At 46.1% G+C, this 70,792-nt stretch overlaps 2 protein-coding genes and 1 pseudogene across 3 annotated transcripts in view; 1 reads left to right on the top strand and 2 right to left on the bottom strand.

Annotated features, from left to right (window-relative positions):
* Positions 1-9,965, top strand: part of Duox2 (dual oxidase 2) — a 19,495-nt gene extending 9,530 nt beyond the window's left edge. Inside the window, exons 21-34 of one of the 2 annotated variants that reach the window (XM_006499110.3) lie at positions 2,014-2,201; positions 2,659-2,728; positions 3,103-3,186; positions 3,872-4,050; positions 4,233-4,463; positions 4,539-4,638; positions 5,313-5,362; positions 5,634-5,761; positions 5,997-6,150; positions 7,262-7,494; positions 7,681-7,839; positions 8,142-8,297; positions 8,392-8,520; positions 8,652-9,965. In XM_006499110.3, coding sequence (XP_006499173.1) covers positions 2,014-2,201; positions 2,659-2,728; positions 3,103-3,186; positions 3,872-4,050; positions 4,233-4,463; positions 4,539-4,638; positions 5,313-5,362; positions 5,634-5,761; positions 5,997-6,150; positions 7,262-7,494; positions 7,681-7,839; positions 8,142-8,297; positions 8,392-8,520; positions 8,652-8,774 — 1,984 coding nt within the window. In that variant the 3' untranslated portion in view covers positions 8,775-9,965. The remainder of the gene's footprint in view (positions 1-2,013; positions 2,202-2,658; positions 2,729-3,102; positions 3,187-3,871; positions 4,051-4,232; positions 4,464-4,538; positions 4,639-5,312; positions 5,363-5,633; positions 5,762-5,996; positions 6,151-7,261; positions 7,495-7,680; positions 7,840-8,141; positions 8,298-8,391; positions 8,521-8,651) is intronic. The other variant, NM_001362755.1, reaches the window with a different exon arrangement.
* Positions 9,966-23,873: 13,908 nt separating this feature from the next.
* Sord (sorbitol dehydrogenase) lies at positions 23,874-54,372 on the bottom strand. Its single transcript, NM_146126.4, has 9 exons — positions 54,253-54,372; positions 42,696-42,729; positions 40,248-40,412; positions 35,865-36,024; positions 32,251-32,369; positions 30,081-30,146; positions 28,856-29,031; positions 25,902-26,023; positions 23,874-25,170 (listed from the first exon to the last, which is right to left on the bottom strand). Exons 1-9 carry the CDS (start codon positions 54,316-54,318, stop codon positions 25,005-25,007), a joined length of 1,074 nt encoding a protein of 357 aa, NP_666238.1. The 5' UTR covers positions 54,319-54,372; the 3' UTR covers positions 23,874-25,004.
* Positions 54,373-68,792: 14,420 nt separating this feature from the next.
* On the bottom strand, positions 68,793-69,298 carry Rps12-ps10 (annotated as a pseudogene).
* Between the last annotated feature and the right edge of the window lie 1,494 nt (positions 69,299-70,792).

Below are 70,792 nucleotides of genomic sequence, written 5' to 3'. Positions count from 1 at the left end.
GGTGGCTTAGTGGCCATCCATGTTGCATGGTACACACTATATCCTGAATTCTCAAGACATCCAACTTCAAAGCATCACCCTGGCATGTCTCTGCCTTTAACAGGGTCCATAGCCACACTATCAAAAACTACCAGAAACATTGCTCTAGTTTTTTTTTTTTTTTATTATATGTAAGTACACTGTAGCTGTCCTCAGACACTCCAGAAGAGAGAGTCAGATCTCCTTACGGATAGTTATGAGCCACCATGTGGTTGCTGGGATTTGAACTCCTGACCTTCGGAAGAGCAGTCGGGTGCTCTTACCCACTGAGCCATCTCACCAGCCCTGCTCTAGTTTTAAAATGTCAATAAAGACCAGCCGTGAGCACCCTCAACCCCTCATTCCCAAGGACAGAGCCTCAAGCACCACGAGTCATATCTCTTCACTTCTTCTTAAATCTGCTTTTTTTTTCCATGCTGAGATTAACATGTAGGCATTTGGTACATAGTCCACTGAAAAAGACAAAGAGAAATATATGAGGGTAAGTAGACAGAGCACAGCAGCCCAGGTTCTTTTAAGGTGTCTTTGTGCCTTCCCATTGCTCTTAACATTCCCTTTCCCTGACAATCCCAACCCAGACCACTTCCTCCTCTTCCTCTTCTTTAGAGGCTTTGCTTACTTATTTTTATTTTATGTGCATTTGTGTTTTGCCTGCATATATGTCTGTGTGAGGGTGTCAGATCCCCTGGAACTGGAATTACAAACAGTTGTGAGCTGCCATGTGAGTGCTGAAAACTAAACCTGGGTCTTCTGGAAGAACAACTAGTGCTCTTAACTTCTGAGCAACTTTCCAGTCCCTAACATAAACTTCTTTTATTATTATTATTATATATTTTCTTTTTTTTTTTTTTTTTTTGGTTTTTCGGGACAGGTTTCTCTGTATAGCCCTGGCTGTCCTGGAACTCACTTTGTACACCAGGCTAGCCTCGAACTCAGAAATCTGCCTGCCTCTGCCTCCCGAGTGCTGAGATTAAAGACGTGTGCCACCATGCCCTGCTCTAGATATTTTCTTCATTTACATTTCAAATGCTATCCCCAAAGCCCCCTATATCCTCCCCCTGCCCTGCTCCCCAACCCACCCACTCCTGCTTCCTGGCCCTGTCATCCCCCTGTACTGGGGTATATGATCTTCACAAAACCAAGGGCCTCTTCTCCTATTGATGGTCAACTAGGCCATCCTCTGCTACATATGCAACTGGAGACACATAGACTTCTAAAACAGTAAAAAAGACTACAACCTGTATCTCATCAGCATGTCACTGCAGTCCTGTCCTGGCTACATTTAGGAAATCCAGGAGGAGGAAGGACATCCCATTAGCAATGACAGCTCACATTTTTTTCAGTCTATAATAAAATGTGTGCTCCTTGCTTTGCCTCGATGGCATTATGCTTTTTAGCATGGTGATGGTGCTTGCTTGTCCTTGCACACACACACACTTGTTTTAGTCCCCGTGCACAACATAAGAAGAGTGGCCGCTGCAGCTGTTACCGTGGGTGCCACTGGACTTGGGCCTGAGTGGGTCCTCCACATGCCCTAGGGTATTGGCGTAAGGAGGCAGCCACCATTTTAGCCACTCCCCTCCCACACTCGAGTGTCCTCTTTGGATGGTGAAAGTGGAATCTCAAAGGTGAATGGGTGTGGGTGGGTTTCCACGAAAGAGAGTCAGCAGCAAGCCCATCACAAGAGAGGGCCATGGTGTATCCTGGACCCCATCATCTGCAACAAGTGTTAGTCTCTCCCATTTGTTTCCATTTCTTGGGGTGAGGGGCAGAGGGGGAGACACACTGCTTTTCTAAGCTGTCAAGATCCTTTGAGCCTGCGGCCATCACCTTGCCAGCCTTAGTGTCAGCTTTAGGCTGGATGACATTGCCCAGTGCCATTTCCCAGGCTGATGGTGACCACATTAGGTAATCTGGAGACCTGCCCAAGCCTGACCTTGCTGGATGATAGCTACCATTTCTCTACTCCTCTAGGTCCTTCATTGAGATCTCCAACAACTGCCTGTCCAAGGCCCAGCTGGCTGAGGTGGTTGAGTCTATGTTCCGGGAGTCTGGGTTCCAGGACAAGGAGGAGCTGACCTGGGAGGACTTCCACTTCATGCTGCGGGACCACGACAGTGATCTCCGATTCACACAGCTCTGTGTCAAAGGTGGAGCTGGAGGTGTGTGAGTGTGGAAGGCGAGGAGTCTTCCAAACAGAGTTTCTGGTAGACATAACACAGGTCTTCTTTTCTTTCCTCCGAGTCCTTGGTGGTTAGTACGGAGCTCAGCATGGATATTCAGAGACGAGTTGTACATTGTGCAGAGTTGTTCACTAAGCCAAGGGGCGAGCCATGGGCATTGGCTTGGGATGTATCTGGCCAGAGCAGGGGACCTTGTTTTCTTTTTCTCAAAGGACATGTAGAGTTCTATCTTCCACATGGTAGCCTCTTTCTTCTTTGTGCACACTGACTGCCCTGGGTATAGGGAGGGAAATGGGGCTGAAGCCCCAGATCTGGACATGACTAAGTCACTATCGAATGCTGAGCAGCCTTTCCAGGGCCCAGGAGGAGAACAGTCTCCCATCCCACCCTCTGCCCTTCCAGAGAAGCCAAGCTGAGCTCTTGTTCTCTTTTCTAGGCACCAAGGACATCTTTAAACAAAGCAGTGCCTGTCGAGTCTCGTTCATCAACCGGACTCCTGGGAACAGGTGTGTGGGGAGGGAGGGACTGGGTGGTGTCCTTGGCGAGATCCATTGAGGGAAACAAAGGAAGGAAGCCGAGCTAGCTGACAGCCACTGAGCAGATGTTTGCCTTGGCAAAGTCAGTGTCAGCCCAAACTCCAGCTGCTTCCTACATACAGCCTATGTTGTTCAAGAGCTTTGGCTCTCTCCCTACCACTCCAGGCCTGAGGTGCCCTAAGCACAGACGAGCGGATTGTAGCTGCTCATCCTGCTCTGTCCTTTCCTGCTCTTGGGGACCTTTCCTGGACTCCACCCCAACTTTGATATGGCAGTTCTTCTCCTGGCTGCAACAGTCAAAAGAAAACAGGTTCCAGGACTTTGATTTGTCTCATTTTTTCCAGTTCCTGCCCCCCAGAAACGGCACTCTCTGACATGGAAACCCCAGAACTGGGAAGTACTGGCCTAAAGAAGAGGTTTGGCAAAAAGTGAGTATCTCCTAGATTCCTGAATTCTCAGGATTCTTGGAGAGAAGTCTCAGGATCTCTGAGCCCTGACGCACCACCTCAAGTCTCCTTCCATTCGACACACATGATGTGGCACTAGTAGCTCTCCAGGAAACACCTGGACTGCTGTAGCTCCTGGGTCAGGAAACCTGCTGCCTCTTCTCCTGTAGAGTGCACCATAAAGGAGGGGCCCATGGCCCTTAGCAGGAGAGACAGGACACTCTGAGAAAGTGGCTCCTTGAGCTTCCCTCGGGGCTGCCCACTAGAGGGTTGGAGCTTCCAGTGACCCACTCTTCACTCAGTCTCTAAACGCATCTTCTGGCAAGATGCCTAGCTCATAGCTCCACCACAATGGCCATAAGAGGCCTCCTGGCTTCTGCTGCCTTGGGTATAGAAGTAGGCCAGTGTAGAGATCAAAGGATGGGGGTGCATAACGAGAGAGACAGAGACAGAAAGAGAAGAGAAGGTAGACTAGGTGTGGAGAGAGAAAGGAAGATGTCTGGAACAAGTAAGAACTGGGGTAAGGGTCGTGGGAGCAGGGGCTGCTTGCCTGCTTTCCACTGTTATGACACATCCTTCGTGGTTGCTAGATCTTCAATTATGGGTAGTACTGAGGGAAGGCCAAGGAACCCCTTTCTCACCAGTGCCCTGTCTATCACTACTGCAGGGTAATGGGGCCCTCTCCCCGGCTGTACACGGAGGCACTGCAGGAGAAAAAACAGAGTGGCTTCCTGGCCCAGAAGTTCAAGCAGTACAAGCGATTTGTGGAAAACTACCGGCGCCACATTGTGTGTGTTACAATCTTCTCAGCCATCTGCATAGGCCTGTTTGCAGACCGTGCCTACTGTAAGAATGCCAGGTTGTGGGCAGTGGGCAGGGAGCATGCCATATACCTTAGTGGGGAGTGCAGAGTCCTCTGGCTGCCCTTCCTAGTCCTCGGGGTCTGGACAACAGAGCCTGGGCATTCTGACTCAGGCTCAGGGTCCTGTCCTGTATGCAATGCTGAGCTGCCTCAACTCTGGCTCCAGACTATGGCTTTGCCTCACCACCCACGGACATCGAAGAAACCACCTATGTGGGCATCATCCTGTCCCGGGGCACGGCGGCCAGCATCTCCTTCATGTTCTCCTACATCCTGCTCACCATGTGCCGCAACCTCATCACCTTCTTGCGGGAGACCTTCCTCAACCGCTACATCCCCTTTGATGCCGCTGTGGACTTCCATCGCTGGATTGCTATGGCTGCAGTTGTCCTAGCTGGTATGTGGCTTCTGGGTTGGGAGCTGGGAGTGGTGTTGGTCCAGGTTAATCTCTCTGACATGCTGTCTCTTTCAGTTCTGCACAGTGCTGGACATGCAGTCAATGTGTACATTTTCTCAGTCAGTCCCCTCAGCCTGATGGCCTGCGTCTTCCCTAACGTCTTTGTGAATGACGGGTCAGTTCGGGGGGAAAGGCACCCCTAGGGTCCTCTGGGTGGGCCTAAGGTTGTAACAGGAAAGAAATAGATGGCCACAGAAGCACAGCTTCTCGGTGCGCGAAGGCACAACGCTCTGTCCCTCATGGAGAAGCTGTAAGGTGACTGATTCTCCTTCAGAGAGGAAGCTGTCCGTGACTAGCCAGGAAAGGACCTTAGAAGCTGACATCAGAGCCTCTTTCCCATTTGACACGTAGTTTATCATCTCAGTTCAATATTCACTCATTGGACAAATATTTATACACTGTGTACTGGGTGTTTTAGTCGAGTGCCAGAGAGCAGGGCTATTTCAGATAGCTGCAGTTGTTTAACACTTTTGCTATTCGCTTGATGTTGCTGTGCACAGAACGCAAGTCCCTGCCCTCACTAATCTCACAAAGTAATGGACCAAGTACTCCAGGAGGCAAGCAAAGGCCAACTGCAGGAGGAGAATGTAAGATAGAATAGCAGGAAAAGCTGCCGTGGAGGAGGGGTAGAACCATGGCAGTGGACACCAGGTTCCTTGGAAGGATCCTGTAGCCATCTTAGTGGAGTCCTAGTGACCTCAGGAGTTGGGGGCAGCATCAGGCTGTGGTGTGGGAGTGACAAACCCCCTTCTGCCTCAGCCAGAGGCTCACTGTGCCTTTACCCTCCAGGTCCAAGTTTCCCCCAAAGTACTACTGGTGGTTCTTTGAGACAGTTCCAGGTAGGAAATGGAGCTGGGTGTGGGATCTGAGCACCACAACTGTGTATCTCCTCCTTTTTCTCCTCTTCCTGAATACACATTGGTCTATAATAGCCATAGGTCCCTTTTTGACAGGCCAATCCTGGCTCCAGCCCCTACAGATATGCTATTCTGAAGCCCTGAAGGAATAGAGTGGGAGTCAGGGAGAACGGTGTGGGGAGATGTCCTGTTGTATTTTCAGCTCAGAATGAGGTTCCGAGGATAGCCACTGACCCTGTCCTCCCACCCCCAGGTATGACAGGAGTCCTCCTGCTCCTGGTCCTGGCCATCATGTACGTCTTCGCCTCCCACCACTTCCGCCGCCACAGTTTCCGGGGCTTCTGGCTGACCCACCACCTCTATGTTGTGCTTTATGTCCTGGTGAGTACCTTCCCTGGGCAGGGGTGAACCTTGGAGGGGACACTTGGGATGGAAAGGGACGGTAAAGTAGGGAAGATGGAGAATTAGGCCCAAGGACTGTGATCCTGACCTCTGTGACCCCACCCTGGTGTCTATGCTGGCCCATCAGAGCCAGTACCTGGGTAGGCCATGCCTGACAAGTAGGAGCCACTCGGGACCTGGTGGGCGGAGCTATACTAACTGGCCCTGTTTCCAGATCATCATCCATGGCAGCTATGCCCTCATCCAATTACCCAGCTTCCACATCTACTTCCTGGTCCCAGCAATTATCTATGGAGGGGACAAGCTAGTGAGCCTGAGCCGGAAGAAGGTGGAGATCAGTGTGGTGAAGGCGGAGCTGCTGCCTTCAGGTACAAGCCTGATCTGACCCAGGCATGAGAACTAGTCTGCTCTTCAGACACGGTGGGGGCTTGTCGGGTTCCCTAACCCCTACCTCTGACAGTCTCTGGAGAAACCCTGAACCCTGAAGATTTTCGGATAGAAATGACACCCCAAGAAGGGCTATGCTTAGTTCCTGGTGAGACTTGCAGACAAGTTGGCTAGGGAGGTAACTGAGCAGTTAAGAGCACCTTCTGCTCTTTCAAAGGACCTGAGGTCAGTTCCCAGCAGCCATGTCAGGGAATACAGTGCCCTCTTCTGTCCTTCATAGGCACCTGCACTCACGTGTGCATACACCTACACACACATAAACATATATATACGTAATTAAAAATAAAGAAAAAGACCCGCAGACAGTGAGAAGCGATGCTGGGAAAGAACAGGTGAAAACAACGTTCCAGGGGGAGGAAGGTGCCAGAGTGCAGCCTGGTTCAGAGAGAGGCAAAGAGCCCTGACAGCCAGACTGCTGTTGTGTCTGAATTGGCCGTGGTGGAGGATTATATCACTACAGAGGGTGGCGGGAGGTGATTTAGGTATCATAATGTCGTCCAACCTCTAGGCTTAACATTGCAGAGAACTCAATTTCATATCCGTTTTGTTTCAGTTAAGATTACGTGAGGATAAAGGTAAAGTAGCCTTTCATACTCTCCAAAACTTGTTAACCTCCTTTTTCAACAAATATAAGTAAACCTGAGGCCCAGCTGTGGACAGGCAATAAACACTATCTAAGATTTGGTAAGATATGTTGCTTGTAAGGCATGCAGATATTTGTGAAAGTTCCCTTTGATAAGCATCTGGGTATCTGAAGAGTCCTTCACCCTGTAGGCTGTTATTTCGGCAGTGCTATGAGCCTGCACCCTCTGCAGGATGAAGTGAGAGAGATTGGGGCAGAGGTGCCCAACTCTTATGTTACCCAGGAAACAGAGGAGCCTCAACTAACTACTCTCAGCCCCAGCACACCACCTGTCTAGACCATGTGACTGTGTGAGACCCTCTGGGCCTCAGCAGTGTAGAAAGAACAGACACCTCTCAGTCTTCAAGGACAGTTTCTGATCTAGGCTCTTCTCCCACTCTGACCTCTAGGGGTGACCTACTTGCAGTTCCAGAGACCCAAGACATTTGAGTACAAATCAGGGCAGTGGGTGCGAATCGCGTGCCTGGATCTGGGTACCAATGAGTATCACCCCTTCACGCTGACCTCTGCACCCCATGAGGACACACTCAGCCTGCACATCAGGGCTGTGGGACCTTGGACTACTCGCCTCAGAGAGATCTACTCACCCCCAGTGGGTGGCACCTGTGCCAGATACCCAAAGGTACCCACCCTTGGGCTTGTCCCTGCTCCCTGTACCCTGACACTAGATGCCCCAGTATCTTTCATGACAAAGCTAGTCTGAAAGAGTACTGAGGTGCGCTGGCCCCTTCCTCTGTTACTCTTACCCATTTCTGGCCTCAGAGTTGGGGCAGGGCCTGGCTCATCTCACTTCTCCTTCTCCTGTCAGCTGTACCTCGATGGACCATTTGGAGAGGGCCATCAGGAGTGGCATAAGTTTGAGGTGTCAGTGCTGGTAGGAGGGGGCATTGGAGTCACCCCCTTTGCCTCCATCCTCAAAGACCTGGTCTTCAAATCGTCCATGGGCAGCCAGATGCTCTGTAAGAAGGTGAGCATCCTTTCTCCACTCTGTGTGGGAAATGTGTGGCCCTATGGATCCCTGCCACCACAACAGTGCACTCCTAGCTTCCAACCGTAGGGTCTGTGGGGACCATGACACACAGCAGTTCAAATATCAAATCCTGCGTGTGGATAGGAGAGTGGCCATAAGAATCTCTGCTGGCCTTTGTCCATTGGAGGCTAAGACCAGAACATCGCTCTCAACAGGATATCTGAGGCTTCCTAGCATCTCAGAATGTAGGGAGGGGAGCCAGACCTGAGCTGGCCCTGAGCCCCAGTGTGTGTCCTCAGATCTACTTCATCTGGGTGACAAGGACTCAGAGGCAGTTTGAGTGGCTGGCTGACATCATCCGGGAGGTGGAGGAGAATGACTGCCAGGACCTGGTGTCTGTGCACATCTACATTACTCAGCTGGCTGAGAAGTTCGACCTCAGGACCACCATGCTGGTAGGTCAGGGCAAGCCAGCCATGGCAGGAGAGCCACTCCCAGGGCCAAGGGTTGTTCCTAGCAATGGCCTTCCTCCCTGATTTTGTTCTCCAGTACATCTGTGAGAGGCACTTCCAGAAGGCGCTGAACAGGAGTTTGTTCACGGGCCTGCGTTCCATCACCCACTTTGGTCGCCCTCCCTTTGAGCTCTTCTTCAACTCTCTACAGGAAGTCCATCCACAGGTGGGTCCATCCCCTCCCACCCTAGGACCATATTTAATTGTCTTATTTTGGTCTGATTATTGTGGTCAGGCTGCAGAAGCTGATCTTCCTGGGTTGTGGGCATCTCAGTACACATATCTCTCCATGGACAGGTACGTAAGATTGGAGTCTTCAGCTGTGGTCCTCCAGGGATGACCAAGAATGTGGAGAAGGCCTGCCAGCTCATCAACAGGCAGGACCGGGCCCACTTTGTGCATCATTATGAGAACTTCTGAACCTGCTCTCCTTGGTCCCTGTCCTGTCTGCTGTTCTCCTTATTTATTGTTACTGTCACTTGAGACCGTAGCCAGGGAACTGGAGCCCCACTCCTAACAGCGCCTATGTTCTGGGCAGGTAGACAAGGCCACTCCAATACTTAGCTCATGTCACAGTAAGCTTTGCGATGTATAGCAAGGAGAGGAAAGCCCCTATTTCTGACAACTGTGGATGGGAACAGAACACTGGGGATCACGTCTGATGGGTCTCTGTTTCTGTTTTGCCTTCACAAAATTACTATATTGCTATGGACTTTTGTTGGGGGAATTAAGAAAAGCATGACAATCTTCTCTGAGTTTGTCTCAGAAACCACACACTGCACATAGCCCGCACAGCCCTCCTGCCTCAACTCAGGCTCTGGGTCTTTCCCCACCCCACTACCCCCCAGCTTCTGCCCCACACCTTCCTGCTCTGAGAGGACCACAAACCATAAGGCTGCCAGAGAACAAATGTCCAGAGTTCCTAATGTCATCCAGTAGTGTCTGCTGTCTTGACCCTTCAGTGAATCCTCCTGTGAGCATGAAGCCATTCCCTGGGCTCCAGGGTCAAGGCAGTAATGGTATCTCTACCACACACCCCAAACCCCTCAGCTCCCTTTCCCCAGAGGAAGCAAAACAGCTTTCCTGGTTTGTGCAGTTCGGGCGCTGGAAGCCTCTTACCCTAGGGGAATCAGCTGCCACCCAACCGCAGTACACAGATGTTACCTCTACCCGCAAAAACCCTTTTCCTTCTTTCCCTGGGATTTTCCTAAAAAGCTGAGCTGTAACATATGTACAGTTGAGGTGTATTTGCATAAAGTGTATAAATCTTATAGTAGCTGCCGTCCTGGTCAAGATAGAAAACATTCCAACATTCCAGTCACCCCGGAAGCTTCGCCGGTGAATCTCCCTCATGTAAAAGCAACCACTAGCATGGCTTCTGTCACTGTACTTTGGGTCATATGGAATGCACTTTTGATCTTGGCCCCTTTCTCATCCCCTGATGCTTTTGTGATTCATCCGTGTCATTGTGCATGTTGGACATTTGTTCCTTTTTATTGCTGAGTAGCATTTCATTAAAGAGATGTATCTATTTGTTTAGTCACTCTGCTGGTAGACAGTTGGCTTGTTTCTGGGTTTGGCTGATTGTAAATAAAGTTGCTATAAACATCATATGTCTATCTCTTACTGGATACAATGTACCCATTTCTCTCTCGGTATGGCATTTATCTAGGGGCTGAATTGCTGGGCCATGATACTCTACAGCTGGTAGAATTTGTAGCAAGGAGAGTTTCAGGAAAACCTAACATACCTGAGCCATGATCTTTTCCCTGGTGGGTTTATTCAGAAACCAAATATCTATAGTGAAACCATCTCTGACGAAACTGGACAAACAGGCCAGAGCCCAAGAGACCTGGGACTCTGGCACCAATTTTATCTGTAAAGACTACAAGGGAGTGCTCCCAAGGTCTTTGAACCTATTTCTATATTTATTCAGCTGCCTGTGAAGAAATTGGGAGGTGAGATAGCAGCGTGTCCCAGACAAATTATATAGATGAGAAGAACACACACACACACAATGTTTTACATTATAGCGTGTTAAGTTTTAATCTGTTTAATTTTTAAGCTTCACTAAATGTATCTTTTTTAAAAAATAAATAACAGTCAACATATTTAAGAACAGTATTATGTGTGCCCTGGCCTCTAACCCTCCTGGTATTCACCAAGTCATACAGTCCCCAGTCCTGAAGTCCATCCAGCCTCTTAGATGTCACCTTAGCTTTATTCTCAGGTCTGACCCATCAGCATTTCCCTGCTTGTTCTTTCAAAAATATTTTTCTATCTTATCCTAACCCACTGATCCTCACTGGATTGCCAAGTGCCATTAACATGGCCATCAGAGTTATCTGTAATATTCTGTCCCTTCCTTCTCTGCCGGAGAAGCAACAGTCTCACGAAGTCTGTGATCTTAAACATGCTTATCCAGCTACTTGTTGCTCTGGCTCCAAGGCAATGCTAGGTGCGTGTCCAGCTGGACAGAGAGACATTCTGAGATGATCATGACCATCCTGAGTAGCACCCAGCCTGCCCAGCCTAATCCTGATGCCACAGTCAGGCTCTAGATGCTGGCCGTAGACAGACAGACATGTGACTTGGCTATTCTGTCTAATCTTGGACAGATTTTCAGAAACCCAGAATGACTGAGTTAAAAGTCAAGGACTTAATGAGATGAATACAATGTCTTTAGCTGGACGCTAAATGGCTTCATCCTGTCTGGGGCCTTTTGATAGACTCTTCTTGGGCAGTGGCTAGAGGGTGGCATCGGGCAGCTATCAGTTAGTGCACTCTTGGGTAGAGAAAATGAAGTCACTAATATCATAAGTTATACTCTGTAAACAAGGGACACTGCAAAAATGTCCCAGAGAAAGAAGATTGGAAGATGAGACAGAGGAAATTCTTATATTAACAGTACACAAGAAAGCAGTCTGCTTCTGCTCTGGATTCCCAGTGTTGATCTCTATCCCTGTCACCAACCCCATCCCAACGCCCCTGCCACTTCCCTCCCGGACAGTACACACAAATAGGAAGGAGAATGAGCCTGAGAGATAAAGAAGAAACATCAGGTAGGATGGAGGGTGAAGGGACCAAGGACATAGAAGGTAAGGATTAGGGTGAGTTGGGAGGGAAATGCTTTGGGGCCAAGTGGGAAGGTGTTTGATAAAGACAGGGGGTTCTGGGAGGTTCTAGGAGGTTCTGGGACTGAATTCTCTACTTAAAGGAAGAAAGTCTGAACAATCGCCTCTTTCTCCAACCTTTAAGTCCAACTGAAAGAAGAAAAAGTTGAGAAGTACCATCCTTCCCAGCTCTTGGTGCCAGGATTCAGTCCAGCTAGTTCTTAGAATGAACAGCTCTTGAGACAAATTGGGTTTAAGTTCTATCTAGGCGATTTTGAGTAACTAAAGGGAACAATTGGTGTCTCTGCTTGCTCTTCCACAGAATGGTAGTGTCTTGAGTATTTATTTTCTCCAGAAGACTTAGCAAGATCCAATGAAACAATCCAACTTACTCCGTAGCTGCTGGCCCTGTTATACATCTCAGTTATATGTCTCAGGCACAGGCCCAGCTCCAAGGGCATATACATGGAAGTAAAAACGAACAGTAAGCAATTTAAGAGGAGAAGATTTCAGCTTATAAAGGCTTTAAAGACGATAAAATAATAGTGAGAGACTGGAGGGAGGGCGCCTTTAGCTAAGATGAATGAGAAAGGCCTTATGAAGATAATATAATTTTAACAACCCATGCAGACAGCTCTTGCTGTGTGTCCAGAGCTCACTGAGTCCTTAGAATGAGTTACAAAATAGTTTACTATCATTATTCCCATTTTGAGCTACAGAAGTGGAAACACAGAAAAGTTTAAACAAGCTCAGAGTTATGGACGTGGTTTGAACCCAGCAGGTTTAGGGAGCAACTATGCCCTTAGCTCTCATGTTAGCCTCTCAAAATGAAGACTTTACTCATGCCACATGTCAAGTAAGGTTTCAGTTGCTGTAATTATTAGTAATTGAGGCCAAGGGTCTGAAAGCAGAGTTCTGTATTCCAGGGAATAGGGAGTGGGGCTGGGTGTGTTAAATGGCTGGCTCACAGACAGAGCTGTTTCCTATCTGATCCTCCTTTCCCATCTTCCAGAGTCCTTACTCTCTGTGATCTACCAGGATCTGGAGCAATTCCAGGGAGACCTCCCTTGCCCTCTGAAGACTTCCCTCCACCCATTTATTGGGAAGTCACTCCACCCTTGGTCTGGCCTGAAATGAAAGTGACATAGTGAGTTTTCTGTCTCTCTGTCCTGGTCACAGGATGCCATTATAAGGGGATGGGAATTTTTTCCAGCTGACTTATCAGGAATCCCTAGATAGTGAACTCTGGTAAACTACATCACGAAAGTGCTCTCTCCTCCCCTCCGAGAGTAAGACGCCAACTCTGGGCTTCTAGAAAGGCTTCCCAACTGATGCTCTCTGCTGCAGTCGGCAGCCCAGGCTTCATCTCTGCTTCTACTAAGAGAATTAATTTGTGACCTAAGGAGGTCACCTGAGTTCTCTGAGCTTCAAATTTCTCCTCAAGGAAAAAGAAAGGAAAGAAAGAGGGGGAGAGGGAGAGGGAGGGGAAGGGGGAGGGGGAGGAGGAGGGGAGGGAGAGAGAGGTGGGGGAGGGGAAGGGAGGGGGAGGAAGGAAAGGGGAGGGAGGAAGGAATTAAGGAAGGAAGGAAGGAAGGAAAGAAAGAAAGAAAGAAAGAAAGAAAGAAAGAAAGAAAGAAAGAAAGAAAGAAAGAAAGAAAGAAAGAAAGAAAGAAAGAGAGAGAGGTGGGCTGGAGAGACAGCTCAGTACATAAAGGTGCCTGCCAGCAAGTCTGATTACCTGAGTTCAATCCCCAAAACCTACATGGCAGAAGGAGAGAAAACTCTACAAAGTTACCTGTGACTTACATGTGCACACTGTAGCATGCAGTTCCTACCACACATATAATAAAATAAATAACATGTCAAAATAAGGCAAACAAGACAGAGGGAAATAAGCTGAGGGCCTCTCAAACCTAGCACTTCAGTTCTCGCCACTCGTCGTCTCAAATGAACAGAAACCTGTCTCTGGAAAACACCTTCCTCAGCCTCCTAGCTAAGGTTAAATGAGAGAGGTTTATGGAGTGTTAATTCTATATCTTAGTAACACGATTTGCCTCCTCTGCCCCTCACAATAGTGCACTGTAAGAGGCATTGCTATCCCCCTTTAATCAAGGGGCCAAATGAGGCTCAGAGTGTCGGCTATCCATGGGCATCCAGCTAGTATCAGGCAGAATCAGAGTTTGAAACCAGGCCTGATACCCCAGGGCTTTTGTCCTTTCTACCCCCTGCTGCTAAAGGCATAAAAAGAGAAGGGGGTGGCATTTTTGTTATTTGCTTTCCAAGTTTTCTGAAAGCATTTATTGAACAACTGCTGTGCACACATACTAGATTCCAAACCCAAGACATTCCCAGCCCTCACTTTGCCTCCCACAGGGTTTAGGATAGTTTCAGAAAGGGAGTATGGAGCTAAAGAGGGAGATGGAGCTAAAGAGGCCCCTGGATGGGCAGAAGGCTGGTAGGACTGAGGTTTCTGGGGAACTGGGATGTTATCTTCTGGTGAAAGAGAAAGGTAACAAAGAGCCCCTCTAAGGCCATGGCCAGCTTCTCTGTTAGCTAATCCCCTGGGGAGATCTAGAAGGCAAAGGTGGAAGGTGAGAAATCCAACAGCAAGAAGTTAAGCAAACTGTTTAATCAAGTGGAATAGTATACACCCATATACGTCATTAGGCAACCTCCCATACTCAGTAAGTCGTTCAAAACATCTACAAGACCCTAAAATGTTCCAGCCTTCCTGTCTACTAATCCCTGCAGTAAGAATTTTATCATGGAAAAAATTCAAAAATCTAGGCGAATATTAATAGATGAAACTATACGAAAGGAGTAATCATGTTTACACTGCCTCCAAATGAATTTTTAAATTTTATTTGCTCATTCATTTGTTAGTTAGTTAGTTAGTTAGTTAGTTAGCCCTCCCTGGCTGTTCTGGGACTCAATCTGTAGATCAGGCTGGCCTTAAACTCACAGAGATCTGTCTGCTTCTGTCTCCCAAGTGCTGGGATTAAAGGCGTGCACCACCACTACCCACTCCAAATGAAATTTTAAAAATCAGTGCTTCACAACCAAAAAGGAAAGCTGGGCTGGCACTATGGCTCAGTTAGTAAATGAGCTTGCTAAGCAAGCTTGGCAGTTCAAGTTCAACCCTGCAATGTACATAAAAAGTCTGGTGCTGCCTTCCTGGTGTGTGTGAGATCCCAGCACACCTAGGGCAAGACAGAAACTAGGAGGAACCCTGAAGGGAGCTTGACACAAGCAGCGTGCAGCAGAGCAAAAACAAAAGACTCTGACTCCAAGTGGAAAAAACTTCTGACTTTCAGAAGTTTCCTCTGACCTTCACATGCCTGGTGTGGAACTAGCATACAAATACACACATACACACACACACACTATACTACACATATATACACACACTACACTACTCATATACACACATACAGACAGACAACACACAGAGACACACATACACTCACATGTACACATACATACACTCACATATGCACATATACAAACATACACATACATGCACACATATACACATACACAGAGTGTATATCCATAGCTGTATGCACACATATATACATACATACACTATACTATACATAGATGTAATTTTTAATGTGGCTATATCTTGGCTCTATATATTTCTGTTTAAGTGCATATAGGCAATATTCATTCTCTTTAATGATCATGCATTCTTAGCACATTCACTGAATGAGTGCAATTAAGAACGCCCACTGCATGCCCTGTTCGTTGTGTGCACATACTGTGTACCATTGTGTCTCTATGTAAGTCTCCTGGTGCTAGGTGTTTGGATTTCCTCCATATTTTGATAGTGTAGAATCAGTGAATTTCCTTGCATGTGGATCTTTTTATTTAAGTGCAAATCTTTCTTTAGGATTCTTAGAAATTGACTCCTATGCCTGAGAATATTAACAATGAGAATATTATCAGTATCCCACATGCTCCCTCAGGGACACGTAGGAAATGCTTTCCTCTGCTCTCAGGATAATGCTGGCAAATCAACTGACCTGAAATTCCTCAGGGTTCATCTGACTGTTCCTTCCTTCTCAATTCATTTTAATCTTTCCTCTTAAAAACTATCATCATCATGTGTGTGTGTGTGTGTGTATGTATGTGTATATGTGTGTGTGTGTGTGTGTGTGTGTGTGTGTGTGTGTGTGTGTGTGTGTGTGTGTGTGGTATAGTGGTTGTGTAATGCTTGGAGTACAGCCATAGAGATATACTTCAGACTGTTAATAAAACAAAGGAAACTTCTGTGAATCAGGAGCTGGAGAGATGGCTCAGAGGTTAGGAGCACTGGCTGCTGCTCTTCTAGAGGACCCAGACTTGATTCCCAGCACCTGTACTGTGACTCACAGCTGTCTGTCACTCCAGTTTCAAGGTATCTGATATACTTTTCTGGGCTCGACGGGCACCAAGCACATAAGTGGTGCATGGATACTCATGCAAGCAAAACATCCATGCACATAAACATTTTAAAAAACAAGAATGGAAACATCTTGGGAAATGAGGATCAAGGTGAAGTAAGGACATTTTATTTTCTAGCTTAGTTAAAATTTCACAACTAAGGGAAGTAAATAGTTAGCAACAGCAAGAAACTTTTCATAGAAACTTTTCATAGACAGATCTAAACAGACGGGGGGGGGGGGGCAACATGAAGACAAGCCTGGTCTCCCTAGCAGCTAATGGAAGAGAACAACAGGGGACAGGGACGGAATGGCCTGGCCGAGACTGTCACGGAGAACCGATAACTTCACTGTGGTAGAGAAAATGGCCTCTGGGAACACCACCTTGCAGCTCAACTCCTGCTTGCTAATTTTCTTTACTTGGGCTCCATTGCTGCTTGGAGCCTCCACTCCCAGATGAGAGATGACATACCACTTGTAAGGCTCAGCAAACATACTGTCCTCCATAGCCTTTTCCTACCTATCTGACACCGAGAGAAACCCTGGGGAGGGAGCAGAGAGGCTCAATAGCATTTCAATCAGAGTTGAAATATTGAAGAGAGGTTCAATAGGAGCACGGCTGGTGATGGAATGTTAAATCCATATGTCTCTATAACAAGATTAGAAAGAAAGCATAATTGCTAATAGGCATTAAGAGTGGTTGGTTGAGTTATACCTCATCTGTAGAATGTTTGCCTAGCACACAAGAGGCCCTGGGTTTAGTGCATTTCAAGACAAAAAGAGAAATTGGTAATTGTAGAATTTTTGTTTTTACTTCTGTCAAGTCTTTAAAAGTATTGTTACATACATACATACATACATACATACATACATACATACATACATACTACAAATATGTATATGTGCATTTTGCCTGTGTGAACTGTGTACTGTGTGTGTGCCTGGTATACAGGCTGTGGATTCCATGGGCCTGGAGTTGTGAGTAGTTGTGAAGCATCACGTGGTTGCTGGGAATAGAACCCAGGTCCACTGCAAGAGCAGCCAGTGCTTTAAGCCACTAAACCATCTCTCCAGCCCCCACTAAGCTTTCTTGTAGTTAAAAACCAGAAGTAGAGATACATTCCAGTCCTCAGGAAACTGAAGCAGGAGGATTGAGAGTTTTAGGCCAGCCTGGGGCTCTACAGTAAGTCCCAATCTCGAAACAACCAAACCTAAAGCAGCTCTAATGAACTGTAAACTAAGGTGATGTTTTTCTCTAAGCAAATGTAAAAGGACAAAGAAAACAAGTCCTCAGGAGAACTTGCAGACAGCCTGCGGCATCCTCCCAGTAGAAACAGGTTTAAAGACGAAAGGTCAGTCAAAAGTCAGTGTGTTCTAGGGTAGTGTGTTTGCCTAGCTTTCAAGAAAGCCCTGGTTCCATCCTTACACTGAAGAAATCAGGTTCAAATTCATGATTCTCCTGCCGTTACCTGCCACAGTCTGGGATTTACAGGCACGGACCACTGTACTTGGCCTAATTATCCCCGTGCCCCTATTTTCTCAGTTTTAAAATGGGGTAACTGCACTAACCCGATTAGATGACAGTGACAGTGTCTGGCCCATCACAGCCCCCTGCAGGTATCTCTTAGCTCAGTGGTTCTCAAATTTCCTAATGGTGTGACCCTTTAATATAGTTGCTTGTATTTTGGTGACCCCCCAGCAATAAAATTATTTTTGTTGCTACTTCATAGCTGCAATTTTGCTACTGTTACGAATCACAATGTAAATATCCAATATGCAGGAGAGCTGATATGTGACCCCTGTGAAAAGGTTACTAGACTCTCGGCCCCCCCCCCCAGGGTTCATGATACACAGCTTGAGAACTGCTTGCTATCTTGAAAGAACTCCCCCCCCCCCCGCGCCACACACACACACAGAAGGGTAAAGAGAGTGTGCTCTACTCTGGCCCGGTATTGTTTGGGGTGCCCACAATTCCCCTAAAACAAAAGACGCTAGAGGAATCAGTGGGCCTAGCCACTGTCCTCTCAATAAGATCCCCAATCTTCCTTGAACCATGGTGTCTTTGATGGGATTCTGGAGTTAGTGGCTCTAGTCCAGGTGAGGTCGCCTCTTACTATGTGACAGTGGTCTCTGTACCTGACTCTCCTGGGTTTTAGAGCTTCAGTTCTCATCACTGAGAATCACTGGACACTTAGCCAGTCTCCTTAAGGAAGTCCAGTCACTCTGGAGTCAACTCAGGGTGACAGATAAGAGCAGAACTGCTCAGAAGTGAGAGTTAGGACTCTCTCTTATCAGGCTACAGATGTCTGCTGGGTGTGTTCTATGTGTGCCAGGTACTGTGAAAGTCTATAGGGATGCCTTCACAGTGTAGAATGAGACTTGGCCATGACCTGTCCAGAGAGGACCAGCCCCTTAGGCCACCTGGGTCTATCTAGGGGCTTCTTTGAGTGGTAGACAGACAGGACAGAGAATCCCTGGGTTTCTCTCCTCCACACTTCCTGGCCTCCACATTCAGTGAGGCCTCTCTTGCCTGAGCATGGTTTTCATAGAAGAACAGAGAATGCTGGGTCATTTTAGCCAGGCCTTTCCCACCACCTTGGTGTAGGTCTCATATATCTTCAAGCATCTTGGCAAAGTCAGAGGCTCAGAGCTGGAGAAAAACAAGTCTTGAGGGTTAGTTCACCTTGCTTCTTTCACAGGCAAGGAGATAAATCTCAGTGAGACAAGGAGAGAACACGGGCAGACACTCAGTAAACACCATCATAGTGACAGGCTAAGAAGTTCAAAATGACCTCATCTGACCCCATGACAACCCCGAAGTAGGTATTACTTTCCTATTTAAAGGGACCTGAGAGTGCGAAAAGTCAAATGAGTACAGTCGCCCAGCATGTGCCCACCTAGGTATTACTCTGTGGGGCCCAGGCTGGTCAGGTGTGGTGTCTGCCACCTTTGAGTGGCAGACGGACAGAACAGGGAAAGAGGATAAGAGAAAATCCCTGGATTTCTCTCCTCCATACTTTCTGGCCTCCACATCCAGTGAGGCTTCTCTTGCCTGAGCCACTTCTTTCACCTACGTGGTCACTTTTCTTAAACTCTGACTCAGCCCACGATAATTCAGGAGTGGGGTGACAGACTTTCCCAGCTAAGCTCCCCAGCAATGCCGTGAGAGCATCACTCCCTCTGTAGACACATTCTAGAAAGAGGGCAGCAACTGTAGGAGCAACGGCTTCCTCTGGTCCTGGTGTACACGATGCGGGACTTTAGCACGGGGAAGCCAACTTGGTATGGGTCCAGGGAGGCTCTGGCTGGAACCCACTGGTCTCTGCGTTGTGCTAAGAGTCTGACTGTTCCCTAACCTGCACCTGCTGAGTCACTGTCTTCAGTCTGCCCGGGATTAACAGCTTCTTATCTGAGTTTTTCTCCCTCCCTCCCTCGAAGATCATATGTTGACCTCTTGATTTGCTGATAATAGTTTTCTGATTCAGTTCCTGAGAATCAGTAACTCTTTTTTTTTTACTATATTTTGTACTCGTGTACGTGCGCGAGTGCACGCACACGTGTGTCCGTGTCCGTGTCCCAATACATGGAGAGCAGAGAGCAACCCAAAGGAGTATGTTCTCTTTCTCCACCAAGTGGTTCCTAAGGATTGAGCTCAGGTCATAAGGCTTGGTGGCAGGCATCTCTACCCACTGAGCTGTTTTTCCAGATCTAGAAGGATCAATAACTCTTGATGACTTTGAGGCCAGTAGCCCTGTCCCAAAGCACATGGTATATGACAAGGAACATGTTTCTCTTTGGTGTTCATAGAAATAGCACCTGAAGTGTATACTGTCGAGCCAGACAAGCACAGCACTCAGTACACTGACAAAGCAGGAGAATACAGTACAGCATGCTATTCTATTTGAATTACTCAGAAATTTCCTTAAAAGTCTTAGGTTGTCAAGTGTTTGGGGATTCCAATAATCCAAGGTCAGCATCTTAACACCCAATCCAGTTAAGTCCACAGCACAGAGTTATGCCGACTAAAGATAGGCCAACACAGCGAAGGGACATTTTACGTGTATGACCCTTCTTCCCAGTGACTTAGTAAGGTTTGGTAAAGTACTCTGTCTTGTCATTGAGGACACGGGGCGTGGGGAAGCTTCTGGTACAGTGTCACTGATGGTAGTCCACGGCCCCACGGTGACTGAGGTACTGTCCCTATAATCCCACACAGGTCCCTTCAGGGGCTATTGTCATATCTCTAGCAGAGCTGGGAGAGATGACTGCTACTAACAATGTGGAAACTTAGGCCTGGAGACATGGTGACATGTTCAAGTTTTGAATGGTGGAGAGTCAAGCCTCCATTTTCCCAAAGATGATCTGAAGCGAGTTAGTCAGTGGTCTGATGACCCCACCCTCAGCAGTGACCCCCATTGACCCTTACCCTCAACAGTGACTCCATCCTCAGCAGTGACCCCATGACCCTACCCTCAGCAATCCCCAAAGGTTTCCTAAGGCACAAGACCTCTCACATTGTTCATAACCTGGAGCCCCAAAGATTTTCTTCGTTTCCCCAGGCTGTGGAGATTGCTCAACTGATAAAATCCTTGTCACATAAACATAAGGATGTGAATTCAATATCTAGCATATAAATAGCCAAATAAAGCACTGGGGCTCTGAAACTCCAAAGTCAGGGAGATGAAGCTAGGCAGATCCCTGGCATTTGCTGGCTAGTAGTCTAGGGAAACCAGTGAGCTTCAAATGGTGTCTCAAAGAAGGCGGAGAGTGACCTTCCCAGCATCCTGAAGAAGCCCACAGCTGAGGCCCTGGATAGCAAGAGACCAGTGGATTGGTAGTTTGTGGTCCAGGAAGCATAAACCTCTAGCATTAGGCAGAATCCATGAGATTTCAGTATCACCCACAGAAGCCTGGGCTGCCCGTGGGAGGTTTACTTCCAACATGCCTCAGAAGTACTAGAGCCTGGCGCATGCCTTTAATCCCAGCACTCGGGAGGCAGAGGCAGGCAGATTTCTGAGTTCGAGGCCAGCCTGGTCTACAAAGTGAGTTCCAGGACAGCCAGGGCTATACAGAGAAACCCTGTCTTGAAAAACCAAAAAAAAGAAGAAGAAGAAGAAGAAGAAGAAGAAGAAGAAGAAGAAGAAGAAGAAGAAGAAGAAGAAGAAGAAGAAGAAGAAGAAGAAGAAGAAGAAGAAGAAGAAGAAGGAAGAAGAAGAAGAAGAAGAAGAAGAAGAAGAAGAAGAAGAAGAAGAAGAAGAAGAAGAAGAAGAAGAAGAAGAAGAAGAAGAAGAAGAAAGAAGAAGAAGAAAATGTACTAGAACCACTCTCCCCAAAGGCCCACTTCTCCCCACAGTCCCCTCCTCACGAGAGTGGATTGATTAACCCTTACCCTTTCCAGGTTATGCCTCTGCCTTCCGCCTTATGTAGAGCACTGGAAGACCACAGTAGGGCAGTGATGAACCCAAACTGTCTGCACTCATCTCTGGGCTTTTGCAGACCCCTTAGGTTCACACTGCAAACCTGAGGCCAAGACACAAAACAAGTTGATATCCACAAAGCAGGTATTTCTGTGGTACCCCTTCCCCACCAACCTGGGCCTCTTCTCTCCCTCCCTCAAGCCACCCCTTCAGTTCAGTCACAGGACTTGAAGGGGTCAGAAGGCCCCTTACAGTTAATCGTGACATAGAGTTCCCATGGGGTCTTTCTTCCCAGGTGCAGTGTATCAGTGCATGAGGAGACCTGGAGATTGTCCAGAATGACCCTTTAGATAGCAGAGGAGGAAATGGGGCCTGACTGGAAGTGGAGGGGACTTGGTGTCATAGTGGCTGGTGGCTAGCCTGGAATCTGGACATCCTAGTCACCCCTATAATGAATCTGCTATGATACACTGCCTCTCAGAGGCCATGTGGATGCAAGAAACAGCTCCTCAGGTTGGAGGATGCACCAAGAAATCCCATGCTGGTAATGCCAACTACGCTCTTGCCCACTATCAGATGCCAAGGAAAGAAGAGCCAGTGTCTGACTCAGCTAGAGCTTTTAAAGCTGAGGGTGAGGTGCAGAGGCTTTGGACCCAGATGATGTGGGGGCTGGGCAACATCAACATGGCGTCCACCATTGTCTGGAAAGCACATCCCATCTGCCATGTTCTTAGCAAGCTTCCCCACCAGTCTTCTCTTAGCTCTTGAATTTGGCACACGGAGGGGAACTGTCTGCCACCAGGGGTGTAGACCTGACTGGGCTCACCATCTAGCCTCTGTCCTAGCTGGCTGTCTGAGCATTGCTTCCCTGTCTTGGTTTCTGAACTTTGAGCTTTAGGCTGACATCATGAGCAGGGACAGTTTTGAGGAAAAGGCAAACAGTCAAACACATCCTGTATGTTTCCCTGCTTTTGACCTCTGGCTTCACTACCAGCCTGCTTTATGCAAAACAGCAGGAAAGGCTGTGCTACTTGGCCTCAGGAGAGGCTGGAAAGAGCCAGCTAGCCAGGAAAGAAAAGTCCAGAAGCAGCTTTACATTCAGCTGTGGCCAAAGATGGAGTTGCTGGGACCAACATATCAGTCTCTTCAGGGGCTCTAAGGGCTGCCTTTCTCCTCCTTCCTTGTCACCTTCAGGGTCCTCTTCTCAGCTCTCAACCCTTAACCCTACCTACTTCACTCCAGTGCTGGCAGTGTCAACTGGGCGCGGTCCTCCATGTTGACTGAAAGTATGCCCTACCTGCTGAGAGTATACAGAGGCCGCCAGGCCTTCCAACAACGCTGGGGAGCTCCAGGGGAATTCATATTCTTGGTTCCGGGACTGATTCACCAAGTCAGTCAACACTGAGTACTGTAGGGAGGTGGAGGGAAGGAATTCCCATCTTCCTGCAGCTCCCTCTAAGGGCACCTGGATAAAGTCAGGCAACTCCGGGATAATTAACTATGCTGGTGGCACACTGAACAGCCTACCCCAGCCATTTTGGTCCTGGGATGTGGAGGAGGCCAAGGTGTGGAAGCTAAAGGAGACGTGAACATACAAGAATCTGTGGAGTTATTTGGGGCTTTGTTGCTAAAGCATTCTCACTCCTACTATGTACACTAGGCCGGCCTCAAGTATGGTTCCCCCACCTCAGCTCTTTAAGTGCTGGAACTACAGGCAAATACTACCACGCCATCTCTTAACTATGCCTGGCCAGCCCACCCACTCTTCATGACTTCAGAGGCCTCAAAAAGCTCAACTCAGTCAGAAAATGGAGATGCCAAGACCAGTTTAGAAGATCCACCCCAGCACAACCTTAGGCAAAGTGACATATCTTTGTTCATGGTTCTCCTTTCCCCCCCCCCCCCCCCCCGGCTCCTTTCTTGAGAACACAACCAGGAAACACATGCTTATTTGGAAGTTTAACAGAGAAGTCTTCTCCTGCCTGAGGCATCTCTGAGAAGTCTTCCAAGGCGAGGGGCTTTCTCATTCCTGCTAGGGGAGCGCTTCTCACCCTTCCTTATGCCACGATCCTTTAGTACAGTTCCCCATGACGTGGTGAGCCCCAATAATAAGTTTTGTTGCTACCTCATAGCTGTCATTTTTCTGTTGTAATAATGTAAATATCTGGTATGCAGGGTATACAATGGGGTTAACCTCAAAGAGGTTATGACCCAAAGGTTGAGAACCACTGTACTAGAGGAACTTTGAGCATCTCCATGCTGGAAACAGTCTTGAGAGAAAGCCAGTGCTAAGTCTGGTGTAACTGAGTTAGGGCTGAGGAGGAGGAGCAAGTAGGCAGGGATGTGTACCAAAACCTCCTGAGCCTGCCTCTTGCAGGGAAGAAAAGCACCGTGCTTTGCCTGAATTACTCCCTCCACCTGTAAGATGCTCTGCCATGTTTGTTTCTAGCAGTTTGTAAGATTACGTTTAGTATGGAAAATATGTCCCCTGCTTAAAGCTTTGTTATTCTTCCTTGTGGCCATTTAAGTCTACTCCTTAAACAGGCACAAACCACATACGGAGTCGGACACCATCAACAGTTTATTATGCGAAGCAGTTTGAGAAAGCTCAGGTCTGGGCCATGATCTTCTCCAGCAGAGTCTTTTTTTTTTTTTTTTTTTTTTTAACATGTCCCCTACTTATAGCTGAAGAGGTGGATTACAGACTGCAGCCCAAGTTACATCAGTTACTGTGCATTTCTTGATTATCTTAAGATCACAAAGGGTGTGATTTGGACCCAAATCTTATAAAGAAAAGCCCTATGATGAAATTACGCTGTGATACCCATCCGACAGATATCAGCAGCCTCACCCAGCTGAGAGGGGAGCATCTTCTGGTAGCCAGAACTGAGTGGAATGGGAAATAATTGCCTGTGAGTGACTCTGGGAGAGGAGTCTAATCCTCTGAGTGGGGCAAGCCCTCCTGTGGCCCTCTAGGCAGGATTTAAGATCTTTGGTTGGGAAAAAAAAAATCTGGTTGCCTAGCAACCAATACTGCTCCTGCTCATGAATGAGCAGTGTTGGGAAGGTGGGCCTCCACTTTGCAAATGTAAGGACAGAATTCTTAGTAGCTGAGACAGAGGTAGTCTTTGGGCAGAGCCGAGTGCCCTTATACTTTCCACATCTGGGGAATGTAAGCTAGGGTACCTCATCTGGGATTTATCTTATTCTTCCAGATCAGTTCCTTGTCTGGGTCCAGACAAGTTCCTTTTATTCTCCTCAAATAAATGACACTTAACTAGAGAAACATTGTGCTCTGAACAGCTGACCAAAAGTTCAGCCCTGGGGCCACTTCCATGTTAATGAATCCATTTCTTCATAAGTCAGCCCCACTCTCTGGCAATCACAGTAGAACACACAAAGGCATGCGTGTCTCCTCACCCAAGGAAGGTACTAGAGAAAAGGCGTTCCCAGGACCTATCTGCCAGACTCTCTGTGCTAGACTTTCCTTAGTATAAGCATCTCATTCTGGCTACAAGGTCCCTCAAGGTGTCCCTACTTCTGTCCTTAAGGCATGCCCACTCCTCTTAGGCTCTCCGCTTATGAGTTTATTATTTTTACCATTCAAAAGAAAGTTCTGCATTTACGGCCTCCCCTTCTAGCCATTTAGCTCTCGGATGCTGAGAGAGTGGGCTGAGGGCATAGATCAATTCACATCTAGGGGTTTTGGTCATTGGGGTCACACTTGATCATAACTTTCAGCCCCACTCCCTTTTTGGCTGTTTCAAAGGCTTCAACTGCCTTCTCCAGGGGGAATCTGTGGGTAACTAAGGGCTTTACATTCAACGTCTTCGATGCAAGCATGGAAATTGCCATCGGCCACCTGTAAGAGATCACAAACATTCCATTAACAACCTTCAGGAAAAGAGTCAGCCCCCCCCAAAGTACTAAGCTCAGAAACTGCTCAACCATATTTATTTCTAATTCAGTGCTTCTGACAGGAGCCTTGTGGGCTGCAGTCTGAGGGTATGGAGACTATTTTCAGTCACCCCATTCATGTTTCCAGCTTCTCATCCCAGGACAGACGTGTGCCATATAAAGCCTACAAGTTCTTTGGCATGAAGACCTAAGTTAGACTGTAGATACCAATACAAAAAGACAATTAAGCATCAGGGAGGTAGCCTGGGACAAATCCAAGATAACCTGTTTGCACCAGGTAGCAACCTGGCATGGCAGAGTGGAATGTAAAGAGGGCACTCTGCTGAGGGCATGGAGCAAGAGGCATCATCACTGAAACCTGTGCTCCAGAGTAGAGCATGTGTGAGGTGGGAGAGGAGCAATTCTCCCCCAAGTCATATCCCTTATTCGCTTTAAAGAGGAGAAAACAAGTCTTAAGGAAATGAAGAGGAGGAAGGCCTCGGGTGATGATGAGTGGACAATCCAAGTCCCCTCCCTGTTTGTTCCTCCCTCTGAGGAAGTACATGCTCTCTCTTAACAGCCCTATGTGGTCAGGGAATGGCCCTCATGAATAAATATGCACAGACTCCTGGTCTCAGAGGCTACATGGGACCTGTCTTGGGCATGGTCACCTTCGATCACCCTAAACATACTCACGTGTTGCAGTATCGAAACACGCCTTTGATATCCACTTCCCGAATGGCTGCGTGCACCAGGGGTAAATTGACCATCTCGGCGCCCATTCCCACAATCACCAAGGTCCCACCAGAGTGAGTGGCCTAAGGAAGGAATAAGGACAGGAAAACTTGGGATATACAGGAGGTCCAGCCCAGACTAGTATAACAAGTGGTTCCTGTTACACTGGCAAACTAACTACACTTCAGCACACCACCCAAACCCAACTGAGCAGCAGATAAAAACCATCTTTTGAAGATCCAGAAATGTAAGGGTGGCTTATGGAGAAGAGACTCTAGGAACAGTCAGTTATTGGGTGGGCTCAGTGCCAGACTCAGCACCAAGGAGGCTGATGCACTGGGCTGCCAGAATTCAAGACCAGTGTGGGCTACAGAGTGAGGGCAAGTCAATAATAAGGGCTATATAATTGAGACCCCCCCCCCATATCTCAAGAAAATAAAAATGAAAATAGAGAACTACTCTGAGCTCATTAGTAGGGAGAAAACTGCAGCCGTCACACAAAGCAGGCGACTGAATCCTGTGGCCCAACAGCTTTATTCATACCACTACACAAACAGGCTATTGAAATCCATGGTTTAAAAACAGCTTCATCCATGAAGCCTGACAGGAACTATTTTCTCTTTCACCTCAAAGGCACTGGGCATAATGGATTTTTGTCTTCCCTAAATTTTTATCTGGTGATCCAGTGCCTGCTAAGATCATGAAATTAAACTCCAGAGAATCACTCTGTCCTTGAAACATGTGGGAGGAGGAAGAAAACCTCCATGGATGCCCTGGAATAGTGCTGGCCCCACGCATGCTGTGGTCCCTGCCACAGGAAAATGGACAAGCCACTCAGACATGGCAGCAGCTCTTAGACCGTTTTGAAGGCTACAGAAGAAGAGCTACAGGAGTGCGCACAGCCAGCCCTTCTGAGGGAGGCTGAAGAAATGTCATGGGGAGAGGCCTGCGGTGCCCAGATGAGAGAGGTGACTCTGAGCAGCACGACCCTGAACATAGTTCCTCATGAATAACACAGTGTGTATGTGCACTCAACATTTGGCTGTCTTCTGTTTTCATTAAAGTGCAGAAATCCTTACAAACCACTCAGGAATATATGTGCAAAGGAAAAACACCACTGTCCCTATTGGGGATCAGTGATGGGTTAAAGCTATGAGCTGAGTCACAGAAAATTCTAGATTGACTTTTCCAGGAAAATGGTTTCCCCACTTGGGAATTGCCCTCCTAGACAATGAGGAAGAGCCTGCTGGCTGTTCCAAGTAGCAAGGGCCAACAGTATGCTAGCCACAGGCCAATGAATGCTCAGATTACCAGCCCACTGTGGGTGTGGTTGATGCCCAACCAAGGGCATCTACGTCCACAACAGTCAACTCCCAGGCAGGAAGGCGGTAGTAGGTCCGTATTTGGTGCTCCTGCCTGCTGCACTCATTGGAGGGGTGGCCGTACCTTCTGCGTGAAGGCTCCATAACCATATCAGGAGGACATGAGTCATGCCTGGGGAGTACCTCAGATCACGTTCACCTCTATGCCATCCTCGGGTTGCCTGGCAACTGGCCTGCAGTATCAACTATGGAAGGTGACATCTGTCCTCAGGTATCAGGGTGGAAGAGGAAGGACAGCCACATGCATTAAGTCTCACTACCCCTCTGTGGTGTGGCATCACTGGCCTGCTAGTCACCTGCAGATGGTACATACAACTTCCTTGCTGCCATAACTGGCAATGTGTCTAAAACAAAGCCTGGTACCCAGGAGGTACGGAGAGAGTACACCTGAGAGTAGACTCATCATCCTGAGGTCCCATGTGGAGACCATTGTCTATGAAGGTGGAGCAGAGGGTTTATTGACTCTAGAAGAAACTTGGAAGACAGAACACCTGTTCATGTTATCCTTCCTGTTACCTCTGTGACACTAAGCATCTTGGTAGAAAAGAGACACAACAATGTTATTTGAGTTATACAGCTAGAGGTGGCGTGTCACAGCTAGGTGTCAGCCTCCCTGAATTCCTCATGTGCTGCAAAGTGCCCCATGCATCAATGACTCAGAAGCCAAGTGGAAGCTCATGGTCCAGTGGGGTCCTCAAGGTAGCAGCAGGTGCTCCTCCCAGCCACAGCTGCTTCTCCGCTCCTTCCCCTCGGTGAGTAAAGCTTAGGCAGTAGGGCCAACCAGGGCTTGGTCCTGACTCCAGACACTTAGAACCTGAGGACCTGGAAGCAGCCTCCAGGACTCTTCCCATGGAAACCTGATTTCAGGACTTACTGAGGCGCAGAGGCATTGCACTCACAGTGCCAGAGAGGGCTGATATCCGGGAAGGCTCGGTTTTTCCTCCTTTCCTTGTACTTTGCTCTGTCACAGCCACACCTTCCCCCACCCCAACTCCCTCTGTTTCCCATAAGTTACTAGTGGGGTGAGACCTTGAGGGGTAAATCAGGCACGAGCAGCTTATCTGCTCCTACTTCTAGAAGACAGAACCTCAGTTACCAACTTCGGCCTTGAAAAATTCATCTCACCTTTGTGACTGAATTATTAACTGTGGCTTTGTATCAGTGACTCAAAGACTAGTTTTCCTCAATAAAACAATACAGGCATTTCCCACACTACTAAGGCACAGTTCCGTTTATCCTGTTGATGACTCGGCTTCCCAAATACTTGTGCGACACTCACAGCAGCCCCATCCTGAAGGGGCATGGGTGTCTGCTTTTCACATTTGAACCCCATTAGGACTCAATGAGGACTCAACGTAAGTGCACGCAAAAGGTAGGGAAATGGAGTGCAGAGGGGTTGGCTGATTCAGCTTGGAGGTTGGACAGCAGCCTGGCGGGGCTTGATGGTAGAATATCCCCCCTGCTGACCCCTTCCTATCTACACCACCTCCACCCCTAAGCTGCACACTGGCGAGCTGCCCTCCGCTCACTCACATAGATGCCCGTCTGGACGGAGGACTCGGCTCCTGTGCACTCAATGGTAACCTCCGGCTTGCTTCCCAGCAGGCTTTCCACCTTACTGGCAATTTCCTGAGGGGTCTCTTTGCCAACCTGGATGGTAAAGTCTGCTCCAACTTCCTTGGCTTTGGTCAACCGAGAAGCGGATAGGTCTAAAGGAAGCACAAGTTATTTCAAATGGAGAACCGCGGTAACCGACTAGGAAGAAATGAAGATGGACGGAAAAGTCCTAATGCAGCAATCTTCAGTGCAGGGGTGAAGCTGCCGAGCTTAACACACCCCACCCCTACACACTGCCTACTATGTGCTTCACATGTTCACACATTAATAGACACTATTTACATACACAAACACCTCTACCCAGCCTCATACACACAACAGTCCTACATAGCTGCGCACACACACATACACACGCATACATGCACCATTTTTGCCTTCTAAGAGCAGTCAGAGAGATCAAGCATGGACCTCCTCTTAGCATTAAGAGGGTAGAGTGAGTGACCACATTTTCCTCTCTACAACAGCTACCTTCTCCTTTCACAAAAGCCACTACTTCTGAGCCCTGAGTTGGTCAGTCCTGGGCAGGCTTTTCAGTTCTAGAACCCAGGAGACAGCGGGCAGAAGCTCTTTTAGACACCTGCACTTCAGCGCATGCTGTGGTTTCTCCCTTAAAGGTTCACACGAGGTTTGCTCTGCAGCACGGAGATCTGCGGGAGTAAAACCTTTAAGAGCAGGGACCTGTGCAGTGGGCCACTGCCCAGGAAAGGGACCTGTTCTTCTGAGAGTGACAGGGTCTGGATCTGTCTGGTGTCCTGTTTTCAACACATGCTCCTGTCATTATAGTGCCATCTACCATGGGGCCTTCATGAGAGACCAAACTAATAAGATGGCTTAATCTTAGACTCTTGTCTTCTGAAACGTGAAGTAAGGCATTTCCTTTCTAAGCAAGAGCAGAGAACGAGGCCAGCTGTTTCCCTCTCAAACAGAAGAAAACCTTCTTACCACCAGATGTGGTAGCCATGCCTTTAATCCCAGTGCTCAGAAGGCAGAGGTAGACCGATCTCTAATTCAAGGTCAGCCTGGTCTACAGATCAAGTTCAAGGGATAGCCAGGGCTATACAAAGAAACCAAAAGAAGAAGAGGAGGAGGAACAAGAGGAAGAAAGAAAGAAAAAGAAAAAAAGAAAAGAAACACATCTTACCAGTCACCACAACTTGAGCAGCTCCCATTGCTTTGGCCACAAGCAAAGTGACCATCCCAACTGGCCCTAGACAAAGCAGAGAACAGAGAAGTGTGTGTGTTAACAACAGCAGCAACTTTTCCCTGCCTGAGCCCTAGACAGAGACTATATTTTGTGCATGTGCACGTGTGCATTTGTGCATGTGTTGCTAGTGTCTATGCAATTGCCTGGCACACGCTAAGATTTTTACAGCTCTTCATGAACACAGATGTGCACAAATGAAGGATTGTTCTCTTGCTAAAACATTTTCCTAGCAGTAAATTCTGGTCCACTCCTCACTCTTAAGAGTTAGAAATAGGCAGAGGCAGGCGGATTTCTGAGTTCAAGGCCAGCCTGGTCTACAAAGTGAGTTCCAGGACAGCCAGGGCTATACAGAGAAACCCTGTCTCAAAAAACAAAACAAACAAAAAAAAAGAGTTAGAAATAGTTTCCTTTCTCTTAGGCACTGCTGGAGAGAATTGAAAAGCACCAGAGACGAGGCTCCAGAAGGTCTAGTTGTGTTTCCCTGACCCGGATTTCAGGAGAACATACCACCCCCTCCCCAGAGTGAGTCACATTTTCCTCTTCCTTGAGGTGGGTCCCTGGGTTGACCCACCCACTACCTTGGTATTTGCTTGCTAGATAGCACTGTGGTTTTAACATAAGACAAAGCTCCACACGAGGCAATAAGGAATACTTTCTGAGTTTGGTTTTTGTACATCACCCCATGAAAACAACTTTGTGTATTTCCCCTAGAAAGCAAAACACTAGGAACACCAAAAATGTCTGAGAGACTAAAATGTCTTAGAGATTATTATGCAATAACTTTACAGCTATTGACTTAAAAATATCTACAGAATCACGGTTTTCTTGTTGCATTTATTCACAGTGTCTACATACGTGTACACATGTGCAAGCATGTTCATGTATCATGGCACACGTGGCGGTCAGAAGACAATTTGCAGAACTTGGTTCTTTCTTCGTGTGGGTGCCCAGAATTGAGTTAAGCATCAGATTTAGTGGTAGTTACCTTTACCAGCTGAGCCCAGAGAGTTTTCTTTTTTTGCTTAAGGGAGCATAGGCCTCTGTGGCCTAAACTCTGTAATCCCAGCCACCAGGAGGCTGAGGCAAGATTGTAAGTTCAAGGGTAGCCTAAGCTACATTAGCAAGACTCTATTTTTAAAAGTCTTAAGCCACATGGGAAGCCTTGCCAGGGAAGGAGAATTTCTGTGCTGGCTAGGCAGCTGATGCAGGAGCATCATGAACTGAAAGCAAATCGATTACCCAGCTAGACTGCTAAAAACAAAGCAAAACACTTAGAAACAAAAACTACAGAACTAAAGCTAACTGATTCGGTACCAAAAATATTAACAGTGGCTGCCTCACGCTCATGAATAATGGGCTGTGAATGAACTTCTGTGTGTGTGTGTGTGTGTGTGTGTGTGTGTGTGTGTGTGTGTGTGTACATTCACATGGATGCATGTACGTGCATACGTGTGCATGTGTTGTCTGGGTTACCAGCAATTAAAAACCCAGAATTATTTGGTCTGAGGCCTCTGGGGTTTGTTCCAAATAGCCAGAAGCAAGAAATGGAAGAAGACAGAGTGGGAACAGAGCCCTGGTCAGTGTCTGACTCCCTCCTGTGACCAGGGCCTACCTACTTCCTTTGCAGAGGGGCAAGCCTGTCATTTCTCTTGTGTGACTTCCAAGTTCTTCCCTTTACTACTGCAAATATTTCCCTACCTTATATCAAGGGTTCAAAATTTATTGCAAGATTTATTTATTGCTAAAATGATAAAGTTATATTCCCTGTGAAATCCAATGTTTGTTGCTACCATGCCCAGAGACGTTTATTCATTTCTTTGGCCTTTTTGAGATAGGGTCTCACTGGGTAGCTCAGACTGGCCTGGGTACACAGAAATTCTTCTTCCTCAGCCTCCAGGTGCTGAGATGCAGATGCGTGCCAACACATCCCCTAGGACATTTCCTTTGTTTAGCCCAGTGCTGATCACTGAACTAGACTAGCTAACCCTCTCTCCTTCCCAGAAAGCATCTAGCATCAAACCCAGCTCTTGGAGAAGGAATGAGGGAAGGGAGGGATCCCCACATTCCTGTCCAGTGAATCCACAGCCATGAGCCCTCTGCTTCTTACCAGCGCCACACACAAGGACCTTGTTCCCCAGGGAAACTGAACCTCGACGGCAGGCATAGATCCCCACAGAGAGAGGTTCAATCAGGGCCCCTTCTTCAAAAGTGACACTGTCAGGAAGCCTGAGAAGCAAACCACATCCACAGTTAGACAGTTAGGGTCTCTGACTCTATCAGGGTACTGATGATCCTATCAATTCTACACTGCCATTCCACAGTAACACTACTGTAATACTGTCATTGATATTACACTGTATTTGCCTAAGGTCACTACACCATCAATTAACATTTAAGCCCTGACTTATGTGTAAAGCAATGTGCTAAGTGAACACATTATTTATGTTTGCTCATAACACTGTTAGAATGATTCGGTAGTAGTTGCTATTACCCCATAACACTCTCTCCCCTTCCCCTCCCCAAGAAATTAGGCTGCAAGAGTCAAATGGCTTATCTCAGAAGTTCAAAGTGAGGCTCAAACAGTGCTAGGGACTGAACCCAGGAAGCCAGCCCCTGCACATAAGCAGCAGTCCACACTATGGCTGGCTTTCTAACATGCACTCTGCCAAGCAGTGAGTTAATGGTGAGCATCCCTGTTACCCATCCTCATCCCTAGCTGTATCCCTAGCTGTATCCCTAGCTGTATCCCTAGCTGTATCCCTAGCTGCCCCATGCCTGGCTGAGATGGAAGCGGGAACTGCTCCACAGAGCTGACTGAACGCTGCGTCATCTTTGCCACTAGGTTCTCCACTTCTCTTCTGAGCCCACTGGCATCTCAACCGCGCCCACAATTCCATGATGGTGACAGTGAGTGTTTGTGGGAGGCTTGGCAAAGAAGGATGCTCTCTCACCTAGTCCTCAGGATGACACTACCAGCTGGGCAGGGCAGGCTTTATTTTCACTTTATTCTTCAGGAGACAAACCAAAGCTGTGACAAGATTTCCAGACTCAAGCCAAGGAGTCCTGATTACCCTCACTTGGCCTGCCTCGGGGCACAGGCAGCTCTGGGGCTCATATCCCATTCCTGCTGGCTCCCCACTATGCAGTGTTTACTTAGTTCCCCTTTCCACCGCGTACATTCACAGACACAACATCCCGCCCTTCACATTCTCCCACAGAGCGAGGATTGGCTCTAGCTGAGTTTTTCCTCCCCTCTCTCCAACCTCTGTAGCATAAGAATACCAAAAAGAAATGAGATCAGGGTGAGGGAGGAGGGAAGGGACCATAGTCTAAGGGTTCTGCCAAGCATACCCAACCCGTATAGCCTGCATTCTTCTAGAGCAGTCTCGGATGTGACCCCCGTCATCACACAAGATCTCTAGCTTGTCTCTTCTCTGAATTTTCAGGGAGTACTAGAAAACCTCAGATCTGGCCAGCTGTGCATGCGTGCTGTAACCTCAGCAATCTGAGCAGCCAAGGCAGAGGGGTCGCCATGAGTGTGACGTTGGCCTGGGTGACATAATCAGTTACAGGCCAGCCTGGACCGTATGGTAAGATCTTGTCAAAGAAAGGAGGAAGAAGAGGAGGAGAAACCAAATAAAAAGGGAAAAAAATTAGAAAAAAAAAAAAAAAACCTCAATTAGATCCAGCAGACCATCCCCAGCCGCTGGCACATTCAGCCCCTGTCACACAAGCCCCTGACTGGCTGACAGCTGCCTCCGGGATCAGGCTGGACTGGAAGAAAACTTGGGTTGGTAAAGGGAATGGCATGCCAGCAGCCTAGGATTCCGAGGTACAATATGTGGCACCTTGCTTTTCTCTCAAATGTATCTTTTTGACCAAGAATGTTCCAGGCAAGGGAAGGGTGGTTTGCACCCTGGCTGTGAGGTGCACCTTGGATCTTTAGCTTTCTCCTTCTGCTTCAGTTAAGCCTAGCACACAACTACAACAATGGTTCTCACCCTGTTGCTATTCGTCATTCACTAGGCATGCAAAGCCTGACTATATACACACATATATGGAGTAATAATAATAACCACCCATGCACTGCCTAATCCCACCTTCTGCTGGTTAACAGAAGCAGAAGATCATATCATCTCCCCAAAGACACAAGGAGGGAATGGACTTAGCGTGCCAGGACTCATGCCCTGCACCAGCAGGTTCTCCATATGTGACTCTGGCTGGCCTGAGCTACCTACATATAGACCAAGCCTCCCTCTGCCTCCAGAGTGCTGGGATTAAAGGCGTGTGATACCACACCTAGCTGTAGCTTTCCTTTCTGTGCTTTCAGTGGACTTGGTTATAACAAGGTGCTACGCTCTCTGGTCGAGTCAACTGGACAAGCCGAGAGGCTTAAAAGTCACTCATGAGGCAAAAGAGTTTCAAGGAAGCTCTCCTCCTGGAGTCTAGCGCTCCCTACCCATACAGTAATTTTTCATTCCCACGTTCCATTCCCGCGTTAGTCTAGTGTATGGATCCACGTGCTCTCTTTCATTTATTTTCCTATCATAAGTGCCTTTTAAGATTGAATTCTGACATAGCTAAAGCCGTCCGCCAGTGTTCCAACAGTCCTAGTTCGTCCTTAGCAAGACCTTGGGCTTGGAATTCAGTATTGCCCCTGGTATTACACTATCTCTTTGAGTAAAAGTTAGGTCACTGCCCTTCACAGGAATCTACCATCACTAAGGAAGAAAGAAGTTTCTGACCGTAGGAGAAACCAGAATAGATATTTAGAATTATAGCTGAGTTACACCTATACAGGAATTTACAATGGTTTAGGAAGTAGATCCAGCTGTGGTTTTAGAGTATTGCATTATTCATGAGATGGTTAGCTAGAACGGAACTCCCTAGTTAGAACCATGACTTGGGTGTGAAAGCCCTTGCCCTAGGAGTGAAAAGTTCTCACACCTGGCTTCTAAGACTATAGCTGACCTTAGATAGGGCTGACTCTGTCTCAGTTATTTTATTGCCCAGTTCCTGCCAGTCTTTACATTTTCATTTCCTCTGTCCTGTTTAAGAGTCATTAAGCATCCGGTTACCTCATTTGTACCTTGTGGGTATGTCACCCAACTACCTTGTTGTCTTCTGCATAAAAAGTCTGATGTTCGATTTGAAAAATTACATTCAGATTCCACACAAACTCTCCTGCGTGTGTGTCTGTCTGTCATTCATCCACGCTTTGCCCACCCGCGTCGAGAGACCCCGTTCCACGCAGACACAGGGACCCAGAAGGTCTGCGGCAACAAGGTCTGTCCAGAATGGCTGCAAGAGGTAAGTGATTTTGGTGGTGATTTTTGTTTTATTACTGGTGCAGGTAATGAGAAGTTAAACTGAAAGATCACTGTGAGTCAGACTGAACCCCAGGCTGGCTATCCTCCCTCAATGCCCCCAAGAAGAGAAAAGCCTGCCTTTAATGTTTTATAATTCAAAGTATTGCTATGCTGCAGGTGGTGGTACATGAAACAGGCAGATCTCCAAGTCTGAGATTAGTTATACTGAGTTACATATCTCTATGAGTTTGGGGCTAGTCATAACTCTATAGTGAGTCTCTCCCCCCCCCCATGTATGTATGCATACATGCATGTTAAAGAAGTTGCTTGCTGTAAGGAACTAGAAGAAAAATCACCAACCAACTAAAAAGAAAGGCCTCCCAGGGGTTATAGTGAGGCTTTGGGCACTAACTTGTAGCAGAAGTCAGCATTGTGCTTGTAGAATCGGCAGAGGTTTCCATCATCCGGGGGCGTGGCACAGAAGAAGATAGTCGGCGTCAGGTTGTACCGGCCAATCTTGCAGTACTCATCTACTTCTCGGGGAACGCCAGGCTCGATGGCAACCCGATCTCCTGGAGAGAAGAACCCAGATAGTGCCACATTTAAGAACAGAAAGAAGCAGAGCCTCAAGCCTGCTGGGTCTGGTTCTGCTTTCCAACCTCTGAAAACAGGAGCAGGGGCAGAAATGCTATGAAGACATGCTCCCTCACTGGCCAAGGCCAGGGGTGGGAATCCAGCATCTACAGCCTCCTCTCTGGGAAGCCTGATGTCGTGGACAAGGCCAACCTGTTGGTGCCTTCTCCTCTCCTCCCTTTCCTCTTCCTCTGACCTCCCCACGACATCTCTCTGAGATCTGTCTCACTCTATAAACCAAGCTGGCCTTCAGCTCTCAGCAATCCCTGTGCTTCAGCTTTCTCAGTGCTGGGATTATCGGTGTGTGGCCACACCCAGTTCTCTCAGTGTCTCAGAACCTTCATCCCCTCAGCTCCCACTCCAACCCCCAAAACACCTGGGGTTTTGTTGGTTTGTTATAGATTAGCACTGCTGGTATTAAAAATGGAGATCACATGGTGTATATTCCGTGCACCTGGCTTTTCATTAAGTACATTTTTTAGGTTAACACATGTTATAGATCAATTTTTTTTTTTTTTTTTTTTTTTGTAACTGAATACCATTCCACCCTGGGAGTACAGCTCGGAGAGCTAAGCTATTCTCTTGTTGGTAGACGACTAGGTATCTTCTGTTTTCTAGATTATTTATTTATTTATTTGGTTTTTCGAGACAAGGTTTCTCTGTGTAGCCCTGGCTGTCCTGGAACTCACTCTGTAGAGCAGGCTGGCCTTGAACTCAAATTCGCCTGCCTCTGCCTCCCGAGTGCTGGGATCAAAGACGTGTGCCACCATGCCCGGCTCTCTAGATAATTTTTATGAGTATCTTGACTCCTCACTTAAATTGAGAGTACCTTAAGATTAGTAAGTTGTCTGCTTCATATATATTTTGCCATAATAAGAAACCGGGGCGGGAGGGGGGATGGGGGTGGGAGGGAGAGAAGGCCTGGAGAGAGCTCTGCATTTAAGAGCACAGACTGCTCCAGTAGAGGGCCCAGCCTTAATTCCCAGCTTACACCAGCTCAGGAATCCCTGTAACTCCAGTTCCAGGGCATCTGACACCATCTTCTGGCTTCCACAGGCACCAGGCACGCACATGGTGCAGACAAAACGCACACACACATAAAAAGTTTAAACTTAAAGAAAATAAAGCTTTATATTCTAAAAACACAAAGGGTCCACAGAAATCCCAATGGCTTTGAAGACGTAGTTCTCAACTTGCCTGACCTCCTCATCTGCTCCCACCCCCTTCATGTAACAACTGATTATTAAGGATAATATACTCAACTTGACATTCAAGGTGGAGTTTTACATTATCTCATTCTACCTCCTAGTTATTAATATATTATGACAACATGGAAATTCTCATTTGAAGAGTCTTTTAAGAGGGGTATACATATTTTCATCTCTACCAACTCCTCATTGGAAAACAACTGCTCTGAGAACTGATGTGTGAGAATCCAGACACATTACTTGACCTGTGTCATTTAGTTGTTCTGACCCTCTTCACCAGCTCAAAATAAAACCTTCTCAAATCTCAGATGACAGGCAGTTCATTGGTTCAAGAATTCACTCAAGCCAGATCAAACAGGGTGGCATTCCAGTCAACTCTGAGACTAGCCAGTTTATGACCCTGGGCAAGAACCACATTCCAGTATCTGTATCTATTAATAAATCTAATAATGCGTACCTCGTGGCATTTTCTCAAGAATTAAATAATTGTATGCATTGATGGTTAATGAACAGCAAGCCAATACATACAAGCTTTCTTCTTCTGTTTATAATTATTCTTGTCATATATCCAGCTCCAAGACCCATATCTATGAACTTTCTTTAACCACCTCTGTGTCCTTTCCTTGACCCCTGACTATATATTTTTTTTCTCCAATAATTAGTGTTGTTGGCAGTTCTAATGTATGGTCTCTCTCGCCAGATCTATAAATCCAGGACTTTTTTCCCCCCATTTCTCTGACCCAAGTCTGAACCCATAGTAGACACTGACTAAGCACTTGCTAGAACTTAAAGAACTTGGTCCAACAGGAAGGGATCAGCCATTGGTTGGATGCTGGAAGATAAGAGCCTTCCACTGTGGGAAGAGCCTGCATCAACACAGGCCTTTTCAACTTGGATTACCAATGAATAGAGGTCTTGATTTAAGAATCCTAAGTGAAACAATGTTTAATTTCTAACTTTACCAACCCCTCTTTATGTCTGGGCTCAGAAACGAAACTATTTCACAGCACCTCCTACCAAACCCAAGCTTCCTCCCATTGATCTGAAGTCATCTCCAGGCCACTGATGGCCTCACTAGTTTTCGTTTTGTGTTTTTCGTTTTTTTTGAGACAGGGTTTCTCTGTAGTCCTGGCTGTCCTGGAACTCCTTTGTAGAACAGGCTGGCCTCGAACTCAGAAATCTGCCTGCCTCTGCCTCCTGAGTGCTGGGATTAAAGGCGTGTGCCACTACGCCCGGCTGAAGACCTCACTAGTTGATACCAATGCCTAGTAGTTACCTATGCCTAGACAGTTGAGAACTAATTCATCATGTTGGAGGACAATGCAGTCAGCTGCAGCTAAGAACTCTGGGACTACCAACTACAGGCTTTACCAGACTGTTGTTTTCCTAGCCGTCTAATAAAAGTCAAAGACCCAGGGAGAAGCCTACCACACTTTCTGAGCTAAATGGATGTGCTATCAAGGTACTTTTTAAATATTCGTAATTATACACATAGCTGAGTGCTGCCCACTCTCAGCCTTAGCCAGAAAGGTTTCTCTCTGCAGTGATCAGCAGGTAATGAGGAGACTCATTACAAAGGTGCCAAGAGCAAACAACTACTAGAATGCTCCCCCTAGGCAGGACATCTAGATCACACCTCAGCCCAGGCTCAGGGATGGGTGGAAGAGGGAGGTAAAGGGACAAGCGCCTGGGTGCTGTGAAGTGCTGTCTGCCACACACGCCCTGGCTACTGCACTCACGAACTCCTGCAGCCACGGTTGCCTACACAGTGAACATTCCAACAGGCAGTACCAAGCTGGACTCTGGTTTAAAAAAAAAAAAAGTCAAAGACACAAAGTAGAGGCAAGTTGGGAATTGCTGGGTTCCTGGGAAAAGTGAGAAGGATACATCATTAATATGCATAAAACTTTTAGAATAAATAAAGATATTCTACTTAAATAAAACAAAAACTTTGGGATGAAAGACAAGTTAGTTGACCAGCTTAAGGTTAGGTATAAGGCTTTAGCCTTGTTAAAGCCACAGTGCAGCCTGAGATAAGAATTTAAGGGAGTAGAAGGAGGAATGCCAAGATTTTAAGGTTATCCTTGGCTACATAGCAGGATGGAGGACAGCTGGACTAGAAGAGCCTCTCTTTGAAAAGAAAATCAAGATCTTTCTAATTCAAAGATTCTAGGGTGTAGAGTTAGACTAGCCCTACCATGAAAAAGTCGATTGTGCACCCTCTGTGTGTTCCACGATGAAACCACACATATCTCACAACAGGGAAAGACTCTGGGCACTCAGTGATTAAACAGCATGACTTTGGATAATGGTGGCGCAAGCCTTTAATCCCAAAACTCAGGAGGTAGAGGCAGGCAAATTTCTGAGTTCAAGGCCAGCCTGGTCTACAGAGATCCAGGGCAGCCAGGGCTACAAAAGTAATCCTGTCTCAAAAAACCAAAGAGTATGCCTACACAGGAATAGATTCACACCTGAAATGATGTAAGCCAGGCATGGTAGCTCATGCTTTTTATAATAGTACTCTGGAGGCTAAAGGATCACCTTGAGATAGAGAATAGCCTGGGCTATAGAGTTCTAGGCCAACTTGGGTTACAAGGTAAGTTCTGGGCCAGCCTGGGCTACAGAGTGAAGCACTATCTCAAAAGTAAATGAATAGTTAAAAGTAAAATCAAAAAGGTCTTGATTTTCAGTATATGGAAGCAGTTTGTAGCTTATGACAGAACTACTTCCTCATCTCCCTTTTCTGATTTATTTCATATTCTCTATCTCTTTCAAAGGGGACAGGAGTCTAGACAGGACATGTTGATCACCCCTGTATTTCCAAGCACACATTGTGATTGCTTCTGTGCCCCCTCTAAGGCAGAAGAAGGTAAGATTCCTACATGTGGGGACCCAGCACTAGCTTGTACTCTCCTGTACTCTCAGTGCAAGCACTCACACATTTATTTACTGACCTGGTTTCAGATGTTTCACCAACTCTCCTACTTTTGTGACTGTTCCAGCAGCCTCATGCCCAAGCACCATTGGCTTTTTCACAACAAAGTCCCCAATTCGTCCATGCTCCCAGTAGTGAACATCTGAGCCGCAAATCCCCACCGAGTGCATCTTTAGTAACACATCTAAGGAGACAATGGAGACAAAGGAAACACGTGAGGGAAAGGCGAACCTTCCATTGCTCTCAGAAGTGCTAGAAATTTTCCTCTAGACAGGGAAGAGAGCTGGGTTCTCAGAATCAGGCACAGAATTGAGATTCCAAAGGAAACCGAGCTAAACAGAGAGCCTAATTAAGCCTAGGAAGACACAGAACAGCTTGAACATAGCAAAGGACCTGAGTGTGATGGTCCGTGCACATTGACTTGGCTGGGCTAGGGTCCCCAGCTGTTTGGTCAAACATCCATGCATAGTTTGCTCACAAGGTAGGGTTCTTGTGAAGGGTCTAATGGTACAATTAGCATTTAAATCAAGACTGTGAGTGGACCAGATTATCCTCCATAAAATAAGTAGGCAGGCCTCATCCAATCAAGTAAATCTCTTGGGAGAAGACCAAAGGAGAAACAAGGTGGGGTTCCTCCAAGGGTCTTATGGTACAATCAGCATTTAAATCAACAGACTTCGAGTGGACCAGACTCTCCTCCATAAAGTAGGCAGGCCTCATCCAATCACATAAAGCCCTTAGGAGAAACTTTCCTAAGACTCCAACACAGAAAACTGGCCAGAGACTGCTGCCCTGTCCTGCAAGCCCAGAGCTTTCCAGATCGTCCAGTTACAGGGTCAGATACTTAACATAAAATAAACTGTTCTCCCCCTCTCCCAACCCATGTATATATGCACACGCACATACATACATATCTCACTTGTTCTGTTGTTTGGAGAACCCTGGCCAATCCTGCTGTACAAGAAGATACTCCGAGGAGGAAGCACGGTGTCAACCACGTAAAAGAACAACTGTGTAGCAGGAGATAACCAGCGGTTGGCACTGCATGATGACCCGCCAGGTTAAGTTCCTCGTGGTCCTTGATTTCTAAAAAGGTGCCGCTTTACTTAGCTTTCTGCAAGTCAACTCACACATCCCGTTTGGGGGACTGAATCAAATGAGGTGCAGTGGCATTTCTACTGTCAAGTGTCCATTTTAAAAGGCTGCTGCTGCTGCTGGGCCTCTCAGTGAGTACCAAAGGATTCCTGCCCTGTCTGACTGAGCTGACTACGAATACCTCCCTGAGAAAAGACTCCGTCTTTGTAAGACAAAGGGGCCATGAGTTGTGCTATGAACTCCGACATCTCAGTTACAACACTTGTCACAAACCACCAGCAAAATTCCCCCCAGATATGGCTCTGGAGACCTGTCTCTGGCCTTGGTTTTGATTGAGCAGTTAGGAATGACAGGCTGAATTCTGAGATCAAAGAGAAAGAATATTGAGATCAGGGAAACTAAACTTTCTCTTATACAACAAGTTCAAATTTACAGCAAGAGATGAGCTGTCTCTTGTTCAAACGCTCGCTTTCTGAAATACTTTCTCTCTTTTAATTCAACTACAGAAAAAGGCAAAAGAATGAGACCAGGGCGGATCAGAGGGGGCCCTTCACAGACCAGGAAAGGCCTTTGCTGCCTCAGCAACCAAAGCCACCTCGTCAGGATACAGTGAGGCGCCGCCTCTGAACATGGTATGGTATCTTGGAGAAAATGTTTAAGCCTTAAATTTGCATTGCTTGCTAAACACTGATAGAAACAGCTGTTTTTTTCTCTTATCACTGCAAGTCAACAACGCAGCTGACCTTTGAGGAGCAAAGCCCAGGAGTTACCAAGAAAGCTGCCTTCAAGCTGACGTTCGCCCAGAGTCTGTGTTTCTGGGCTGAAGTGTGGTACAGGGATGAGAACATCCCAGGTCACCAAGGAGAAGACAGGGACCCGAGGGACCAAAGACTCTGTGCATTGCCCCTAGCCTCACTCTGGGATTCTATAGATTATGAACAGGATTACAGGAAGAGACAGAGCTTCCTGCAGCTCCTCCCACCCCTACTAGACAGGTAGATAGTTGTGGTCTAGCCCTCTTGGGTGTGCTAACACAATGTTCCTCTACTAACTAAGAGATTTAGTTCTGTAGATTTTTAGAACGAGAATTATGATTTGGCATCTAATCTGGTAGACACAGTGCTGGGTTGTTAGGTTGGTTCTGCCTTTGGTCCATATGATTCATACGTCAGAAGCCCAGGGCAACTTGGCAGTCTGGTATCTTAGCTTTTCTCCTCCTATCTGTGATTCTTTTACTTCAAACAGTAGACAAATAAACAGCTGTGACCAATGGACAGATGTAAGCACACTCAGCAGTAGGGAGAGGGGCAGGGACCAATGCATACGCCCCCAAGGCCAACACCAGCAGATACAATGTCATGTCAGGACCTACCATTTGGGCCGAGCTCAGGTATTGGGTAGTTCTCCTGAAATAAATAAAACAGAGAAAGTTGTTTAGTCTGCATAATAACTTATCCTTACATTTTTTTCACTTATAAAATATTCTCCTGGAGGTTCATTGAATTATTTCTCAGAACAGAAGTTCATACCATACCCTACAACCTGTGAGCTCTGAAGGGGCAGCGCATCAGGCAGGCTAGAGACCCTGGCCTGCTTGCCACCAACCTGCTCAAAACAGAGCCATTAGCCCAGATAATGTCATGCCCGATACATTCCAAACACAATAGAGAACACAGCTGAAGTTAGTGACCTGCCACAGAATGGAACAAGGTTGTGAAGCTGGGTTCCCTCCCTGGAAAACTGCCAGCCGCCCCACAATCGTTTTCAACTATCAGATTCTGACGGAAGCCGCTCTAGTTACTCAACGCACCACCACCTCTCTGGTGCTACTTGCCCAGGACTGAGAAAAAAGTGTGCTAGATGTATCCCTGGCAGAGCTGCTGTCTGAGCTGCTCTGGGTCTCTAGACTTGCCTTCCGCTTCTCCTAGAAATCATGCTCTCAGATACAGATGTTTGTTATGATGTACTCCTGCGGGAAAGAAGGGAGTAGCAAGCTGGGGCTTCCAAGGGCTCTGTTAGACTGGTAGGAGGTTATCTACACTGCCAGTCTGTTCTTTTACTTCAGCTCAGGTGTATACCCAGTCCTCCCTTCTAAAACATCCATGGGGAGTTTAGGAGCTCATTGGGAACACAAGGGCCCTGCAGTTTAGTGCAGAAAGCAACCGGAGGTATTCTGGTGTTCACAGATAGTATTAGAATAGAATTTGTTTACTAACCTTTTCTCTGTGGTTAACTGGCCAGGGTTAAGTCAGGGTTGACAAGGAGGAAGGACAACTGAGTGAGCAGACCCAAGTGTTTACTGATTCTTTGTGGGCAGACAGGAATCAGGGAGAAGGCAACACAAATTGTTTACCATGGCTACTGTAGGCCAGATCAAACTTCCAACTCTGCCTTACACAGCCCAGAGCTTACAGATGAGAAAGAAACCTGAGGCTAGGGTGGTAGGAAACTTGGTCAAGATCCTGCCACCAGACAGAGAGGATTAACCAGGGCTCAGCCCAGCTGTACCTGACATCTATACCAGTTTCCACTGTACCTGGTGCAGTCCTGAGGAAATGACCTTTCTTCTGTCAATCATGTAAGGCGATTGCTAGGTGGACCCCATACAGAGTGCCCTGATGGGTCTCTGATTAAAGCTTTCCTGGCCAGTGAGATGGTTTGGCAGGTTAAGGGGGGCTTTGGGACAAGCCTGATTACCTGAGTTTGATGCCTGGAACCCACATGCTAGAAGATGAGAGCCAACTCACAAGTTGTCCTCCACATACCATGTTTCTTCTCTCTCTCTCTCTCTCTCTCTCTCTCTCTCTCTCTCTCTCTCTCTCTCTCAGATACACACACACACACACACACACACACACACACACACACACACACACAGAGTGAATAAATATGTTTTAAAAAGAAAGCCCGTGCCCCAGGCCTGGCTCAAGCCACTTGCTCTAGGCAGCCTCACAGCATCAATGCATACTGACAGCAGCTAGGCTAAACCCGCCTCAACACTATCATGCTCAACAGCAGATCCAGTGCCTGGCTGCAAACCAAGCCTGCAGCCTTCCCCAAAGGCGTCCACGTAAGGTCTAAACGCTTTCACTTCAGACCAGCAGACTCTCTTGTGGGGAAAAGTTCAGGGCTAATTAAACTTCTCCAGAGGGGAAAACCCAGTTCACGTGCTAATGCTGAGAGGCACAGAGCTATGGCGTCCATTGGGTTATCCCATGCTAGGTGCTCTACCGGCACCATCACTTCAGCTTCCGAGGCTCCACAGCCTAAGAATGAAGAATTGAGATAGTTACAACCTGCCCTGCAGCTGCAGGGGCTAAGCAGAGGATGACCACTACTGGAGACCAGGAAGGAGGCACCGACTTGGGTGAGGGGGAAAAAAACATTCAAAGTAATTGAGGCACTTTTCATTTTGCTTTGGGGGAGTGGTTAGGTTTTTTTGCTTGTTTGTTTGTTTGTTTTTGTTTTTGTTTTTTCCTTCACAGTAATTTAAAGAAGGAAAAAAAATCCATTTTTAAAGAAATCACCACCTTAGAACCGCTATCACCAAATCTTTCTCAAAGAAGTCTCAGGTCCCATGTTTGATATTAACTAACACCCTAGATTGTTATGTAAACTTATGTTTCTGTTATAGCAGATACAATTTTAACTTCAACTAAGGTGCAATCTAATGAACCAGTTTTGTTTCTAACTTGGAACCTCACCCACCCTCCGTACTAATGGTCTCAGCAGACAAACCCCAGGCACTTATGTCTCCACATTCTTCCTATCTCTGCTTCCAGCCAGGGCAAGCTGCCCTTGCCGAATCACACACAAAGGTGCAGTGACTCTTCTGGACACCAGAGGGTGCTATGCTGATAGTCTGTTTACTGTTGCGTGGCAGAGGACATTGAACACTTCATTCTTTCCACCATTTCCCTCCCCTCTCTCCCCACACTCTCTCTAGAGGTGACCTTTAAGCTGTCCCTCCTCCCAAATGCTGGTGATACAGCTGAGTGCCACGACACCAAATTTTTGTGGTGCTGGAGAAAGAGCCCAAGGCTTTGTGTATACAAGGCAAGCAACAGAGCTAGAGTCCTCAACAACCTCTCCCTACCTCTTGGTGACTTCACTCAACTGTGGCTCAGTTCTGCCTCCCTCTCTCTGCAGGGGGCATGCCACTGGGCACAAGACCTTATTAAGATCAACCCTTGGTAACTGGAGAGCCAGCTCAGCAGTTGAAACTGCTTGATGATCTTGCACAGGACCAGAGTTCAGGTTCTGGCATCCATGTTAGGCTGTTTACAAATGCCTATAGCTCCAGCTCCAAAGGATCCAACACTTTCTGGCCACTGCAGGGACACATATGCACACACATACACACAAATATGAACTGCCCTGTTTATACCTAAAAAAAAAAAAGTTCTCACAGCTGGTAAGCATATACCTATAGCCCCAGTTTTAAGGAAGCTGAGGCAGAAAGATCTAGTATCTTAAGATAGCTTGAAGTAGACAGCAATATTGTCTCAAAACAAATAAGCCTTAACCTTGTAAATACTAAGAACCAGTGTGGGTCCCCAGCCCCGGCTTTACCAGGCTACCACAGACCACTGAACACCAAAAGGTGGTGGTGGTTGGCCGCCCTGTTTACCTAATCTCCTTTTCCATCTCAGATTTCCTACATGCTTTCCTAAGCTTTCCTCATCTCCTCATCTCTCAGGGTTCTGAGGGCTGTGCTCAGGGGTAGAATGGATGCCTAAAAATGGTGAGAACAGGCAGGCAGACCAATGTACCCATGCATGCATGGATGCACCCATGCATATCTCTCTCTCTCTCTCTCTCTCTCTCTCTCTCTCTCTCTCTCTCTCTCTCTCTCTCTCATACACACACACACACACACACAGAGTTACTTAGTTCCTCTGAGAGCCTATCCCTTCACTTTATTTTCGGTGATTGTCATTTCAGGTACATTCAAGGTTTCCTAAGCAGGATTTCTTGTGAATGATTCACAGAAGTGCAAAGAGGAGCTCTAAGTCTTCTTTAGTTACAGCAGCATCCTACAACCTTTTTTGAGTCAGAAACATCTGAATCACATCTAAAGCCACCCTTCTCTCTTCAGCACACTCACTCTCAGTAGCCTCAGACAATCTCCAGGAAGATGCCCCTGGTCGGATCACCTCAGCTGTCTCTGCCATCCAAATAGTGTGTGTGTGTGTGTGTGTGTGTGTGTGTGTGCATATATATGTGCATGTATATGTATGTGTATATGTGTATTTACATATATGCATGTGTATTTACGTATATGTATGTATGTATATATATGTATGTGTGTCTCTGTGTGGTTTGAATGTCTCTTCATCAGCTCCCTTTAGTATACTTGAGTTCACACCCTCAACCTATTTTGCCTAGAGCAGTGGTTCTCAACCTTCCTAATGCTGCGACCCTTTAATACAGTTCCTCGTGTTGTGGTGACCCCTGATTATACAATTACTTTCATTGTTAGTTCATAACTAATTTTTCTAGTTATGAATCATAATGTAAATATCTGACATGCAGGGTATCTGATATGTAACCTCTGTGAAAGGGTTAAAAACCGCTGTTTGAGAACCTCTGGTCTAGGCGGGAGTATTGTCCCTCCTCCAACCGGCCTGGGTGAGCTGAGAGAAGTCAGGCTCTGGAATAGCCTGCCCATGTACAAAACTGGCTCTCCTCAACGTGCTGTGTACCTAGGGCATGTTATATAACCTCTTGGATTTCCTCTTTTGTATCATGAGGATAATCATGAAAGAGAATGCCGACTCACAGTAAACATGTTTGCTCTTATTACAAAAGAAATAGCTCAAAGTTCTGTTCCAGTAACAGTTTAACCAGCTCTGGACAGCCTTGTCCTTCGGAAAAGGGCAAAGTACTTCAAAGTGTTGTAGGGGAATATTAGACTCCCCTTTTTTTCAATGGTAAATTTGAAAGAAATTTGTCCTTTAAAAGGATGGGACTTGGAAGTCCTCAAGTAGGCCTCTAGCAATGATTTAGGCTTGTTTCATATACCATAGAGATGGAGCTACCCCCATACCTTAAAGGGACAGGCAGGGAAGGTAATGTGGCCTGTGCCCAGATTCTTTTTTTTTTTTTTTGGTTTTTCGAGACAGGGTTTCTCTGTGTAGCCCTGGCTGTCCTGGAACTCACTTTGTAGACCAGGCTGGCCTCGAACTCAGAAATCCGCCAGCCTCTGCCTCCCAAGTGCTGGGATTAAAGGCGTGCGCCACCACTGCCTGGCGTGCCCAGATTCTTAGCAGATGTCTTTGCCACTTGCTCCCACCTGTCAGCCTGCCTGTGACCCGTTAAGGTGGCGTAGACACCATTGTTACTCTCTTCCTGCTTTATCTTTCCCTAACTCCCATGTATCTGTCTTGAATTCTCAGAGTGGGAGGAAAAGCCAAAGGTTTTCCAATTAAGCAAGAGACTTTGCTCTAGCCTTTGGTCCTGGCATATGAGGCGGTCAAAATAAAGGATTGAAGTTCTCCCAAGCCCATTCACCTGGTCCTCTGCCCAGGCTCTCCTTGTTCTATCCAGCCTCTATCCTGCTGAAATTCGAATGTTTATATTCCTCAGTAGCCCTGAAAAATCCTGTTCATCTCACATGGAGACCCCATTCCCCAATCTCACCTCCAGCCACACCAAACACTTCCCACTTATTCATCCTCACAAAGGCCCCTCCTCCCGCTTCCTCCCCAAGATCTCACAAGAGAAGGGAAGCGAAACACCCTAACTCCTAAGGAGACTTAAGTGTGACTGTGTTAGGATTGAAGAGTCTGCAAACACCCAGATGGGTCTATCCAGCAGTCTAGATTGCTGTTTTTATTTGTTTGTTTGTTTGTTTGTTTTTGAGACAAGGTCTCTTTGTATAACCCTGACTGGAACTAGGCTGGCCTCAGACTGCCAGAGATGTGCCTGTTTCTGCCTGCCTCCCACTTGCTGGGGTTAAAGGTCAGTGGCAGTCCCTGGCTTTCAGCAGGCTTTTGCAGCCTAGGCCCTAGGCAGCTCAGGCATTCCTTTCTTTAGAAGCCTTCCCTGGGGTAACATGGGGAACTGGGACCAGAATGCATTTGCACCTTCTAGCCAAAATATCACCATCTATACAGGACAGAGAACTACTTAATTCTCATCAGTAATATAAATGTTGTTCTTCCTATTAAAAATTAAAGAACAAGGGCTGGTGAGATGGCTCAGCGGTTAAGAGCGCCGACTGCTCTTCCAAAGGTCCTGAATTCAAATCCCAGCAACCACATGGTGGCTCACAACCATCCATAATGAAATCTAATGCCCTCTTCTGGAGTGTCTGAAGACAGCTACAGTGTACTTACATATAATTAATAAATAAATAAATAAATAAATAAATAAATAAATAAATAAATAAATATTTTTAAAAACACAAGATCAAAACATATGCTAATTTATTAGATAATACTTATTTATAGTATTTATAGTAAGCAAGAATATGCCTGTTAGTAGCAATGGAGAAGGCTTGTGCACATTTTTATATAAGTATTTGTGCTCTTTTATATTGGGCTGATAACTCTCTGCAAACCTTAACCAAGTTTCCTATGGTTAGAAATGATATATATATATATACATACACACACATATACACATATACATACATATATAGTTTGGAGAAAACCTCTACATTCAATGTCATTATATATATACATATGTACATATTCTTCCTCCTTAATATGTCATAGGATATTTGAAAAGGAATTTCCCCTAATCTATGAGCCCCTTTCTTCTCAGAATAGGGTTATTTTCTCAGAACATTAAAACCTTATCAGACTGGTACTTCCTTCTACTTTGATGGGAAGCAGCTCTGTGCCTCAGGACCTTTCCAGACAAAGGCAATACTTTCTTAAGCATTTGATAGAGAAGCCGGGTTGCTGTTTTGAATCTGAAGTGGCTTATCATTGTTTTGGGTTTTGTTTGCTGTAGAAACATAATTTAGATAGAAAGAAAGGAAGTATTTCTTTGGACGGTTCCTTGTTTTCTAAATGAGTTTGGTATTCTATTTTTCCTCTGAAGTGCCTCTGACAGGTAAGACTTCATTCAATGCTTTTTCTTTCTTTTTAATAATGAGGATTGAACTTAGGGCCTTGCCCATGGTAACCCTATCTCTAAATTACATCTCTAGACTTTTCTTACTATTGAGAGAAGGACTCACTAAACTCCCCAGGCTGGTCTCACACTGTAGCCCAGAGTAGCTCTGAAGGCCTTGACCTTTCAGCCTTCCTGCCTTGGCTTTGTGCATAGCTGGGGCATAGGCTTAGACTGAGCCCAGACATACTAAATTATGGACTAAGCTGTACCCTTTCCCTCTTCAAGTTTTCCCCCTGGTTGAATCCACCTTCTCACTGATGGCTATCAAGGTACCTGGCTCTGTCAGATGTTGATAACACCAGCCAGGAAAAGGGACAGGATGTCTGGGACCATTTGACCCAACAGGTGATCACGACAAGAACTTCCTTCTCGTCCAAAGCTTAACAGTGAAGTCGATGTGTTTTATTAGAGATGCGACTTGTTTTTTAAAAAACATCATCAAGGGCTGGTGAGATGGTTCAGCAGGTAAGAGCACTGACTACTCTTCCAAAGGTCCTGAGCTCAAATCCCAGCAACCACATGGTGGCTCACAACCATCTGTAATAAGATCTGACGACCTCTTCTGGTGCGTCAGAAGACAGCTACAGAGTACTTATTTATAATAATAATAATAAATCTTTGGGCCAGAGCGAGCAGGGACTTAGCGAGCGGGGCTGATCAGAGTGAACTGGGCCAACCAGAGCAAGGTCCTACAAAAATTCAATTCCCAACAACCACATGAAGGCTCACAACCATCTGAACAGCTACTGTGTGCTCATATACATAAAATAAATAAATCTTTTTAAAAAATCATCAGCCGGGTGATGGTGGCGCACGCCTTTAATCCCAGCACTTGGGAGGCAGAGGCAGGCAGATTTCTGAGTTCGAGGCCAGCCTGGTCTACAAAGTGAGTTCCAGGACAGCCAGGGCTGTACAGAGAAACCCTGTCTGGGGGGGGGGGCCCAAAAAATAAAAAAACAAACAAAAAAAATCAAAGCAATTCTCTTTTCACTGTATCCTTTTTTTAGCGTGCCAATGCACATGTACATACATGCCACATACATGCCACATACATGCCACATACATGCAGGCAGACATCATACAATTTCTGGGAGCCAGTGCTCTTTTTCCACCATGTGGGTTCCAGATATCAAACTCAACCTGTTAGGCATGGCAGCAAGCGCCATCTTGCCAACCCCTAAAACAGTTCTTTTGCCCTGAGAAATGTTACATTTCCTCAAAAAAGCAAAAACCGTTATTTAAACTTTATACCGATGCATAGTTCTCTCTGCCCTTTATAATGAAACAATATTAACCAATCATTTTAAAATGACTGTTTTTCCTTTACCTTGTTGTCCACTCATAGCCAATGACAGTATAAAATAAACAAAAAGCCAAACTACCTCCTTGCTACCTCCTCCAGAGTACTCAGCTCTCTTAGAGCAGCTGATCTGTTCCCTGTCCACATGCCAAAATAAGCAAGGGCCAGTGTTCAGGAAGAAAGGAGATGGCATGCTCCCAGAGGATGGTCCATGGACTGACTGGCGATGGAACAAGATATTGGGAGGCACATGTAGAAATGGTTAGCATTCTGTTTGCTGTAGAGTTCAGCAAACATTAGTCTGTGGTCAGCTGGAAATGAAAATAAACTCATTCTTTCATCCTGGAGTTTGAAGCACTTAACTAAAGCACCCAGCACATGAGTGGGATGTAGCAATGTGTGCGCTTTAGAGTTGTAGGGATGTAGCAATGTAGCAATGTTTTGATTCCTTCCCTTAGTGTCCTTACTAGTCTAGCAAACTCCACATCATAAAATATTTCTTAAAAATGCAAAAACTCACAAGCCACCCACTTGCCCCCAAGCAAAGATTCTGTGCAGATAAGCAAAGTCCACTGTTTTCTATTCCAGTTTCATGAACCAGCAATTCATAGTTCTAGATTTCTCAAGATGGGCTAAAGAGGCATAAAGTAGTTGAGCTGCTGCAGTTGAATAGTGTTCTGCCTGGCCCACATCCTAAGAATTTTGCCAAAACTGTCCATAATTTGACGGTTTTGGCCTTTATCCATCTCTTCATGGTCAGACTGTTTAAAGGCTTTGGCCTCCTGCTTAACTCCAGTTTGCACAGACCAGTGGGATGCCTGGGACTCTGTTGGCCCTTTTATAAGCACAGTGCCAATGAAGCTCACACCACCCAAATAAATACTAAAGCTCCCCTCTCTTCCTCCCCTTCTATTCCTCCCCTCCAGGCACCCCACCCTTTCTTCCTCTTTCCCTGTATTAGGGACTTAACCTAGAGACTCTGCCACTGGCCTTGAATTTACTTTGTAGTCCATTGCAGCCTTGAGCATTGTCTTCCTGCCTCAGTCTCCCTGAATAGCTGGGATTACAGGCCTGGTGCTCCTCTTCAAGGAGCCACGTTAATTATAGCAGGAGAAAGAGTGCTGAGCCACACAGCTACCACTAGCGGAGGTTGAGCTGACCCCGACTCCGGGCACCTTGGTTTTGACTTTACTATTTCCTTTTCAAGAATACCCCCTCAAGTTTGCTGATGGGTGGCTTGCCTCCTTGTATATCAGCTCACTCATTTATTTCTTTCCCTCTTGCTTAAATTTCTCCATTTAAAATAGAGAAATCTGAAGCCTGGGTGGTGGTGGCCTGTGCCATTAATTCAAGCACTCAGGAGGCAGAGGTCAGTAGATCTCTTTGTTCAAAGCCAGCCTGATCTACAGAGGGAGTTCTAGGATAGCCATGGTACAAAGAAATCATGTCTTGAAAACCCAAAAAGAATAAAATAAAAATAAAATAAACTGGAGAGATGGCACCGACGGCTCTTCCAGAGGTCCTGAGTTCAATTCCCAGCAACCACATGGTAGCTCACAGCCATCTGTAATCAGATCTGATGCCCTCTTCTGTGTCTGAAGACAGTGTATGTGTATGTGTGTGTATATATATATATATATTCCCTCATTATGAAGGAAACCTACCGGCCTATCCTAATACATCTGCACACACGCCCAGTCTTCTAGCATTTGTCTGCTCACTTGCCAGTCCTTCCTAATATGTACCTGTGTAAGCTGCTACATAGCAACACATCCCCTCTCTCATTTATCACCCAAATTACACACTCTGTGTTGACACTAAGTGTGAGAAAACTTCAATTACTGTAGTAGGGAAAAGGGAATCCAGTCTCCCAGGCAGCCAGAGGCCAGGCTGGGTCTTAGGTTTCCTTCCTGCTTGTCTCAGCAAAGTGGCTCAACTCCTGTTTTTCTAGAGCTATGCCCTGGACATAGGCCAGTTTCTGGACTTACTGGTGGCTGGGAAAGCATCTCTGGGAAAGCCTAAGCTCTCTTTCCCTTCAAGCCCTGTTGGAATCCTGCTTTAGATATTAGGAATGGGTGTTTCTCCAAAGAATTCCAAAGAATGTGAGCTCAGGAGGCAAGGGTTTTTATCAGCAGACCCTGCCCCTAGTCCACTCAAATGGAAGCTAAGCCTCAGTTGCCCAACCCATCCTCCATGGAAAGACCAAACTGTGGCTGTGTGGCATTGCAGTGGTGGCACACGCCTTTAATCCCAGCACTCGGGAGGCAGAGGCAGATGGATTTCTGAGTTCAAGGCCAGCCTGGTCTACAAAGTGAGTTCCAGGACAGCCAGAACTACACAGAGAAACCCTGTCGGGGGGGGGGGGGGGAGAGAGAGAGAGAGAATGAGAATCACAAATCACTGTGTCTCTTTAATTTTAATGCAGGATGTTGAGTAGATGTTCAAATGTGATTGGAGAGAGCACTAGAAATTGAATTTGAATCTGACTGAGTTCTTGTCTTGGCTGTTAACTAACCAAGGCTACCATCTTGGGAACCACAACGATTCTTGGTTTGGAATCCACAGAAGTCTACAGGTGGAAGAGTTAAGGAACTCAGAAAATGCTTAGTCTGCAACCACAGATAAACCACTGAGGACAGGCTATTAAACAGACAAGAACTCTTCATCTGAATGAGTCTCTCCTGGTACATGTTCTTTGAATGGGAAGGAGACAGACTCTAGGGTGCAGGAGAGATGGCTGGTATCCAATCTCCAAACTGCATGCCCGCTGAGATGGACTTTGTCAAGGGAACTTTGGCATGACCACAAAGATGACTCGGCAAATGTCTGAACTTTGGTTCAGGGGGCAGAACTAAGTTTAAAGCCAGAGGCAGAGGTAAACAGAATGAATGCTCCAAGGTAGTGATCCAGATGTGGACTAAAGGAGATAAGCACCAGGCTATATCCCCAGTTAAAATGCATTATTAACACTTACTGAATGCTAGGCCCTCTCATGATAATAATTCTGCTATGGGATATTATCAGTTCCAAACAAAAAGGATTAAATAGAAACTTCACTGCTTTTAAATGCCACCATGCCACCTTTTTCTGTCCTCCACTGTCTACAAGAGAAGATCTGGGTAGATCCTAATCCTGGAAGTCTCCCTCTGACCCTTCTGAAGAGCAATAACAACAGTGTGAGTTTGCAGCTATTAGAGTCGAAGGCTTGATTAGTTTTCAACGGTCCTGGGCACAGGTCACGTGCCTGGCGCCCGGTCTAGGCTCTGGGAGCACGCGACCAGAACTCTCTCTAGAGATAGATAACAATTACCCCACCCCCACCTCCCGGTAACCAGCTGAGATCTGGGTAAACCCAGGCAGTCAGGGGTGCTTGGCACGGGCTATCTGCCAGCTCTATGAGCAACAGAACTTGGGAGTGGGTACCACTGCTGAGCCTGCCAGAGGGGCAAACCGGAGCTGGGTGGGTGACTGCCTGAGTTCCCACACTCCTTCCCCTTTTTACCAGGCGGATGTCTCCAGGTCCGTGCACCACCAGGGACAGGTTCTCGCCCTTAGCTGGAGCTGCCATGTTGCTCTCTTGCTTCGAGGTGTCCGCTGGACCCGGCGGGGAGCTGGTGGTTCTGCTCGTCCAACCGCCAAGGGTCTGGAGTAAGGGGCTGGGGCGGAGCCTAGAGAAGGCGAAGCGCGGGCCCGGGGCGGGGCCTGCGCACTTGACAGCCAGGAGGCGGGGTCGCGCGAGGTGGGAGGGGGGAGGCGGGGGACGAGACTTCACTCAGACTTAGCAAGCCAGAGTAAAGAGAGAAAGCAGCCTACGGAGGCCGTGGGGGATTTGTGGCTGCAGAAGACCCGGCTAGCACCCCTCGAACAGCAAGTTTAAGTCTGAGGTGGAGCGCGGGTGTTTTGTGTTACTAACGGGAACAGTGCGCTGCTGCAGGCAGGACGCCGCGAGCGCTCTGAAAAAAAAAAAAAAAACAAAAACAAAACAAAAAACCGCTGTCTTTCCAGCAACCGACAAAGGGCCTGACACTCGCAGGAGTGAAAGAAGGAATGTATGTGTCACGTGGTCCTGATGCATCTGCATCAAGATGCTGTAGGGCAGAATTTGCAAGCCTTTCTCTTTAAAGGCTTTCTCGCTTTCCATTGGCAGCCGGATTTCTGCCCAGATCCCGCCTTTAGTGCTCCCCAGTCAGGACAAACAGGTTTTTACTTTAGAGATGGAGCTTGCTGCCCCTTTCCTTAGCTATCCATTCCCTTCCTTTCCCTTCTTCTGTGTAGCCTTGGCTGGCCTGGAATTTGCTCTTTAGACCAGGCTGGCCTTGAACTCAGAGCTCTTTCCAGCATCATACCTACTACTAGTCTTCCGAGAATTATCACCAGAGCTCTCAGCTCTTGATGTCTCCCTGTGAGGATGGAACGGAGTCTTACATTCTTTAGCAGCAACTCCTGGTGCACTAGAAAACCCGCCGAGGCTGTTTTATTTATTCACAAGAAGGCAATGAGATGTTTGGCACGCGAGGAGAGCTTAATGGAGACGGATACCAAATAAGAAAGGGGGAGTGGAAGCCGGGCGTGGTGGCGCACGCCTTTAATCCCAGCACTCTGGAGGCAGAAGCAGGTGGATTTCTGAGTTCGAGGCCAGTCACTATACAAAGTGAGTTCCAGGACAGCCAGGGCTACACAGAGGAAACCCGGTCTCAAAAAACAAAAAAAATTGTCTTTGTTTTTGTCTACAGAGTGAGTTCAGGGCAGCCAGGGCTACACAGAGATACCCTGTCTCGAAAAACCAAAATAAATAAATAAATAAATAAATAAATAAATAAATAAATAAATAAATAAGTGGTCTGCCTGAATGTATGTGTGTGCACGACTGGGTGAATGGTGTCTCTGGAGGATATAAGACCGAACTGGATCTTCTGGACCTGGAGTTACAGATGGTTGTGAGCTGCCCTTTGGCTGCTGGGAATTAAACCCGGGTTTTCTGCAAGAGCAACAAGTGCTCTTAACTACTGAGTCATTCCTCCGGCCCCAGGATGGATTTTTTAATGTATTTTTTAATTGAAATGCTAACAAATTTCTAATTACAGTTCTTCCCCCAGCCTAACCCCTGCCCCCCAAAAAACTACACACTGAGTATTGTAGTTGAGATTCAAAGCTGAGAAAATTAAAACTTAAAAGAAGTCCTCAGGTTCTTGTAACACACAAACTAATCAATAGCAGCCACACTACTTAACTCTAGAAAGCCTGACCCACAGCCCCAGACCTGACCCACAACCTAACCCCTTCCCTTGGAACATTAACTTCAAGGTACTTTTTTCAATTCATAGATAAAGATCATATTATGCTAATTCTACCTCAGAAAACTTTGCAACCTATTTGATTTACTTTATTTTTATTTATTTATTTATTTTGGTTTTTTGAGACAGGGTTTCTCTGTATAGCCCTTGCTGTCCTGGAACTCTCTTTGTAGACCAGGCTGACCTTGAACTCAGAAATCCTCCTGCCTCTGCCTCCCAAGTGCTGGGATTAATGGCATGCGCCACCACACCCTGCTCTATTTGATTTACGTCAGCTTTTAATAGCACAGTAAGTTAGAGGGTCGATAAACTAAGTCATTTTACAAGAGGAGAATGAAGAAGAGAAAGCCCTAGATCCACTTTCTAATTGTATTCCTAAGTAAGAACAAAGGGACTTTCACTCACACCAGAAGAAATTGAGTCATCCTGTTTGGAGTCTGCACTCCAGCTACACACTAACATGTTCTGCTAGTTCAGTGGACTCGGAGGCTTGTCTCAGTCTGTCTAGTGTTAATGTTACGTAGGCAGCAGTGCAGCTGGTATTGGAACGACCCCACAGCGTCCAGCACAGGCCACTTCTCTTCACACCACTGTTTCTCAGTGTGCAGCCAGGCCGCCTCCTGTTCATTGACCAAGTGGAGTCACTCTTCGTATTAACGGTTGTGCACCTCTGGGGAGTTTTCCTCTTAAATGTATTAGCAACAGTCCAGTACGTATCGTAGCATCAAGCAAATCCTTGGCATCTGAAGTTTGCAGCCAGAATAAAGCTGAAGAGCATGCCCAAACTTGATCCCAAACTGGAATGTCATCTGCCCACTTTCCTTTGTCCTCATCATCCTCAAGAGGAGGGTCGTCCTTGTGGCAGGTGCCACCAAATACTGCTACATTAACACTGTTAGAGGAACTTAGTCATCACCCCCAGGGGCATCTATCCCCAGATCTTCCAATATGTGTTTGATGGTCGCTGATTGCTTTTCCAATTTGTCGATGGACTTCTGATCTCTCTCTATCAAAACAATGTGAGGAGAGTAAAGGCTCAGTGTTCTGAACAAAGGAGACAGCAGACAAGAGGGCAATGTGTGTGAGAGAGAGAGGCTACACAAGATCACTACAGAATGGAATTTTTTTTTTTTCGAGACAGGGTTTCTCTGTGTAGCCCTGGCTGTCCTGGAACTCACCTTGTAGACCAGACTGGCCTTGAACTCAGAAATCCGCCTGCCTCTGCCTCCCGCCTCCGGAGTGCTGGGATTAAAGGCGTGCTCCACCATGCCCGGCCAGAATGGAATTTTGCATAGAACTACTTACTTCTCAGAGAGTTGGGTTCTTGCTTTGACACGCCTCCCATAAGGCTTAGCTGTGCTTGGCTGGTTCTTCCAGCTTCCACACTTTGTGTTGCTTAGGTTGCAGACCTTAGCATACACTCACTGAACTAAAACCCAGCTTGGAGTTTCTTCCGTTTCCCAAGGACGTCAAGCTGACGCTTCAGAATAGCTTGTGAACAAAGGGACACTTCAAGTAGAGACTCCTTGACTTAAAGTTATGAGAACAGAACAATCAGAGTGAAACAAAGGTCACAGCAAGGGAGATGCAAGGGCCATGCTTGGACTTGCCTTCTCTCAGGCAGTAACACCAGCTCGATGCAGCCTTACAGAGTGTTGCCTGGGAAGGGTGTGATGTATGCTGTATTGGTTAATGGTCATTTTCTGTTTTATTTTATTTTTGAAATTTTTTATTAGATATTTTCTTTATTTACATTTTAAATGTTATCCCCTTTCCTGGTTTCCCCTCCAAAAACCTCCTATCCCATCCCCCCTCCTTCTGCTCACCAACCCACCCACTCCCACTTCCCTGTCCTGGCATTCTCCTACACTGGGGCATCCAGCCTTCACAGGACCAAGGGCCTCTCCTTCCATTGATGTCTGACAAGGCCATCCTCTGCTACATATGCGGCTGGAGCCACAGGTCCCTCCAGGTGCTGTTTTAACTCACAAAGAAGTCTGTTCTGAAACCAGAAATGCCCTCACTCCACTTCAGCCTCAAGACCTCTTCTGTGAGGATGGATCAGTGTCCCTAACTCTGTAACAGGGAAGAAAACTGCAAATCAGCACAAGAGTGAAGACGGTAAACCATAGTTGTAGACAGAATACTATTATTTATCCTGTTTTATAAAAGCCCCTGCAATGGGCACACACAAAATAAAAAATCGAACTATGACACTGTATAAAACAAAACTTTATTTAACCAAAGGATTCTTCCCAGAACTAGCTCGTTTTTGTAATCAAAGATAAGCAAAGGCACAGGTAACAAGGGTAAAACAAGGCAAGAAGCTGAGCCCCAAGGAGCAGTCCCTGCCCCTCTGGCCTGGGACTCTGAAGGCCAAGAGATCTACCTCACCTGACTTCATGAACTGGAGAATCCGAATGGTCTGGGCCCCAAACTAGACTGGTCACTGAGGTCCTGGGCAGCAGGCATCGGCACATCCAGTGATGGAAACTTAGAGACACCTCCTAACCAACTATTCCATGACTGAAGCATAAAACACTCCAGTTGGTGAGGTGCTGACTCAGCGGGTGCTGAGCTGGGCTCTGAGTCTTCAGTGCAGGAGCCAAGTCCCAACTTGTCTCCAGTTGGGGAGATTGAATCCACCCCTTTTCTCAGCTCCAGCCTACATTCCAACAGTGGAAATAGACACCTGTGGTCAATGCACTGCGTGCTCTCTCTGATCCAGGCCAGTGTGCAGAACCAACACATCTGTGACGCATCGGTGCCAACGTCAAACAACAAAAGTCCTGCTGTGGCTTAGACCAAGGGAGCTCAATTTTGATTTCTCTACTTTTCTCCCTGGGTCCTCTGTCTGTCTCTGTTGCTCCGTCCCTAACAAGGGGCTTTGCTCTGAATTTATCAAACAGCACAGAAAATATTGTACAGGAAAGGAATTGCCTAAATAAATTCTTTTACTAGCACTTACAAGGAAAGAATTTGCTAAAACCTACTGAATCCAGAACTGTATTCAAAATCATGATGATTCAAAGATGCATCAACGTGACAAGAAAGTATGGAATCAGCTGAGCTCTGTATTTGTCAAGGTCAACCTAAGTATGGCTGCATTGTTTGTGGCAAAAACAGAATTACTTGGGCATCACATGGTTAAAGAAGATAAGAAAATGAGTGATACCTGCCTAGCATGCAGGCAGCCAATTAAATAATCCGCTGACTCATTTCAACCAGCTTACCTACCCACAAATACATTTTACTCTTTCTTTTTTTGAGACAAGGTTTGTCCATCACCACTTGCCTATTTTTACTTTTCAAATTATACCCTGACCTTGAGACAGCATGAATTTTAATTGTTTTTAATGTATATCAAAGCAAGAAAGTATCTCAGTCCATGTAAATGTCTTTTTGTATTATTTTACCCATTCTGAAAGTTGGAAATAGTGGCTATTTACTTCCACTTAGGCAATTTTTACTTCTGGTTTACATTTTATGCTAAGGTTTTAGTGTAACTTGCACTGGGTGTATAGCTTATCTTTTATCTTTACCTTTATTTTTAAATGATTTGTCACTTATTTAACATCATGAAAAATGTAAACTGCACATCTAACCTATTTGGTACTTTTTATGTATAGAGTAAAAGAATGTGTGAAAGATTTTTGTAGACAGCATCTCACATGTCCAAGGCTAGCTTTGAACTCTATTCAGGAGAGGTTGGCCTTGAACTTCTGATCCTCCTCTGCCTCAAGCTCTCAAGTGCTAAACCAAACCCAGGGACCAGGTAGTGATGGTGCATGCCTTTAATCCCAGCACTTGGGAGGCAGAGGCAGGTGGATTTCTGAGTTCAAAGCCAGCCTGGTCTACAGAGTGAGTTCCAGGACAGCCAGGGCTATACAGAGAAACCCTGTCTCAGAAAAAAAAAAAAAAAAAAAAAAAAAGACAAGCCCAGGGCTTCATGAATGTTAGGCAAGCACTCTACCAAATGAGCTGCATCAGTAACTCTCATGTGAAAAGAAATCTGACATTTAAGGTAGGCATGGTGGTGTGCACCTTTAGTCCCAACACTCAAGAGGAGGCAGAGGCAGGTGGATCTCTTTGAGTTGAAAACCAGCCTGTTTCTACAAAGCGTGTTTCAGGACAGCCAGAGCTGCTGTTTCTCTCTCTCTCTCTCTCTCTCTCTCTCTCTCTCTCTCTCTCTCTCACACACACACACACACACACATACAAGCCTGATAATTAATTCTAGACTTTCATAAACTACAATCCTTATTTTTTTCTTTCTCTGTACTCCTAGATGTTATGAGTTACATTTGGTTCTACTAAATAAATAAATAAATAAATAAATAAATAAATAAACAAGCAAACAAACAAATAAATACACCTTTTAAAAAGAAAAAGTAAAAAGAACAAAACACAAAACTAAACCAGAATAGAACGGAATGAAATCATAATGTCCCAGCTGACCATGTTCTAGTGACCAGTGTCCTTTTCTCTTTCTCCCCTTGCTTGGGCTTGAACCCTGGTTCCAATCAGCGACTACTCAGGCAGCAAGAATGGCTATGGCCTTATTTGATGATTGGCTGATTTGATCCTCAGTTTAGGAGCTAAGCCTTTAGGGAGATCTTGTGAGGAGATGCAGGTTAGTGGAAGCAGGAAGACCTACCCTAAATGTGAGCAACAATATTCCTCAAGCTAGGACCCAGAACCAGAAAGCTGAACACCAGCCTCCACCCCTCTGCCTCCAGACCGTGTGTTACATGACCACTCACCTCACACATCCTCCCCACTAATGAGGAACTGTATCCTCAACCCTTGGGCTTGAATAAACCCTCCCTTCCTACACTGCCAGCAGGTGGAGGAAAACAGGGACATTTAGGAATGCTAACAAGTGACCCTCTGGGTGTCTGGTTGTCACTCAGTGACTCAGCTTCCAGAGAGTGATGATTCCAGGGGTGGGGCAACAAGCCCAGCTCTAAACCTCCATCTTAAAAGCATGGGCTGGCGGGAGGGTGGGTGGGTGGGTGGGGATGTGGTGTCTTGAAATATTTTATTGTAAAGCAATTTAAGATGAGGCTAGAAAAAAAAAAGATGTTATCGAATTTAAACAAGGTATGACTGCTCTATATAAGTTGTTAACAGGGGCCAGAGGTCACAGTTTTTACAGGCATTTTGCTGAATAGCTCACAAAATGTGACTTTGCCTTTACTGATGGCAAGTTTGCCTCAGTGTCCTCGGGCCCCTGTGTTACCTTCCCAGCCACCATAGCACTGCGAGACACGCCTTCTGCTGAACAGAGCTAGAGGACATTACTGATAAATTTCTACTGTGGGTGTTTAAGTGGAATTTAGAAATTAGATCACAGAATCCTCTAGGGTCACATGTAACAAGCTCATCGTAACTACTGGAGTCCGGATTTAGGGATTACACCATGTGCTGACAGAAGAAGCCTGCAGATCCTTGGAGTTCCCAGGGTTAGCGAATCTGTAAAACCTTAACTTCTGGATTTCTCCATCAGTTGATCAACTTTATCATTTATTCAAACCCAGTTGTTTATAGCAACAACAACAGCAACAACAAAGAGAAACACATAAACATGAAAGTTTCTTACACACCTTAGGTTACTGTTGAAAGTTAAACGATTAAAATCCAATAGCACTGGATGGGACTAACAGAGGCTCCCCTGAGGAAGTAGTAACATTTCTAGGGAACAAACCTAAAGCAAGCCCTGGAATGGGCTAGGAAAGAGACTGAGAAATCAGGGATTTGGGTCTGGAGCTACCCAGGGGTTGAAGGTACTAGGTGGTAGAGGGGTCCCCGGAAGACAGTGGCACAGGAAGAAAGGAAACAAGGCTACTGCTGGATGCCAGCTGAGGATGGTGGCCTGGAATGTATAAACTGTGTAAGTGGCATCGGAGTAAAAGGGACAGATATAAGGGTTATTTCAAAGATAAGATTTCATAAGGGATTCATTTACGGGAATCAGTGAGGAAGCAGAACAAACAGGATGGATGAAAATGTTACCTGATATGGGCGAAGTTGTGGGCAAATGGAGCAGACTCAGGAGAAAGGTCACTCTTGTCATTTTGACTAAGTCAGTTTGAAATGTTCATGCAGGAGAGGGGAGTAGGTGATGTAAGAGCAGGCTTGGTAGGAGAGTCTGGAAAAGTCTAGGCCTGAAAGGTCTTGCTTGATTAAGTTTGCAAGCAGTGGTGTACACACTGTGTTTATATCAAAAGAGAGAGTGAAACAACCCAAAGATTGATTTATATGAGAGAGAGAGAGAGAGAGAGAGAGAGAGAGAGAGAGAGAGAGAGAGAGAGAGAGAGAGAGAGAGGAGAGAGAGAGAGAAGACAGCTCATTCCCCAACATCAGGAACCAGCCAAGAATCCTGGGAATAAGTGAAACCACCATAGGAAAAGGTGGTATTTTAAGAAGAAAGTGGCCAAGTGTTGAGTGCTGATAAGTCAGCACAAAAACCAAATGATGACTGAGGAATTTAAGGGCACCATGGTTCAGATGTGGGTAGTACTGGAAGGTTCTGTGAGCTGCTGGGGAGGTGGGACCTGAGGGAGAGTCTTATGTCACTGGGTATGTACCCTTGAGGAAAGTGTGAAATTCTAATTCACACACACACACACACACACACACACACACACACACACACACACACACACACACACTTACTTCCTGGCTTAGAGAGAAGTTTGCTCTGTTATAGATTATTCCAAGGTGTGGGTTCAATCACATGAGGCCCAAGTCAACAGAACTACCTAATTTTGGCTTAGAACCTTCAGGACCATTTGTCAAAATAAATGTTTTCTCTTTATAAGTTAACTGCCACAGGTATTCTATAATTGTCTGATGGATGACAAATGGAAGGAGGCAGTTCATGATCTTGAAGAGAATTTTGGGAACAGAGGCATGTGGAAATGGATCCTTACCCACTCACTTAGGAAACGTGTAATACATGCCTGTGATATATCAGGATCCTTACCCACTCACTTAGGAAACGTGTAATACATGCCTGTGATATATCAGGATCCTTACCCACTCACTTAGGAAACGTGTAATACATGCCTGTGATATATCAGGATCCTTACCCACTCACTTAGGAAACATGTAATAAATGCCTGTGATATATCAGGTACAAACTAGGGATATAATGAATAAGACTTTACAGAGAGGAAGCCATCATTCAGACCTTCACAGGAAGGTGTCTGTGGCTATGTTATAAATGTCCCTACATTGAGCTGTCCTGATGATTCATGAAGCCAAAGATAAGAGTTCTTACATACATTTGCATAGTGGTGCCCTGGGCAGCAAAGACAGGTTTGACCTATATAGGGAGTCCCAGGTAAGCAAGAGCATATAGTGAGAGACTGTGTGTGTGTGTGTGTGTCTGTCTGTCTGTCTGTCTGTGTATGTGTATATAGAGAACTATTATTTAAAAAAAACTTAGGTAATAGAGAAAGTTCAGTTAGCCTAAAATTCAGCCATTTCCTCTTCATATCTATAACTATCTGTTCTAGAAAAGACTTACTTTATTTATAAACTAGTAAAGGAAGAGAACAGAGGGTGTACACATGTGCTACAAGGAGAAAGAAGAAGGGAAAGACAAATTTATCACCAAGAATGCCAAAAAGCAAACAGACCTTGTCTCAGAACACGCTACATGTTATATCACAAAGCTTAGGGACACAGAGGCAGGCCAGCAAAGGGAACCTGTAGTGAGAATTCTGAAATTTTGCTTTCTTTTAAAAACAAAGAAATACTATAAGAATATGTTTTTGTTTTAATCCCAGGTGTGGGATATGGGGCTGCTTCAGACTGTCCACAGCAACTGACTATGATTTGCCTCATGCTCTAGCAGGGGCATGATTTTGCCAGCTGCAGGTAGTTTCTGTGCTTGTGTAGCATTTGGAATTCTGGGGACTTTTCAGAGGGTCCCAAGGGGCAGTGTGAGTTGTTGGTTGGTGTTGTTTGTTGTTGGTTACAGTTTGTTAAGTATTATTGCTCAATAAAGGAAAAAAAAGAGGGCTGGCAAGATGGCTCAGCGGGTAAGAGCACTGACTGCTCTTCTGAAGGTCCTGAGTTCTTCTTTTAAAAAAAAATTAGATATTTTCTTTATTTGCATTTCAAATGTTATCCCCTTTCCTAGTTTCCCCTCCAAAAATCCCCTATCCTCTCCCCCAACCCCTGCTCTCCAATCCACCCACTCCCATTCCTGGACCTGGCATTCCCCTATACTGGGGCATAGAGCCTTCACAGGACCAAGGGCCTCTCCTCCCATTGATGACCCACTAGGCCATCCTCTGCTACATATGCAGCTACCATGTGTTTTCTTTGATTGGTGGTTTAGTCCCAAGGAGCTCTGGGGGGTACTAGTTAGTTCATATTGATATTCCTCCTATGCAGCTGCAAACCCCTTCAGCTCCTTGGGTACTTTCTCTTGTTCCTTCATTGGGGACCCTATGCTCCGTCCAATGGATAACTGTGAGCATCCACTTCTGTATTTGTCAGGCACTGGCAGAGCCTCTCAGGAGACAGCTATATCAGGCTCCTGTCAGCAGGCTCTTGTTGGCATCTGCCATAGTGTCTGGGTTTGGTGGTTGTTTATGGGATGGATCTCCAAGTGGGGCAGTCTCTGAATGGTCCTTTCTTCAGTCTCTGCTCTGAACTTTGTCTCTATAACTCCTTCCATGGGTACTTTGTTCCCCATTCTAAGAAGGATTCTGAGCTTCTGGGCTAATATCCACTTATCAGTGAGTGCATATCATTTTGTGTATTTTGTGATTAGGTTACCTCACTTAGGATGATATCCTCCAGATCTATCCATTTGTCTAAAAATTTCATAAATTCATTGTTTTTAATAGCTGTGTAGAACTCCATTGTGTAAATGTACCACAGTCCTGAGTTCAAATCCCAGCAACCACATGGTGGCTTACAACCACCTGTAATGAGATCTGACACCCTCTTCTGGTGCATCCAAAGACAGCTACAGTGTACTTATATATAATAAATAAATCTTTGAAAAAAAAAGAAAAAGAAGGAATTAGATATTCTGATGGAGATCAAACTTGCCCCAAGGAACTTGATGGCCCTAATCAGCTGGAAGTAGTCTAACAATAATGTCATCCCCCTTTCTGATCCCTGTCTTTATTGGGGATCTCTTTCCTTTCCTCTCTCTGCTCTATCCTTTTTTTGTCTCTTATCTGGTGTTAGGGAATTAGAAGGGTGGAAGAAAGAAGAGCCTACAAAATAGCCAAAGACCATCTTCAGGGACCAGATGAGAGTAAGGGTGAGGTAGATGTGGGAGTGTTGGTGGCAGGGGCAGAAGCACAGGTTTCTGTGAGTTCAAGATAAGACTAGTCTACATAGTGAGTTTCAGAGCATCCAGAGCTACATAACCCTGTCTCAAAACAAATAAAAATAAGTTGGTAATGAAGCTGAGGATATAGCTCAGTGGTAGAGCACTTTCCCAGCATGAGCAAGGCCCTGGGTTTATTTCCCAGGGAGAAAAATAAGAACAACAAAAACCAATGCTATGTTTGAGAGCAATATGTTAAATAATGATAATTGCTTTTGATTTATTGGCTAAGATCAAGTGTAGGGTCTATTCTCATCAGTTTAATGATGACACTAACAAATCATAACCTGCCAAATAAAGCAAGAGGGAACAAGTCCAAACAGATAAAGACTAACCAGAAGCTGGGTGTGGTGGCACACGCCTTTAATCCCAGCACTTGGGAGGCAGAGGCAGGTGGATTTCTGAGTTCGAGGCCAGCCTGGTCTACAAAGTGAATTCCAGGATAGCCAGGACTACACAGAGAAACCCTGTCTGTCTCGAAAAACCGGAAAAAAAAAAAAGAAAAAAAAAAAGAAAACCTAACCAGACATAAAGTTTAATAAATAATTAGTAATTTAATCTATAAGCACGTTCCTACAAATTATGTATTATTTTCATAAAAAGACTAACTTTGTGTATTAGTGGTTTTTTGTATTGCTCTGTTAAAACACCATGACCAAGGCAACTTATAATGTGGGCATACAGTTCCAGAGGATTAACATCCATGATGGCAGAGCTAAGGCATGGCTGCATGAAGTCGAAGACTCACTAACAGAGCCAAGCAGCAGACAGTGCAATGGGAATGGCCCCAGGCTTTAAATATTAATGCCTACCCCTGTAGTGATGTACTTCTTTCAACAAGGCCACACCTCTAGACATCCAGCTGGAGACCCAGGATTATGAGGGGCATTTCATTCAAGACACCACACTTGTAATGAGGAAATCTGATATATGGTACCTTAATAAAGAGGCCAAAGCTGATATCTGTGATCAAATTGAAACTGTGCACCAGATTAGGATGTTCTGAGATGAAAAGAGAATCGCCACAGATGCTCCGGCCCCCAGCACACAAACGAAGGCAAGCATGAACAAACACCTGACATGCCCAAGTTGAGGAACATCTCACAGTTTTGTTCTATAATCTTTAGATCTGTCAATATCACATAAGTTAAGGAAATGCTGGGGCTCTGTTTCAAAATGGAGGAAGCTAAAGAAACATTACAAGTAGACCCAGTGCTGCCTGCAAATGGACAGCTTTCATGGTTGGAACAGATACCTTCAAGGCAGCCAACCGGTAAAACCAGAAGTGGACCTGAGGCTTGACAGATAGTTACTATACAGAAGTGATTGTTAACTTCCTGATTTTGGTGGGACGTCACATTGATAAGTTATGCTCAGTGAATCTGAAGATAAAGTGCTTTACACCGCACTTGCAACTTTCCTATAAACAAAGCTCGAAATAAATACGAAGGCAAATAAGCAAAGCCCAGCTCTTTACAGTATACAATAAAAATATCAGAACTTTGTAACTTTAATTTTTTTCAACCTTTATTTTTAATGATGATTCTTAAATGTTTTAACCTCCCTTGTAACCCACTGCCCACCAGGGGGAGGAGAAATGGACCTGTTTAGAAATGGTTCTTTGGAGCAACTCCTGTCTGTGTTGTCTGGAAACCGTCAGTTCAGTTGACAGGTTAGCAGCGGCAGCTTGATCCACTCAAAAACATTTCACGGATACACCAGCAGTCCAGTTTGGTAGAGCTGAGAGAGCAAACACCAATCAGCAGCAGTGGCACTACCTAGCAGGGACAGTCAGGCCTCCCTCAGCCTAGCGTGAGTCAGCAGGAGGGACCATAAAAGAACACCTCTCAGGGAAGCAAAGATAGCAAAGATGTGTCTTTTACATTCCTTTCATCTGAAGCCTCCTCTTCATCCTCCTTCTGAGACGTGGCCTTTTGTATCTCAGGATGCCCTTGAACTATCATAGGTTGTCCAGAATGGCATTGAATTCCTTGTTCTCCTGACTTCACCTCTGAGCGCTAAGCCACCAAGCTCCTTTTACTTCTTTAATATAACCTTACATAGCTTTAACAATCTCTAAAATCTCTAAAATTGGTCTCTAACCGTATCCCAGCCTGTCCCTCCGAGCTAATTTACTAATCTCTTTTTTTTTTCCTTTTCAGAGTTAACCTGATTCTTATCACTCATCCTCCTACCTTCCTTCCCACTCCTAATCTTATCTACTACCTAAGTATATTCTAAATTGCCCTCGGCTCTTTATCTTCCAACTGTCGTTACTACAATAAACAGGACACTGCTCTTTATTGGTTAATACAATGTTTGCATGGTGGTAATATCCAGCAACTATGAGGAATCTTAGAGTTAATATTCTACTGGGGGAATATTACCTCAGAGTTTGAACTTCTAATGTTTCTTTTTGGCATTATTATTAAGATTTGGGTGGTTATAGCCATGCATGGAATACTTATGGTCCACATACCTGTTTTGTGGCACTTCTGTGCTCTGTGTTCATACTGTATGGCTGGCTCTACAGTATAACTCAAAACCAGGTACTCTTTTTGCTCAGCATTGCATTGGCTTTCTGGGGCCTTCTGAGCTTCCAGGAGACCCAAGTTCATAACTGCCTATAAGTCTAGCTCTAGAAGATCCAACACCCTTTTCTGGTCTCTGTGGGCATCTGCACACATGGCAGGCATACAGACAGACATGTACATCCATGCCAACACACACACACACACACACACACACACACACACACACACACACACACACACAATTTATGAAGCTAAAAACCAGAAATGGCATATGTTCTCCTTACATTATCCTGGACATCTATACCTCGCTACAGCCATGCTTGTACAACCACATTCACTGATGGTTTGTTCACAGTAGCTGAGAAATGGAATTGGCCTATGTGTCAGCCAACTGATGATGATGGATACATAATGAAAAGATGGATACAAGAGTTCTTAAAATTTCATTTTATACCGAGGGGTGTTTTGCCTGTGTGTTTGTCTGTGTACCATATGCTTGCCTAGTGCCTACCGAGGCCAGAAGATTCCCTGAAACTGGAATTACAAACTGTTTTGAGCCACTATATAGGTACTCTTAAATACTGAGTCATTATTCCAGCCCCCCCCTACTCCAAGCAATTTAAATCATCTGTAAAGAAAAAAGGAAATTATTAAATTTATAGGAAAATGGGTGGAACTGGAAATTATTATACTAAGTGAAATAACCCAGGCCCAGAAAGACAAATATCACCTGTCACAAACACCACACAAACTTTTAGCCATCAACCTGATACACAAAGTCACCTTGGGAAGACAGAACCTCAACTGAATAATCGCCCTGATCAGATTGGCCTGTAGCCATGTCTGTGAGGCATTTTTTTTTTAATCAGCCAAAATTTATTTATTTCTTGCACTTGAAGTATTCCTCGATGACATCCTTGGCCTGAGATTCTTTGCCATAGTCCTTAACCACTACGCAACTGCAACCAACCACCTTCCGTGGTTTCCCCTCTCGATCGATTTTACAGAGGCCTACCCATTCCCCTAGTTTCTTGTTGTCATCAACCTTGATCAGGTTGATTTGGTGCTCAGCACAAAGTGCCTCCACCAGCTTGACATACATGGGCTCATCACAGTTGGATGCGAGCACACACAGATGGGCTTGGCGCTTGTCTAAGGCTTTGGCAGCTTTGCGTATGCCACGTGCTAGGCCATCGTGGATGAGTGCGGTCTTCAGCACCTCTTGTAGAGCAGTGTTGACGTCCATTACACCTCCAGCAGCTATGCCTTCCTCGGCCATGGCGGTGAATCACGGGTGACGCCGAATCTTAAACGCACCCGAGCTTCCGCCTCCGCGCAAGTCGGCGGCGGCAGGGGAAAAGCGGCATTTTCTTAATGGCTAGTTTATGTAGGAGACCCCAGTCCACTGTGGGAAGTGCCATCCTAAAGTGGGGAAGGGATGAGGCCTTAAGAGGGGATGCAGATAGTGAACACGTGCCATAAGGCGTAGAGGTGAAGAAATACTGAGGCCGGAAAAGGTTGGCGCTGTAATGGGGCCATGATCATGGGGAAAAGGTGGGAGGAACATAGGGCTGGTGGTGGGAAGAGTTAAGCAGAGATGGGGAGGGGAGGTGGGGAGAGAAGGAAATAGGAGGAAGGGTAACAAACATAAGCATATATGAAAGTCTTATGGAAATCCACTGCTTTGTAAGCTAACTAAAACACATGTTTTAAAAAGGATTTGAAGCCGGGCGTGGTGGCGCACGCCTTTAATCCCAGACTCGGGAGGCAGAGGCAGGCAGATTTCTGAGTTGGGGGCCAGCCTGGTCTACAGAGTGAGTGCCAGGACAGCCAGGGCTACACAGAGAAACCCTGTCTCAAAAAAAAAAAAAAAAAAAAAAAAGGATTTGAAGCCCTAGCCGTGGTGCATGCCTTTAATCTCAACACTTGTGAGGCAGAGGCAAGCAGATAGCCACGTGTTTAAGGCTAGTCTGGTTGGTCTACAGAGCAAGTTCCAGACAGGCATGGCTACACAAAGAAACCCTGCCTCAGGAAAAAAAAAAAAAAAGGAAGAAAGGAAGGGAGGGAGGGAGGGAGGGAGGGAGGGAGGGAGGGAGGGAGGGAAGGAGGGAGGGAGGGAGGGAGGGAAAGGAGCTTGAATCGAGGTACCTTACATAGGCAGATAATGCCATTCCCCTAAGTCACAGTTATTACAAAAACATCTCAGTGACTGTGGTTGTCAGGGAGGCCTCAGATGTTTCCCAATTCTTGGAATTGTTCTTGCTTGCCCACCAGAACTAGATGGTATGGCATGAATGTTGTGGGGGTAAGATTTATTTGTTTTATGTATATAAATACACTATAGCTGTCTTCAGACACACCAGAAGAGGGCATTGGGTCCCATTACAGATGGTTGTGAGCCACCATGTGGTTGGGGGAATTGAACTCAGTACATCTGGAAGAGCAGTCGGTGCTCTTATCCTCTGAGCCATCTCTCCAGCCTACAACCAATCATTTTTCTATTGGATCTGAGGCTTGTTCCACAAAAGGAAATTCAGGCCTGTTACTATAAATCTGGTCAGAAGGGCAGGGATGGAAGTTTAAAGTCCTAGCAGAGAACCTACTCGCATTGTTTTGCTAAATAGACATAGTGTCCAGTCTCTTCTCAGGAAAGGAAGGGAAGAAAGAGGAGAGTCGTAGGTGGCCTTTAGAAGGTGAAACTAAACCTCCCTTTCTATTTATCCTTCTCACCGTAGCATGAGCTGGCAAAATAGGGATGTATGTTTCATTCAATTTAGTCAAGTGTTAGTTTCACTTAATTATTTTCATTCTCTCCAGCTTTGGCAATTAAAGCAACTGACAAACCACAACAGG

Source organism: Mus musculus, chromosome 2 (genome assembly GCF_000001635.26).
Source record: "Mus musculus strain C57BL/6J chromosome 2, GRCm38.p6 C57BL/6J".
In the NCBI taxonomy this organism is placed as follows: Eukaryota; Metazoa; Chordata; class Mammalia; order Rodentia; family Muridae; genus Mus; species Mus musculus.
This window is presented reverse-complemented; position numbering and strand designations above follow the sequence as displayed.

Excerpts from the sequence above, each read along its gene's own strand:
- Sord (NM_146126.4), bottom strand. The coding sequence starts at position 54,318 with ATGGCAGCTCCAGCTAAGGGCGAGAACCTGTCCCTGGTGGTGCACGGA. Across the intron at positions 40,413-42,695 it reads ACCTGAGCTCGGCCCAAATG|ATGTGTTACTAAAGATGCAC; the intron begins GTAGGTCCTGAC and ends TTGTCTCCTTAG. Across the intron at positions 32,370-35,864 it reads AATGCTGACTTCTGCTACAA|GCTTCCTGACAGTGTCACTT; the intron begins GTTAGTGCCCAA and ends TTTGCTTCTCAG.